We start from the raw sequence: 71,879 nt of genomic DNA on the forward strand, positions 1-71,879 counted from the left end.
GGTTCACCCGAACTCACCTACTGGGCCCAGGCAAGGCCCCTGGCCCCTGGCCCCTGGCATCCTACCTCTCATCAAGCTTCCTCGATTAGGTCCCACTGCTCATGCTTCTATGTTCATAGCAAAAGTTTTGAATCAGAGATGACAATGGGGAGACAGGGCAGCCCTCGAAGCAGGGCTACCCATCAGTCCCAGAGGTAAACAAGATCCGGCAGCCAAGCCCACTCCTGTTGGCTGATGGCTCAGCATTGGCTGAGAGTCAAAAGAGCCTTCAGTTGGCCCGAACCAATGAAAAGGAGCCAAAGATACAATCTCTCCGGCCATTAAAGAGACACTTCCACCTACGATTGGCCTGAGGGCACTTCACCTCATGGTTCTCCCATTGGCTTGGAACAGCATGCTGGCAGCCAGGACACCCGGTGGTGAGCAGGCACCTACGCAGGCATGCAGTCAGGCACAGCCTGCTGCTGCTGGACACTCAGGGGAGAGGCTTAACTGGTGACATCTTGGGGGCCCACCCACTTCTCCTTTCTGTGACTCTCCCCTCGGGCTGGGCCAGCTCGCTCTCCTGGTCCTATTTCCCAAAGGACTTCGATTCCCAGGTATGGTGGTGACTGGCAACACAGGGTAAGATGTAGACTTTTATCAGGTTTTTTTGTATTCTTGTAGGGGATTCCTGAAATCTGAAAGGCTGTGATGATCCAAAGAAATCCTAGGTTCATAGAATTTTGGTGCCAAAAGGGAACTTTGAAATAGTTCCCATTTTACAGATGAGGAAGAAAACAAGTGAGCTCCAAGTGGTAATGGAATTTGGTCAAAGTGATACAGCTAGTTAGTGGCAAGTCTCCTGACAATAGGCAAAGGCATTTCTGATGCACCACGAATAAATCTCGAACTGTGGTATTTCATGTACCTTTCTACTGTTCTTCAAACCACAGGTTTTCAGTCCCTGGGAAACTCCTAGTCCCACTGGGGAGATCTTCAGACCATAAATGTGGCTTAAGTAACTTTTCCAACAAGTTTTTAGCTATGTCTTCAGTGGATGAAGAAGGAGGCATATGCTATGGGTTTTCTCTCATTGTTTATTCTCTTCTCGTGATTACCAATCCACAATAGTGAATTGACTGTGACCAGGGCTGTAGAGTCATGTAACCAGCTATCTACCAAGGAAGTTGCCCAGCTGGAGACTCTAGCCACTAGCACCATGACGTTTGAGCCATCACTGTCTGAGACATAGCAAAGAAGCAAGTCAATTACAAGATGGAAAAAGGTCTGAGTCTAAGCTACTGCCACATTAATATGAGTGCTTCATTTTTCACGCATTTATCCTCCAAATCCCCTTTAGGGTAGAGACCTGAGTTTATTTGTTCGTATGTAAGATGAGCCCCTGGAGAGTCCTGAAATCCTGGCCATGGGTAGCTCTGAATCATCAACAACAACAAAAAGAATAAAGGGATTTTGACTGCTCAATTTAGCTTCCCCCCATTGCTTCTGTCTCCTTGATGCTTCTGCTTTCCTCATTCCTCTTTTCTTACACTTTAAAGACCAATTTAAGTCCTGCCTTTTCCAGATTTCTCTCACTAATGCTGCCCACGTCACTCTCTCCCTCCTTTGGATTCTTACTTTCCTTCTGGCCTATTCCCCCAAATGACATTTAATTATACTTGTATTCCACTTTGTATTTCTCACTATTGGTTTCATGTATATCAGGCTCATCTTCTCAACCAGATTGTAAGTTCCATAGGGCAGGGTACACTTGGTAAGTGTGCCCTGGTGGACATTCAATTTAGACTAGAATCATAGTTTTTATAATGACATGGGAAATACTCATGATGTACTTAAGTGTATAACTCAAAATACAAAACTCTTTAATCACAATTTTATAAAGAGATGGAAAATAATAAAAGTGAACAAGCAGAAAGTAAATACACTCAAATGTGCAAGAGGTGAGATGATAAGTGAATTTAAGTTTTCATATATTTACCTGATTTTCCAAATTTTCAATAAGGAACAATGCATTACTCTCATAAGAAACAATAAGTATTACTTAAAATAATCATAGATTCATGGATGCTGAAAGGTAAAGCAGGAAGAGACTGTAGATCTCATGTCAGTCCTGTCCCCTTGTTTTAAGTTTGAAAAGCCTGGGGCACTGTTGTGGGAGACACAGAGATGTTAACTCAGTCTCCACCCTATGGAAGCAAACAGCCCAGTGTCCTGGAGTTTGAGACTGAGCCTCTTAACATCTCTTCAAATTCACCTTTCCCACTGGTTTTCCCCTCCAGGCATTGGTCCTTGAAGTGGCTGTGTGGTTTTCTCCTGCTGAGTTTTCCCATGATTCCCTGGCATCTCCTGGGTGGAGAAACCTGAAGGTTTGGCTTTGACTCATGCTCTAGTCTCTTGCTAGCCTCTCCTGGAATTCCCTGCTTTGACTCCGGAGCATTCCAGCACAATACAAGGGTACTTAAAAAGTTCGTGGAAGAATAGAATTAAAAGACAATATGAATCCTTCCATGAACTTTTTGAAGTACCCGTGTGGGACATAGTACTCCCACCCCCAGATGACTGGAAATAAAAAACATCTAGCTCTACCCTTAACTAGCAATATAAACTCACTGCACTCTGAGTACTTGCTGGGGATGGTGATCTCAAACACAGTGCCACTCCAAAATCCTTTGCAAAGCCTGGCTGAGAGAAATGCTATTTAAGGCAGACCACCTGAGAGTAATGCGTACAGTCCCTTCATTCCTTTCAGATTGGACCCAACAAAGCCACGCCAGGTAACTGCCATGCCCATTTTTCCCTTCTAGTTAGGGTTATCTTACACACAACCAGGAAAAAGGCTGGCTGTTTTATGCACAGGAGTGGCCACTGATTGGCCCAGTGGTGGCCACCTGACCGAAGGCAGGCAATCCATGATCTGGTAGCAGGCCTATCTGGTGGATTTTTCTAATAGTGTTTCTCTTGCTAGTAAAGGAATCTAATGTGCCCACAATTGGGCACTCTTGGTTAAAGCTATGAAGACTATTGTTAAATGCACATTTGCCACTCATTTGGGAGGATAAACACGGTAATGCATTTTATCCATCCATGCTTCCATCCTTCCATCCATTCACCAAATAGGCATTGGGTTCCTACTACAGATCATCAATCTCTTATCTGCACTTCCCAAATCACAAAGCTCTGAAAACCAAAAACTTTCTCATAAGTTTGGTGCTAAGACTCATTTTGACTTATATTAAGATATTAATAGTCTTTATTTATCCCACTTAGTGTGACTATTCATATATGTCATGACACAAATATTTATGTATTTGATTATGGGGAGCTATGCCACAACCTGCTAGAGGTAGTATGTGATATAGGCAAATGCACATGATTACCTTGATAAAATTTCCCAAATTCCAAATTCTGAAACATGTCTGGCTCCAAGGATTTTGGATAAAGCACTGTAGCCCTGCAAAATCTGGGGGTGGGGTGGTAATAATTACCCTACCTGAGTTGGCCAGGAGCAGAGGAAGCTGCACAGTGAAGGGAGTAGGCATTCAAGTCTTTAGAGAGGGCGGCCTTGCTGAGGTTTGAGCCAAGGAAACCCGGTTGGGTCACTCAGTCATTGGTTCAAAGGGCATGAACAAGGCTGTAAACAGAAGATAAAATAAAGACTCAGAAGAAAGATAAAATTGAAATGGAGCGAGAATAGTTTGAGAATGTGGGAGATGAGACAGGAGCAGGGACCTGGTGTCCTTGACTCCAGTCAACTGGCTGACAGCCGTTAGGTACAAGTTTGGATCAGGCTAGCTTTAAAGATGGAGGATTGTGGCAGACGGATACAGAGAGGAACAAGACACAATCTCTACCGTCTCTTTGTCTCCAGTCTAGAATCCCATTAGCTGGGAGCAGGGTTCTGAGAGAATAGATAGAAATTGCGTTTACATTAGTCTGACAAAGATTTGTCTTCAGCTTTTTCCTACCTTTGTATATTTAAATCTTTTTTAAAAATTGTAAAGTATACCACACATAAAGAAAAGTGCATAAATCATAAATGTACAGTTTATTCAGTGAAACACCTGCATTAACTGTTCCCAAGTTAAAAACCAGAATATTATCGGCATCCCTGATGCCCAATTTGTGCCCCTTCCCTAATCATAACTCCTCTTCTTACATAAATCACCCCCTTGCTTTAATTTATACTTATATACCTTAGCATGCATCCGTAAACCCTGTAGTTTTGCCAGTTACTGACTTTTATATAATCACTAAGTATGTATTCTATGTCTGGCTTCTTTCATTCAGCATTATGTTTGTGAGATTCACCCATGCTATTGCATGAAGGTTATATTGTTCCTTCTCATTGCTGTGTAATAGTCCCTTTTGTGAATATGCCGTAATTTATTCATCCATACTACCATAAATGGGCATCTGGACCATTTCCAGTTTGGAGCTATTATGATTAACATTAATACAGATATTTTTGTTTGACTTTTGGTGCTCATGTGCTGCATTTCTGTTAGTAGTGGAATCACTAAGTCATAGAGTCTGCACATGCTCCACTTTGGTAGATGCTTCCAGTTTTCCAAAGTGTGTACCAATTTACACTCTTCCATTGTACCAAATCATTATCAACACTAAGTATTGTCAGATTTAAAAATTTTAATCATTCTGGTGGGTGTGCAGTGGTATCTCATTGTTTAATTTACAATTCTCTGGTGAATAATGAGATTGAGCATCTTTTCATATGTTTATTGGCCTTTTGGGTGTACTCTTTTCTACAATTCCTATTTAAGTCTTTTGTCCATTTTTCCCCTACTAGATTGCCCTTTTCTTGTACATTTGTAGGAGTTCTCTGTGTATTCTAGATGCAAACTCTTTGTCATATGTGTTACAAATAAATTCTCCAGCACTGTGGCTTCCCATTTAACACTTTTTGAGTCTCGTTTTCTTCCCCTAATTTCCATCATGCTTCCCAGGCCCAAATGACCCCCCTTCTGCTAAGGTCTTAACAAGCTCACTCTGGCCCTGGGGGGCACCTCACAAAGGCTGAAGGGCTATTACTTCTATCTTCCCTTCCCTTTTACCTCCTTCCCTCCCATTGATCTGCCCTGTTTCTTTCTCCCTCCCTTCTTTCAAACCTTGCCCATTCTTAGGGGCTGCTTATAATTCACTGGATGGACAGAAACAACTTTCTTTCAGCCATAGTGCCAAGACTGTAATATTTGCCATGTGCTACTAACAGGTCAAAAACCGTTCACTTTGAAGAGCAGTTGGAGATCATTAGTTTTCTCCTTAATGATGAGGAATTGGAAGCTCAGAGAAATTAAGGGACTTGCCCAAGGTCATATTGCAAGTTAGTGGCCAAGCTAGGACTAGAACTCAGGTCTCTTGCATGCATGTTTCAGCTTTTTCCACTCCACAATGCTAAGAAAGACCAGAGCACACAGACACACATTGACTGGAGTGTTTTTTTCTTTCTGTATCTTTTTTTCTGAAAATAAGTGCTGCCTGTGTCTGTGTAACAACGTAATCGGTAGAGACTATGGCTCATGTCTGTCTGGACCCAGGTTGAGAGATCACATCACCTCTGCTACTTTCCCATCTCCTGGCTGTCAAAGCCTGAAGGACAACAAATGGCTTGAGTAATGAGATGAGTTAAGATAGTGTCTCCCACGCTGAATTATGTGCCAGTTCCAGGACTACAGGATTCTGCCACAATCCATTTACACAAGAAATTAAATTGAAGATCACAATGTAATATTCATATATTAAATCCTGGCGGACAATCAAAGTAATTAAGGCCAAATGCTCTGAATCATCCTGTGGCATCACGAACACTCTATTGCTGGATTTTTAGAAGGACTTATTTCTACAACCAATTATCTTGGAAATCATTAGGGCTCCTTTGGAATGTGAATAATTTGAAAGCCACCACAGAGCCCAATACTACTCAGGCCCCTTTGCCCTCATATAAGAAGAATTCTGCTAAATAGGGGTGTCAGGCAGGCAAGGAAAGTCTAATTTCAAGAAGCTGGAGTTAGGGGATAGAAACCAGTCTCTGACCAACTGCCTCCCCCTATTGTGTTTTTCAAAAGGAGTGGATATATTTCATCCTAAATTGAAGCAGTTAAACTGATTCAGGCTACTGGGCTAATCCCAGCCACAGACTGATCTACCTGTTGTGTAGTATTGTGGCTCTTACAAACACATTCGACTGACTTTTTAAAAAGTGAGCTTGAGAAATAGGAATGGCTTCACGTAGCTCCACAATGACGAATAAGATCAACCTTCAGACCTCTAACATGCCGCACGTGGACCACCTCGCCTCTTAAAGTTTCTCCAACTACCCTTATCTCTTAGTCCCTGTTCTCACCTTCCCTTTGTCCACACCTCTGTTATAGCATTCACCATAAAGCCCTCAAGTTATTTGGTGATTCCCCTTTTGGAGTGTAAGCCCTTGAAGGGCAGGGGCTATGTGTAAATATTTCCACTGTCTCCACACCTGGCCCAGTGCATCCATCAGAGAAGGTGCTTGGTATATGATTGGTGGATGTATGAAAGACTGAAGAAGCAAAAGAATAAATGACCAAGAGAACAAATTCACAAACTTACACAAAAGTGTCTCTATTTGAGAATGACAGGGTTAGTGTCACGGCAGCATCAAAGAGAGAAATAAATCTTCCCTTTTCTTCCAGTAAGTGCCTTAATTCTCTACAAAAAAACAATGCTCTTAAACCATCACCAATAAATGAAATCCTGTCACCAAGAATGTGTAACTAAAAGATAAAAATGTATTAAGTTAACTTGTACTTTTTAGAGTTGGACTTAGGAAATAATCAACTTGTTTACCTGAACTAATTACAAGACTTCTACGCATCTTGAATACTGCATACGAAAAAGGTCTCTGATTCATCAGTTTTGCCAGTGGGAATAATTAAAAGCGTGCATATACAATAATATTCCTACCAAATTATTTCTTCTCATAAATATTTATCCATAGCCTAAGTTTGTTGATGCTGAGCAGTGCCAATATTTCTCAACTTTAGTTCATATATTGCCCCCCCAATTGTACTACAATTCTGATTCACAAATGAGATATTTGAGAGATATTTGACTGTATGTTGTTCATGTCCATATTCCTAGCTATAGCACAGAGCTTGGAACAGAGAAAACACTCTCTGTATAATGAATAAATGAATATATTAATATTGTCTGGCAGAAGCTCTAAGGGATGTTTCTCATCCTCAAAGCAGAGCTGCACATAGCAAGCCCTGTTCACTTACGTTCTCTTTGTGATGAGTTGGCTATAGCATCCCTGAGCTTTTAGACCAACCCAATCCACCCACCCAAAGAGTATGCCCCTTTCAAAGGCAGCTGTCTCAACCCTCCACTTGCCTAGCATTAGCTGGAGGGGATGGTGCAGTCATTGTGTCAGCTCAAGCCAGATGGACACACAAACAACCATCTGTGGCTTTCCTGGGAGGGCATCTTGAGCCTGCACGTTTCACATCATCGTGGGTTTACCAGTCAGTGTTGGAAACTGTGCCAAGAAATATTGATATTGCACAAAATCAATAAACTGGGGCCATAGCTAAATATTTATTGGGGCAGACAGTGACGCCATGTTTGCTCGGAAAATTCAATCAAGTTCTGTCCAATTACTGTGGGTTTAGATTTGAACAAATTAGCTCTTACTCATAGAATCTCAGAATGTCAGAGCTGGAAGGACCCTTAGAACTCATCTGGCCCTGTGAACCCTGAGGTTTCCAAACTTTTTTTTTTGCAAGAAACACTTTTTAGCCAGGGAAATCTTATGGTGCTCTTCTCATTCAGGTGGTGGTGCAGACCCTGCTGCTTGGCCTCCCCGTCTCATCCGAATCAAACTGAAGAGAATTAAAAGAAAGTCCAGTGTAGTTAAGAATGATCATGGCATACTGGGGGGTAAATGTCCTAGTCTTGGAGCAGGAGTCAAGACAGACTCCAATTCTGTCTCAGCCACAGGGCTTGATATTCCACTATTTACAGTTATGGCTGAAGGGGCCTTTTAGATATGTTTACTTAAACTAGTGAGGGACATTTGTTTCCTGGTGACACAGTAACTAACAGACTTGTTTTGGAGTGAGTTTATTTAAATAAAACACATTGCTACCAACTGCCACAAAGCCCAAAGGAAAATCCTGAGGTCAGGAGACACAGAGAGGTAAATGTCCTTTATTAGGGTACTTCACGAAGGGAAGGAGAAGCACATAAAAAGATGCTCAATATCACTATGGAAATGCAAATTAAAACCACATGGAGATACCACCACACACCTATTAGAATGGCTAAAACAGTGATGATACAACTGCTGGCAATGATGGGAGAAACTAGAACTCTTATAAATTGTTGGTGGGAGCCGAGCTAAGGCTGAACCTCCTCCTCCCACCCTGGCTGGTGTCTACTTCTCTACCTGTCTTTTCGTATGTCCATCTTTTCTATGTCTCTGTGTCATCTTCTACAGCAGTGTATCTAGTCCCTTGTCAGTTTCTGCCCCTGCCCATTGTTGTGTTCAGGTTGGCTCTGTTGATACTCGTCTCCTGTGGGTCTGTCTCTGCCTGTGTCTCAAGTCTTTCAGCACCTGTGTACCTTGGGTGTGCTATTTTTTATGTGCCTGTTTGCTTCAGAACCTGTCTAGCTGATTTTGCACGCGTGTGTATGAGCGTGTGTATGTGTGGGCATGTGTTCTTCTATGTGCTCAGAACTCTGTATCTGTGGACTTTAGTTCAGTAGGTGATTGTCTCTACCTTTCTGTTTCTGCCTTCAGTGCTTTATTCTACAAGAATGGCTAATGGTGAAAATGGGAGGAAGGAAACTTCCTGAGCAAGGGAGGAAACCTGGTGACTCTACCCGTTCTTAAGGCCAGCCCTGAGGCACCACACTGAAATCACGTGCACCCCACAGCCAGAGGGAAAAGTCACAATAGGGAAAAAATATTTCTGGTCGCCTAAAGACCGTAGCCTCGTCTTCCATGTTTCTCAACTTTCTTCATCTTTTTTTCCCCAGTCATCCTCCCTCCTCCATCCTTTTCTCTTACACTGTGTCTCTTTATCTCTCTGATGGTTCTATTTTTCTATTTCTTTATGCCTTTTTCTTATTTTTCTATTTTATTTATTTCTCCCCTTTCTTTGCCTTGTTTCTATTTGTTTTCTCTTTAGACTTATCTTTCCCCACATTTTTTTTTCTTATTTTTCTTTCTTTTGCTATTATCTTCCCCCCACCATTTTTTTTTTATTCTTTCTGAGTCTGTGGGGGTTTTTTTGGTTTTTTCTCTCTTTCCTCTTAGCTCCTCTTTCTAGATTTCTCTTTTTACTGTTTCTCTTACTCCATGTGTCTCTTTTCTATGGCTCTTTATTCTAACATTTTTCTCTCCTCTTTCTCTGTCCCTCTTTATATCCCTGTCTGTCTTTCTCCATTTCTTTTTGCTGCTCTTTCTGTTGCCCATTCTTCTCACCTCTCTTTCCGTAGCTCCTTGTATATAAATCTGTCAGCCTCTTTTGTGCTTTGTTCTGCCAGAAGATGCTTCAGGCATCTGGAGAGAGCAGGAGTTACCCTCTCTGCCCTAGGCTGGGCTGTGGGTGGGTGGAGTTCATTGCTGTTCCCTGGAATCTAGCCCACACATCCTTGCTCCCCGCCCCCAGGACCCCGTCTGCAGAGTCACACTGTGCCTCCCGCCACTGCTTGCATTCCCTGCACGTTCCATGCACAGCGATGAGCCCCCAGGTGCAATGGGAGAATTCATCAGCTGCCCGACAGGGCTAACGATTTACTCCTGAGAAATAATCCATATCCAGATAATGGATCACCCCCTGACTCCCTGAGACCATTTGCCTTGGCACTTAAATGGCACCAGAATCCAGGAGGAGAGCCAGAACTCTATTCCAGGTTCATTGGTAGGTGAATAGGCTGGAATAATAATGTTAAGGATTATGATAACGAACATGTTGCATTTGCATGGTGCTTTTAAACTCTATAAATTTGGAGATTAACCTTCCTCAGTTTATCTCTTTTGGATGTCAAACACTGTGGACCGTGCTTGCAGATTCAGAAGCAGGAGACTTTAAGTGACTCACGCAGAATGGTCTAGCCTGTTACTGGAAGAAATGGGATGACAACTATTTTATAACTTCCTGAGACTCCTCTGAATGCTACATGGCCTTCCAATCTCTGGGTTTCACTATTTGAATCTGGGAAATGGAAGTCAATACTAAGAGACAGTATACTGGAGGGATTCATAGACAGATCTGTGTTGGAATCCTGACTTTGCATTAACTAGCTGTGTGGCCTTGGGCAGGCTGCTTACTCACTCAGAACCTCAACTTCTTCCTTGATAGAATGGGCATCCTAATCACCCTTCCTCTTAGGACTATTATGAGGATGAAGAGAGATTATGCATGTAAAGTGCTTATTATAGTGCCTGGTTCATAGCAAAAGCTCCACGACTGTTAGCTATGATTATTACTACTGCTTGTCTCTTTACAGGACTCTTAGCAAACTCATACAAATGCATGAGAAAATTGGTCTGGAGGAGGGGAAGAGATAATTGATGAGCCAGCTTCTACAGAAGTGTCCCTGAGGCCATTGATGGGGGAAGGGATGTGGAAGGTTGAATTCTGATCGCAGGAGTAGCTAAGGATTCTGTTTGAGCTGGGAGGTCTCAGCTAGCATTGGGAACAGGCTAAGAGAAGGAAGGAGGTTGTAGACATGCATTCAGGCTCCAAACATGTTGCACTGCTCAGCAGGATCAATTGCTGGCCTCCAATTCCAGCTGGCTAATGTTCCCCTTCTCAGGGTCTCAGCTGTCTCTGTTTCTCTGAGTTGGTTCCCTTCCCCAAAAGCTGGACAGAGGACTGTTTCTTTGAGGATATTACTAAAGCCAAAAAGGTTTTGCAGAAGGCCAGCACAAAATAAAAATAATGGAATCTTGCATAGGAACCTTTTACGTAAATGGAAGTTCACTGTACAAATGTAAGAATGATTATTAATATTTCCAGTCATAATAGTAAGGATCAATCTTCGAAGCTCATTCTGTGGAGTGTGGCTGCTAGCAGTTGACACATCATCTCAGATGGTGAGAAACATCCGCAGGGTCCATCTGCATACAGAATCACTGCCTGCATTCTTCTCCCCCTTTACCGGGCCCTTACCCTCCCAGAGTCACACACATAATTTAGCCTTCGGCGAAATGATTCTGCCGCTATTGAGGCTCCCTGGAGAACGGATGCTGTGTGGAGGCGGGTAGTGTGGGCTCCTGAATTCAAGCTGCGGGAAGGCGAGGAATTGATACATCTCCTAAGCAGCAAAGGCTCAACTCCTTTGGAGATGAGAAGAGCTTTGGCAAAGCCTGATGGCTTATTAATAATTCTCTCAACTGAAGAGAGCCTCATGCTTATCAATTGACAAGTATTTAGTGAGAACCCTCTGTGGGGGGGATCTAAAGAGGTTTGGCAGAGCTGACAATGTGGTTGAGGAGACAGACCACAGGCATATAAAGATTACTGACAATATAAAGCAGTCCCTTCAACGGAGAGATGCGAGCAGCTAGAGCAAAGTAGAAAATATATAGTCAGGAGACTTGACGTCACTAAATCTCTCTGAGCCTTGGTTTCCCTATACTATTGGAAAGGCAGCCTAGTATCACTGAAAAAACATTAGCTTTGGAGTCAGACCAACCTGACTTAAATCTCAATTACCTCACAAACTAATGAGGGGTCTTTGAACAAGTTACTTAACTCCTATGAGGTGCAATTATTTTATATATAAATTGGGGTATAATAGCCCCTACTTCATAGAGTTGTGAAGATTAAATAAAAGCATACATGTAAAGCACTAAGCATAACGAAGAGCACATGATAAGCCCTCAATAATCATTTCCTATTATTTTAAAATGCAGGGGGAAAGGTGGAGAATGTTTGGAAATTAGAGGGGTTTTATTTTCCTCTTCTGCTCTTTATATGCCTGACATTAAATTTCATAGGAATGCAAACAAAAAAAAACCCTTATATGTAAACAATAATTATAATATCACTCTGTGATATCTTTTATATGCCTCCCCAGTATTGCTCACTAAATTTGTTATGATCAAATTTACAGAACAATGAAATAGCAGGGGGGTGAATTATATACTCCTTGTGATCTTGGACTATTCTCTGAGCTTCAGTTTTCCCATCTGTAGAATGTGGCTAAGAACACCTATTTCATAGTGTTGTGAAAATTAAATTAAAGTGTGTATAAAGCACTTGGCACAGAATAGGCAGAAAACAAAAGTTGCTCCATTCCCCTTCTCTTGTCTATAAAAATGAGAACAAGAAAGAATCAACCTCATTGGGTTACTGTGAGGATGAAGTCAGGTAAATATACAGGAAATGCTTGTAAACTGTAAAACCCCAATAATAGTCTTTATGGAACATTTGTTATGTACCAGGCACTGTGCAATTAACAAATGTCAATCAATTAGGTAAACATTAATTAAGTGTCTACTATATACAGGACACTGTTTTAGGTACTACCAGTGATCCAGAGAGATAAGGGCCATTAGAGTGGATGCGCACTTCCACACAAGAATAGAGCATTAAGGACAGGACCCTTAGGGATGCTCCTATTTAGGATACCAGAGGAGAATGCAGAGCCAGAAGGAGAAATCGGAAGTAAGAAGACTAGTATAGCACAGTGTGCTCTGAGCCAAGGGAAAAGAGAGTTTCAATAAATAGTCACAATGTGGCATTCTGCAGAGTACACAAATCAAATGAAGACAGAAATGTGTCCCCTTGGATTAGGCCTCTCTGTGATTAGGACATTGGTAATTGCATTGAAAGGAGCCAACTGTGTGTATGTGTGTGTGTGGAGGTGGCAGGAGCCATCTTGCTGTGAACAGAGGAAGGAGGGAATGGGAAAAAGTAAGGACAGCATATCTAGACTGCTCACTGACAGAGTTAAGGGCTAAGGCTGAGAAAAGAAGGCTGAATGATAGCTAGAAGGTAACTCGAGGGCAGGGGAGGGTTGTTTTCATATGGGAACATTTCAATGTCTCTGTGGGCTATGGGGAAGAGGAAGCCCATAGGGAAAGAGAAGATAAATAATCAGGTGAGAGAGAAGATTATTGAACAGGCAGAAGTGGGTGCAGAGAGGAAAGGGGTGAAATAGTCAGTGGATGGTAAAGATCACACATTTGGGAAATTTTGCAGACCCAGAAGCAGGTACAACAGGGATGAGCGAAAGATTGTGCTTATGAGGAGGGTTGAGATGTGCAAAGGGAAGGAGTCAGTGAAAGGGGAGAGGCTGAGAGATGTGAGAGGGCGAGAGGTTCCTTGGTGGCTGAGGTGGCAGCAGCAGGAGGGGCCAAGCTTTAGAACACCAGAGAGAGCTCCTTCTTCCTTTGAGGTGAAAGGGAAGGACAAAAAAGCCAGAAGGGCCAAGGTTCTGGATTCATTCCTTGAATCTTGCCTTGGGCACTAATATCACTGTTCCTTACCCCATACCTTTCAGGGCATCTTACTATCACTGAGTAGATTTGAGGGATGGTCTCTGAGGACAGCAAGGTGTGTGATATGGAAGATATATTGGTGGCTCTTTCCCTAGGTATGTGGGATAGAGCTGTAGCTCCAGCCCTAGGATACTGGGCCCCAGAGACTGGCCAAGCAGACAGGACCTACAGTCCATGACCTGTACCAGTGCCACAGTCTCCTCCTTCCCTGTCACTGAAATAGCCACCTCAGAGCCCCTCTTGAAAACGAAGTCAGTGTTCATAGTCACTCAGAGAATTGAGTTTTCCTGTTATTTGCTAAGGCACTGAGGGCCCAGAGTCCTGCGATCTGGACAAATGCTTTCTCCACTGAGGGCAAGAGAAAGGACTTTCTGAATATGACCCGATCTTCAGCTCTTTGACATGCACACATAGGCTGCTGAATGCCTCAAATGGCCTTCCCGACACTTAATGTGGCCCCAGTTCTGGCCCCTCTTCTCCAGCATGGCTGCTCTCTGGTCCTAGGCAGATGCATCTCTGATTGCACCTCCCTGTCTTGTCTCTTAACTTCCAGTCTGACAAGTCTCCCAGGATCTGGAGGGGGAACAGCAGGGTAGTTATAAGTCCTGGGTGCTTGAAATGAGAAGAGGGTGCTGGACCCCAGAAATCAAGAGAGTGGGGCCTTGGGTGGGTGCCAGACCCAAAACAGCTTGGATGATAAAGTCAGTCTTCAGCATCTTTTGTCCTAGGGCAAGTTCTGGTGTTCCCATACCAGCCTCTATGGTGCCTAGGGGGTAGGAACACAGGAAGGAAGGGCAAATGATTCACTAGCTAGAGGAAACTGGGGCTCTAGAGCCAGCGCTGCATTTCTTTTTAAGGCTTGGGTTGTCCCAGGATTGAGTTATAGTGGAGAAAGATGTATTTGCATTGATGAATGGCAATTAACAGAGAGGATGATTAAAAGTGAGAAAAGCTTCAGGCTCAAAAATGTCAAGGGCTGGTGTGCGAGAGAATTCCCTCATTGCATTTTCCTCTCCCCCTTCTCCCTCCGCCTTTTGCTCTTCTCCCTTCCTCTCCTCTGCCCTCTTCTCGCTTGCTCCATCCACCCCCGCCTGCAGCTACTAATGTAATTTCTCATGATCTACAGTCAAATGCCATTAATCTCGACAGGCTCACGAGGGTCCTGCTAAGCTGTCCCATGAACCAATCCTGTGAGCAGACAGACCAGAACTGGCAGGCAGACGCACCCCCCCGCCCCCTCAGGGTTAATGGCAGCTAAACCAATAAACCAGAGTGGCTGCCCCTAAAATAATCAATAAATCACTTGGAGTCCAAGAGAGGTGGAAAACTCTCCAGCAAACAGTGCTCAGGACATTTTCCATGACCTCCTCTGCCTTGAATGTCCATGGTGCACCAGCCGCAAGGGCCAGGACTGACTCTGCTCTCAAGGTGCTGCTCCCAGATTCTGCCTGGCCCATCTCAATTTCAGAGGGAGGTCATTCATTCCAATGTGATGTGACAGGTGCCGTCTTCAGGCGCCTGGCTCTGCTCCCAGCGTCAGGGACTGTTGCTGACTGCAAATCCCCCAAGTGCCATGCTGGTCTGAAGAGAGCAAGCCCAGGGGTGGGCAGATGAGCTTTCAAGAACCCACGAACCCAAGGTGGGATGGCATTGTGATGTAATGGACCAAGCCCTGGACTAGGATGCTGGACACCTGGCTTTTAGTCCCGTTCAGCCACTAACTTGCTAGGCGATATTGGGTAAGTCACTTTCCCTTTCTGAATCTCAGTGTCCTCCCTGTGATGTGAGGAGGTTGGACTAGATTATCTTTAATGACACTTCTAGCCCTCAAAGCAAATTTGGAAATTAAAAAAAACAAACAATTATTTTTGGAAAACTTCCAGCTCTAATTAGAATTGGTTTGGGGACTCTTTCTCTGTGACTCCAATTTAGCTGCGTTGTGACCAAATCCTTCACTCTAAACTCCTACTCAGTACATACAGCCATTTCCCAGCACCCAATCTTCATCTAAAGACATCAAGATCACTCACAGGTCTAGCCTTCCCCTCCTGCTGAGCTAGTTCTGTGCTTGGGGCTGGGCCATCCTGAAGGAGTCCTGAAATGGAGCCCTGTGGGAGGGGATGCACCAGTGACCCCTGATTTTAGCGTAGGCAGGTGTGGTGGTTGCCTAGGGGGAGATTTCCCCCAACTTTGTATTTTCAAACTTTTAACATACAGTAAAGTTGAAAGAATGGCACGATAAATACTTGTACATACCCTTGTTAACAATTTGCCACATTTGTGTGCTCTCTCTCTCTCTTTCTCTCTAATGCATCTCCTGAGAATAGCAATGTTCTTAGCTGTGAAGATTCTCAGGTTTTCTAAGGGCTTAGAAATTCTCAGCAAAGGGAAAGTCTCCAGTTTCTGAAGTCCAAAGGGGGTCAGGGGATATGTAAAGTATAAAGAACAGACTGGATATGAGATGTGTGAGAGGGAACTGAGCACAAGAAAAGGACGCGCAAACAGTGGTTCAAGTATACAAACAAATGAACAACAAAAAAAATGTCACTACATTGGGAAAGTCGCTTGTCACTTCTCTCTCTTGAACTCAGTTTCTTCATCTATAAAATGGGGGTTGTGCTAATCTCTGTCTTGCCAACCTGCCAAAGCTGTATGAGGTTCAGATTTGAAAATAGATATGAGAGCACATTGGGAGGTGCCACACTTAAACATATAAGGGCAAGTGATTTGTGGACATGACCTTCAAAGCTAGTAAAGCTCAAGAGCAATGCTTCTGTGGCCTCAAGGCTGGAGGTCTCCGGTAATACATGGAGCTGGTTAGCCCCTGCTCAACCCCCAGACTCTTGTTACTGGAAGCTACAGAATTTTCACGTGGAATAAAAATCTCAGTGGCTTGCACCTCTTGCAGTTTTTCAAAAGCATAAGTACACACTCTGGTTCTTTCCAGTTATTTTTCAGGTAACTCCATTTTCTTTTATTGATTATGGCACAAAAGTAAAAGATCACCTCCTACTTTTCCTTGTTTCTGACATTTTTTGTGACCCCCCCCTTAATTCCTACTATTCCCCCACCCCACCCTGTCGAGACTTCTAGAGTTATAAAATTCTCTCATCCTGTCTACCCCTAGCTCAAGGAGCAAAATGCTTTACAAAATTAAAGGAGCATTTGGGATTTTTAACTTGATTTTATCTTTTCATTCAACCAGAGGGGTATGTGTGTGGGAGATGCAGTTGTCAACTAAAAGCAATTTCTCTGCCTCCTTGGGGACTGAAGCGTAATCGTAGCTCTGTCTTTCTGGTGTCAGGATGAAACTTGCATTTTCCTGAGTGGTGTCAGCACACTGACAGACAGCTCCTGGGATCTAGCAAGGAGTACTGTAAAAGAATGGGCAGGGGGGACGAGAAATCTGGAGGCTGGTCTCAGCTCATCTCTCCTCCCCTGTGTGACTTTGGTCTAGTCACTTATTTTGTGCCTCACTTTTCTAACTTAAAAAATGGGAATAATTCAATAATCATAATTTTCTAACTTAAAAAATGGGAATAATAATAATGGGAAGAAACTGAAGTTCGAGAAAGAGAAGTGACAAAAAGAAAACAAAAGTGCTATGGAAGCAGAGTATCCTAGGAATGCTGTTAAGTAGCTGGAAAGGCACTAAGTTTTCCTTGTAAACCCCATTTGAGAAATGAGGAAACTGTGGCCCTTCTAAGGTTCAAAGAGGTCCCACAAAGGCCCCCATGATTTCACTGATACGTTCACCAGGAGCCCAGCTAAATCTTTCCCAAACAGAAAAGCAGGGAGGCAGAATATTGAGGTACTGGGGTTTGGAGTCCCCTTGAGAGAGCACATATGGTCCCTGTGTACACCATGTGGACCTTCTGATAGGACTTCTGAAAAGGAAGTATTGGGAGGCAGAGATGCTAATCTTCCAATTCCTTCCATGGGCCCCTAGGTAGAGTGCTTTGTTATCTCACTCCTGAAAATGTGGAGACCTTCCCAACAACTTGTAGAGTGAGGTGGGCTTGTAGACTGAGATCCCCATTTAATAGAGGAGGAGCCTGAGGCTCAGGCTGGGAAGCAAACATACTCACATTCACCAAGCTCATCAGCCAGCATGTCCAGCTTCACTCCTGATATTTTAACTTGAAATGCCGTACTTGAAATTTCCACTCTGCTTCATTCAGCTGCCTCTTTCCTGATGTAAGAAACCCAACAAGTAGGAATTTTAAAAGAAATAACCTGACTAGGAAGTGCTATGTAGACACATGCACAAGGATTCTTAGAAAATCCAAATGCATGACCTGTATGGAGAACACTCATTTTGTATATATCTAAACCCTATCAGGAGTTAATTTCAAGGTTGGGTCAACTTCCCACTCTATGTATGTACCCACACACCCGCAGAAAGAAGAGTGGGGTTAAAGTGATCAATTTTCCCATATGGCTGCCTCACTGTTCCTTGTAGCTGGGGTGCAATGGGAAGAGATGGTGGTGGAGGATTTTCAGGGAAGGACTTCTTTTCTCTGTATTAGTGTTTGCCTAACTTTAGTAGTCATAGGAGCCCCCATGGGGAGCCTGTTAAAAATGCTGTTTTCTGTTTCCCATGCCCAGAAATTCTTGTTCAGTAGGACTGGAGTGGGAATAAGGAATCTACATTGTTATAGCACATCCCAAGTGAATCTGATGCATCTGGTCCAGTGGATCATACTTTGGGAAACATGGATCCATGATAAGGTTTAAGGGCCTTTGATTCTTAGAGTCCTACTTAATTAGAATTTTTTTGCCTGGGTGCCAAGCATTTCTGGGCTTCAGGAAAAAAGATAGGAAGGCTGGAAGCCTTCCATCTCAAGGTCAACAAACCCCCAGATTGACTTCATCACTGCGGCTATAGTAGTAAAGTGCTTGGGCTGTAATTGGAATTACAATGAGAGACCCTTAAAGGCAGCAAATTGTCAAGCTCTAGGCCTTAGACTGTCAGGGTAAGGACAAAGATGCCCAATGTGCCCCTTGTGAGCACACACCTTAGGATGAGGGGTTCAGGTCCAGGCTAGTGGGCTCCTGGCTGCTACATGGGGGCACTAAGGGCCCCTGCATCCCTGAAAAGGAGCTAACAGAACTGGTTCTGTGCAGATGCACAACAAGAGAGTTCTGCATCTACTCACAAACCAACTTCTTCAGCTTTTTCTGGGTCATCAAAACCAGCCCAAGTGCCCTGCGCCACTAGCACAACCCCAACATAATGGCCCCAGTAATTCTCCTACCTAGCTAAGTTTTTTATTCAGCAGACACAAGGTTATAACTTTTTTTCTATAAGTAGTATTTTCTAACTCCAGAAAATAATATATGTTTATTTAAGAAAAATTGGAAAATACTAAAATATGAAAATAATAAAGCAGTTAAAAATCGCCCGTAATTGCATTGCCTAAATACAATCATGATTAAAATTCTGATGTATTTCCGTTTAGTCTTTTATTTCCTATGTAGAGGCTTATTATTTATTTGCATTGTTTATATTATAGCGTGCATACATTTTACATCCTGCTCTTTTTTTATTTAAAAGTAACATAAGTAATTTTCAGACTATTATATGAGCTCCCAAATTATACATTTAAAAATAATTGTATAATAATTCACTGAGTAAATAAACATTATTTGCATAGCTTAATATCTGGCACCTAGAGGACAAATTTCATAAATATTTGTTGTATAAGTTAACGGATTGATGGATGAATGCATTCCCCTATTATGTGACATTTAGTTAAGGATAAAGATATTCAAAGGGAACTTAACACTAAGTAATTAAGTGGCAGAGTAGGCAGGTCAAAGAAAAGGGAGGGGGAGAACTGCTAACTTGGTTACTAAATAATTTTTTAAAAAATTCGGATCTCTATATTTCCCCTTCTCTTTTTTCCCAAAAGAATAAATACTTTGAATAGATGCTTTGAACAAGCCTGGAGCTTGTTCATAACCATTAATATCCCCATTTTACAGATGAGAGAACCATGCCGCAGAGAGATTAAATAACCCTCCCAGGATTACATAGCTAATACATAGCAGAATTGGGCTTCCAATCTTGGTTTGTGAGCACCCTTAACTTTTTTCCTTTACCACAACACACCTCTTTAGAAACAGGCAGCAAAGAAGGATGGCTGTTATGGATTTATACCTTAGGTATAAATATACTGGAAGCAGAGAAACTTCAGTTACTGAAGACCCTTTGAATGAACCAGGCAAGAGCCTTTGTGCCATGACGGAGCCCCCCAAAAAGCTCATTCAGTTGGAAAAAATGGAACCCATTGAGGCCATTTCAAAAGCTGGTGGTGGATAAGCCCATGGGGAGAGGTAAAGCTGAGATTTCAATATCCAGAGCCTGAAAGTGGACATTTCTAGATGTCAGACTTGTTTGGCTCAGATGACTGGGTATTTGTACAGCAGAAATTGGTAAAAGAGCAGGTCTGGTGAATGTTTGTTGTCTTTGATTGCTTTTAGAAAACAGAGAAAATTGGAAATGATTTAGAAATTGGTACAAAGCCAGAGAAGTACCGTGTTTCTCAGAAAGGAAGGAAAATGAGTGGAAGCCCTTTAAATTCTGACTACAGCTCTACTTTGCTAAGAATTGCATGGCAAAGTACAGGCGATTTTTCCATTTTATGCACCCCCTTTGCCACATTAATGCTAATATCAGCGGTTAGCAAAGCAAATGTAATAACTGCTCTCCCCAAAGGACCCGTGATTGCAGCTTCGACTCCTCAGGCCTGCAATCGCGCTGTTGGAAGAGAGAATATTTTCTATATTTCTTTCTACCTCCTCACTAGCATTTTGATCGACAGAGCCCCATTTTCCCGGTGGAGAAAAACAAGGCAGCAGTCACATCTGTACAGTTGCCAATGGAGAATTAGGGGAGAAATTAATCTGGGCCCCTGGGCTTGAAGAGAAAAGGAAATTTCATTTAGAAGCTCTTCTGCCCAATGTGGTCCATCTCTGGTGGCTGCTTCTATCTCAGGATTTGGGGGTCAGGACTGGCTTACCACCACTAAAGGCCCCAAACACTCAACCCACTGTGGCATGTATCCCCATATGTATTTAAAATTTAAAAAAATACAACACCATAAAAAAAGTGTAAGAAAATCCAACACAGTACCACCCCCCATTGAAATATCAAATATCGAATTCTTTCTAAAAATAAATATCGGTCCCCCTCCTATGCCAGTGGCCTGAGCAAAAGCATAGGCCATGAACCTGTAAGTCAGCAGCAACTGGGGGGCACCCCACATTTGTACGCACTTGACACTGTGTTCTTTTATCTTAGTTGGGAATCAACCCCCTCAAAACAAAGGTTCCCAGGCAGGAGAGCATCTTCCTCGTCTCTGAGGGATTCCCATGGCAGGGGCAGTAAAATTACTCCCAGATTCCAGGCTCCTGGAGTGGCAAAAATCATTTCTCCTAAAATCACATTCTTGGTCCATTAGAACTCAGCAGGGACTTAAAATCAGATTTGGAGCTACCCAGGGCTGAGATGATACCTCCACTAAGATGGGATTTGGGGGTGGGGGTGGGAAGGTTCCCAAAGGTAGAGGCAGTGCCTGCCCTTCAGATTCAGGGCTCCTGGGGCAGACACCGCTTCCCGCTTAGACTGGGCCTCCTAAGGGCTGACGTGACGTTTCCGCTGAAACCCGGGTTTCCTAGAGCCGGGATACAGCCTCACCGTCAGATCTGAGGCTCCCTGGGACAGGTGCACCACCTCACCCAAATTCCAGCTTCTTGGGACAGGCTCCCTTTTACGCGCCCGATTAAGGGCGCCTGGGAGTAGGGGGGGGGGCAGGGACCCTTTCCTTCCTCTCAGATTCGGGGCTCACCAGGGCTGAGATGGCGTCTCCCCTCAGACTCTGGGCTCCCTGGGGTAGGGGCAGGGTCCCGCCCTCAGAGTCAGAGCTTCCCGGGACAGGAGCTGTGTCTTGGCCTCCCTCCGCGTGGGGGAAGGGGCTGTGGGACCAGAGGCCTCTCCTCCGGCGGGAGGGGGGGGCTCCCCTGAGGCCCTGCCCCCTTCGTGACAAGCTCGAGGTGTCCTGTGACCGGGACGCTCGTAGCTGGGTGCAGGGTGCGGTTCAGGGCGTGGTCACCGGGGGCTACTTAGGGCGGCCCGTGTGGGGGACGGCGCGGAGGTTAGCTGCGAGGCTGCCGGGCACTGAGCGCGGGGCATGGCGTGGATACTGGACTGCCTTTTCGCGTCGGCCTTTGAGCCCCGGCCCCGCCGTGGTGAGTGGGGCCCACCGAGTCGGGGGACTGGGGTGCTCGGCCGGGGGCGGCCGGCGGCTGCGGCCCCGGCTGGGCGCCCTGGGGCTTGGCTCGCCGCCCTCTTGCCTCCTTTCCCGCTGGCTTTTAGCTAATTGTTCCTGGCTCAAGAGACGGCCCCGTCGAGGCCCCGCATAAATCACCAGCTTTGCCGGGAACCGCGAGCAATCGCGCTAATGGCTCGGCGGGACGCGGGGCGAGCGCGGGGGCGGAGTCGCTGGCTCGGCCGCCAGCAGGGACAGCCAGGGCCTTGGGGCCAGACGCGCACCGTCCCGCAGTCCCGCAGTCCCGCAACCCAAGGGCCCTAAAGGCCCAAGGATGAACGTCCCTGGCAGAGCAGCCGGGGCCCGGGAACCCTGAAAAAAAGGTGAGGGTCCCTTTCGCCTTGGAGCTTGTCCCCTTGTCTCAATCTCAACCACAGAATATCAGCACAGGCCCCTTAGAATCGTCGAATTCTACCTTTCATTTAAGAGATGGTGACATTGAAGCCCAGAGATGGGAAAGGCCTGCCCAAGGTCGCGCAAGGAATTGGCAGCAAATCTGAGTCGGGTTAGGCTCTGCCAACTGCCCACTGCCCCTAACTGCCAATGGCGGACGCCTGGGGTCTTCAGTCTGGGTTTTTCCTTGGGTACTTGAGATCAATGCTTGGTTCCCCTATCCCTGTGGAATTGAGGACATAAGTGTACAAAGATCACAGAACGGGTGTAAGTATGTGGATCGCATTTCACTCCTTTCTTGGAACTGCTTCTACAAAGTACGTTTTGGAAACTCTTATTTTTTCCTCCTTAAAGTTTCAGGAGAGTATTTTCTTTTTGAGATTCCGCAGGACCACTGCCCGCACTGTCCTTCACTCCCCCTTGATAGGCTCCACCCCCTCCAGGCTGCCACCTGCCCCCACGCCACCTGTTTTTCCATAGTCTCCACCTCCAAAATCTATATTGGTGAGAGTGCGTCATTGGTCACCAGCCATAGACCAAACCTGGGGTTGTCTCCTCTTTCCTCTGCCCCCTCACAGGCGGGGGAGGGAAGCAGGGAGAGGAAGGGCCTCAGCAACTTAATTCAGCAGAGACCTGTTTTTAGTCCTTGCCAGCTCCAGTATCCTGCTGAGAACAGTCCCAGGAGTCTGACTTCCTGCTAAGAGACAGCAACATGCTCAGCCAGTTCAAGTACAGTCTCTAGCAGGCCACAAGGTCTCTGAGAAGGAAGATCTGCATACACACAGAGGGTTTATTTATTTTTTGTGTGCACTTTTTTAAGTTTATGTGATCCTGGTGAATCAAAAAAAAAAAAAAAAAAACCTAAGGGAGTTCTATAAGATGCCTTTTGAGGCCTTATTGCTCTAAAACCCTGCCCTGGAAAAGGGGATGGGGGGAACCATTCCACCCCTGCCTGGCCTACGAGGTTGTCGTATGACTACAATGAGACCAAGGATATGATGGCTCCGTTATGAATAACCCCATCGGAGGGAGTCAGTATCACACAAGGAAGCTCACCCCTATCTAAAACCAGCAATGTCTATTAGAATTAGAAGGCTTTTCCTTAAACCGAACCCAAATCTCCGTTCTGGAAGCTTCCACATTCTGGTGCTGCCACTGACCTTCATGATCCTCCTTTCTAGGGAACAGTGCCAGCCTTCCCCATTCCACCCCCCCCCACTCACCCCTGTTCTTATTCAGGCCAAAATCTCCCCAGTTCCTTCATCTGTTTAACATGTGACATGACTGCAAGGCCCCTTCCCACATCTAGCTGCTCTTCTTTGAACATACTCCAAGTTATAAATGTCCAATGACCTGGCCAAAAGAGGATTTCCAGCTGTGCCCCTATAAATATAGTACTGGATGGCTGACTTTCCCTCTTTTGGAAGCCCACACCACACCCAAGATACACACATACATAGCCATAGATACACGCATACATACACATTCCCACACCCGTGCATGCCCACATGCAAAGCCACGGACAAACACACACATACATACTTCACATGCATCACATATTTCCTATACACAACACAATATACTCACATCACACATGCATGCACCACTCACAAATCCCATGCACACGCCACACAGTTCACACAAAGAGTTTATTTATGTTGGAATTACTTTCAAATAAAGCTATATTTTTTTAAAAAAAGTAAACCCAAGTTCTTTTTGGAGTCTACATTCTGTACTTAGTTGGAGTTTGAACCCAAGTACAAGACCTTACATTCACTGCTGCATTTCCAGTCTGGTGGGAACCATCCCCCCCACATACACCTGCAGCACAGCACTGCCTACAGTTCTGTTACTTATACGATAGCAGCAAATATATGTGAAGTACTTTCCAGATTCCGGGCCCTTAGGTTCCGTCCTTTACTTGTATGATCTCACTGAAACCATACAACATCACTTTGAATAAATAATTAATCTTTGAATACAATTTTTTGACCAGGCAAGAGCCCACTTCATTGCACTCCCCTGAGAAATGCTGTGCAACCCAAAGGGTAACTTTGTGGGTAGCTATTGATATTCTGCAGGGCTATAATTGCCCTTGGGGCCTCCCTTCAAATGCCTTTCAGAAATCCTCATAAGTCAGAGGTAGGGGGAAGTAGCTGGCCTCTGACTGGGCAGATGGGGGAGGTATTCTAAGTGTTACTTTACCCCTGTCCTCCTTGCCCAGGAGATAGTTGGAATGTCAGAGCAAGCTTTCGAGGGTGACAATGGGCAATGGACAAACATGTGAAGGCATCTGGGAGAGGCATCATTGAAGTCTGGGAGGAATAGGGGCCCAGAAAGGCCTTCTTTCCCAGGGAAAGGGACAGCGCAATTGACCCACTTGAAATTCTCTCCCTAGTTCACTCTTGGCATTGGATTTGGCCTCAAACAATTGGACTTCTGTAAAGCAGCCAAAAACTCTAAAGCTGAAGGGACCCTGGGGCTCACTTTACATACAAATTTGATCTTTTCTTGGAGATGGGACCTAGTCGATTTACTGAGGCCAGGCTTGGTTGAGCTGCAACAGGATCATTTTCCAGAGCTGGGAAGAGATTGCTAAACGAGACACCCCATTCCCTTGGTCAGGGTGTCAGATAAATACCCCCATTCACCAATGGCAGGACTTCCCAAAGTTCCTTTGTGAATTACTTGTTTGCACCTCAAAAGACATTTTTCCATAGGAAAAATATGTGATACTCTAGAACTTAGGTTCCCAGGTTCGCTCACACTTTACCCACCATAAGGATGAAATGCAGAATCTGTGTGATGAAAACTGGCAGAAAATAGTACTCTTGCAAATGTACTCCAGGCTCCAGCAGTAGAGCTGACATTCATCAAGCTTAAATACCAAATGACAGAAAGCATATTGAGCATTGATAGAGCAGGACACCAGGTCCCTGAGGGTGATTATGGCAATGGTGAAAGCAATATCATTCGTTTCCTTTCACACTTACCTACTGAGACAACCTAAATATCCAACAATAGAGCAATGGTTAAATAAATCCTATGGCATATGCACTTATTAGATAGCATATAACCATAAAAAATGTGTTTATGAAGAATACATAACAACACGGAAAATGATATAACAGCCAAATATGCATTTTGGAAAGACTGGAAGAAAATTCAGCAACAAGGTCAAGTTAGAGATTCTATTAAGGTGGTGGGATAATAGTTGTTTTTTCCTGTTTTCTAAAATCTGTATGAAGCTTGTTCTTAAATTACTCTTATAGTTTAAAAAGGTTTAAAAAGGTTAATCAAGGACCTGTCATGTGCAAATAGTTTATAAAATGATCTAGAATCCCACTATGCGTAGTTTAGTGTAATGACTAGAACAGGCTAGCCAAGCATCATCTTCCCAATGATCATGAGATGTCCCCTAACGCTGGGTAAGAAGAGGCACACCTGGTTTGAATCCTACACCTGCTTTTATAGTGTTGCTGTAAGCGAGTTACTTAACCGCTGTTAAAATAATACAATAATGCCTATATTTCTGAGTTATAAATAATAACAACAGTTATTGTTGTAGATGTCATTATATTAAATGCCTCCTATGGCTCAGGTATTACAATATGTTTTATTTCTTCTCCAAATATTTACTACTTGTAAATACCAGTCGCTTTACACAAACTATCTCATTTAACTTTCATAACAACTCTCTGAGGTAAGTATTATTCTCTCTATTTTAAAGATAAAATAGAAAAATTCAGTAGCTTGCTCACTGTCACACAGTGTCTGAGCAAGGATTACAATCCCTTTTGGTCTGACTTTAAAGCTTGAGTGAGAATAAAAGAGATAACATTTGCAAAGTTCCTAGCTCGATGGTGACGTACAGCGGACATTTAATAGGTGGTCAATATGATGCTGTTGGTAATCCCTTGTCCAGGGCCCAAATTCTGCTTTTTGACCAATTTGATTATTGATAGACTCCCTTCTGTGAAAAGGTGAACATTTCAACTGGAAGATGCCATGCAAACACCACCTGTGTCCTCATAACTGGGGCTCTGAGTCACTAGGAAACGATTTCTGTTTCCTTCTGGCAGTATCATTTGTTCTCACATGTATCAGCAGAAGTGGGTAGATGGCACGTTTGATGAGCCTTGGCAGCTACTGTCACGTCTCAGATACACCTCTTCAAAAACCACGTGGCTTCCTCGGGATGGGCATCCAATACCCAGCAGCTGCTTATTAATACCCAGGTCCCTGCTTATTAAGGAAACTTATTAAGCCGTATGCGCCTATCCTGAACCCCTGCTCCAACTATTCTCTGTATTATATGGCTGACCCTTAATTGTTATCCCTCCCATTTCCCTTCTCAAAGCAGATGCTGCAGGACCTTCTCAGAAGCAGACAGGGGTAGGAGCTAGAGAAGCTTTTCTAAATTCCTAAATCCTCAGAGGAACTCACTAATAGATTATTTTGTAGGCAGGAGTCTAGGGTCAGTGAGGGTAGCATGCAGGATGAATGGGGGTGGTTAAGGAGTGGGAGGAGTCGAAGGCATCTTGTACAGACTGGGCACATCTGAAGGCTGGCCTCTCAGAGCTTTTTGTGCCATGAATCTCAATACTTCTCTACTCTGTAGTCTCTTTATCCCTTTCTGGGATTATATCCACTCCCCACCTCCAACTTCTTAACCTTCCCCCACCACTCCTGCTTAAATGCAGCTTTAGCTTGTAGTGACTTGCTTTTGTCCCTAGAGGGAGGCAACAGCACCAGGGAGGAAGGAGCACAGATTGGGGTCTTCTCCCACTTCAACATTTGTGGCAAAGGTAGATTTTCTTTCTTTCTTTTTTTTTTTTTTTAACTGGGAACAAATAAATAACTACTAGGAGATGTACTTTAGGTACTGCAAAGTATATCTCAGAGAACCACCATCTCTCTCCCCATCATTCCATCTACCTCCAAACCTTGGGGGCTGCTAGAAATTAGGTGGCCTTAAGAACCCTTCTTAATTTCTAGGGTAGAGGTGAGGGGGAAAAAACAGGAGTCACAGAACAATCTTCGCCAGGAAATAGTCATGCTCTCATTTTCTTGAGCACAATGGCACATATTTAGGAGAAAGGCTTGGGTCTGGGTCTGCAGTTGAGGTGGGGGGAAGTCTGGACACCGAGCAGAAAGTTGAGACTTTCCTGCATGGAGTATTACATCTGAAACCTTGGCCTCATTAACACTGCCAGGAGAAACCGCAGAGTGAGAATTGGACTAAAGGTCCAGTTCTTCCGGGGCTGCATTAGGCTGATCAAAACATCATCCTAAAAGAAGAACGACTATTTCAAAAGTGTCAGACAAACCAGTAATGAGGAAAACTGGCAGCTTAGTCAGTTGGCTCCACTCCTTCAACACCCAGGATGAGATGCTCTGGGCTAGATGAGATGGAGAAAAAACAAAACAGAACAAACAAACAAACAACCAAAAAAATGGGGAAGGGAATTAACCTTTTTCTTGAATATTTGCTATAAGTGTTAGGCATTTGACTGGTGGCTTCCATGGTTTACTTCCTTCAGTCATCTAAGCAATTCTATGGCAGGCATTAATATCTCTATTTTACAGCTAAGGAAACTGAGACTCAGAGAGGTGAAGTAACCTTCCCAAGATCACACAGTAAGTAAGTGATCGAGCTGGGATACCAACTCAGAACTGTCTTACTCCAAAGCCTGTGTTCCTTCTCTACCCCCACAGAAAAGATGATAGCTCTAATCTTCAAGGGTTTTACTCTCATGGGGAAACCAAGATCTCTCTCCTCAGTAAAATTCACATTTTTGGTGCCCTGCCCCTACAGATTCTTGTTTTTAGGATGAAAGCAAGCAAATCTTTGTTTATATTGGACATTAACAGGGGTTATTAAAGCATTTTCCACCTTTACAATTCCCCATATAATTCTCATCTTATGGGGACACATTTCCTGAACTCCAAAGAGAAAGAGACTTATGGTGGCAATTTTAAGCTCCAAAGAATGTGTGTATGTGTGTGTGTGTGTCTGTGTGTATGTGTGCGCGTTTCTGTGTCTGTCTGTCCATCTTAGGTGGTGGCAGTGTTGACAGAGGTTCTGGTAGTCCCTCCTATCCCACCAATTTATATGGGTCTGGGGGGCGGAGGGGAGGAAGAGTAAGGATAGACTTCCATTATGCTAATAGCCTCTGGCCCAGGACTGCATTTTTGGAGCCACATCCTGGAGCTTTTGGTTTCTTCAGAGTTGAAGCTTGTCCCCCATTTCACAGGCAGGAGCACTGAGCTGGAGTGAAGCAGACAGTCATCATGAATCTAGTGGAATTTACACAACAGGACTTAGACAGGTAGTCCTGTGATGCGTGTGTGTGTGTGTGTGTGTGTGTGTGTGTGTGTGTGTGTGTGTGCTTGTGCTGGGAATGAGAGGCAGGGACAGAACCTTGGAAGAAGAGGGAGAGGCCTCACCTGAGCAGCTGTATGGAAGAGGAAGTGAAGGTGGCATTTTCGAAGGAGAGTGAGGAAGTATCTAGCCCTGCAGCCGCAGAAAAGCTGAGTGCCTGAGACCAGATGCTGGAAGATATTAAAGTTTCCATGAACTTCTTGTATGGACTTAAGTACGTTGAAACCAAGGGGCTTCAGATGGTCTGTGTCCTGCATGACTTAGACTGGCCTCTCTAGCACCACCCCCCACACACTTTTATCCCCCAAAGGGTACTTTCTGGCTACATAATACTTTAGCAGGCAATGCTTTTCCTGCCCACCTAGGATGAGGTGCTGACCCAGGCCCAGCTGGGGGGAAGCTTTATGGATGTTCCAACTGCTTTTTGTCCACACACCAGGCTCATTTGTGCCAGTTGAAAAGACACAATAATAAGAGTGGCAATTTAAATCGTGCTTCTCACTTTCCCCCCTGAAAAGTGGTGAAGTGACTCACCACTGTTGAATTGTCCCTCTCTATCCACCCCCTGACCTCTTTGCAGCAGTCTAGAGCTGGTTCCCTGGGGGCTGAGCTGGGAGCCAGTGCTTCCAGAGGTCCTTCAGCTGTGACTGGGCAGACACCACGTCTCCCATAAATGTGTTCCCCCAAACGCAATGTATTGTTTTAATTTGTATTTCTCAGATGAGGCTGCTTGGAAGGCATTAGAACAGCATGAGTCCCATTAGGCAAGGACAGTGCCCCTCCTCATTCATGAATAATACAAAATGGGGCCCATTCAGTAATCCTTCCTGAGGAGGGCTCTGGTTGTTTTTCTATGTGCAATTTGATGTGGAGATGGCTGGTCTGCTTGAAATTCACTACCTACCAACTTCTGATGGTGGTGCTATAAAAATGGGTCTGGGGAGCTGTGAAATCATTCCCTTATTCCATCCTGACCCCTCACTTCCATTTCCCTTCATATCCAATTCCTGTAACCCTGTGGCTAGAAAATGCTCATTATTAGCTCTTTCTTTCAGCACTAGCTTAAGGAGAGCTCCCAGAACTGGAGCTGGTGAGGTTCTTATGTGCCTAGAGTAAATAAAGATTTCTGTTGAGGTGTCAACAAAGCAGGTAATTAGGTGGAGAAAGTATCAGCTGTCTGAGAGACAAAGAAAGTAATTATGCTGAGTACTCTTGGTGGTATCAGTAAACTAAAAGATTTGTAGGGAAATGATACTGTTTGATAAAGACTTCAATGCCTAGCAGGAATCAGGGGACTCTTAGTGATGCTGACTGGTATAGAAGAAAGGGTTAAGAAGGATGGCAAACCTGAGTTCAAATACCAGTTCTGCCTCCTACTGTCTGTGTGACCTTGGGGAAATTACTTAACTACTCTGAGCCTGATGTGTGAAGCATAACATAGTGATAATCATAGTTCTATCTGCCTCACAGGTTCATTGTAAGGACTCAAGGAGATAGTGCATGTAAGAAAACTTAGCACAGTGCCTGGTACACAGTAAGTATTTAATAAATGGAGACATTATTATTATAATTACTATTATTATTCTTGCTATATACCAGGCATTCTCTACAGCAGCTCAGAGTTTAAAAGGAGAGACAAATAATTGCGGTTTATGATCATGTCATGAGAAGTATGAAGTGTGTGATTGTGGTGGCTCAAAAAAGGGAGCCCTCAAATGGGAGGAAGGGGTACAGAAAAGCAGAGAAAGTTTTGCGACTCTTGAGTTAGGTCTTAAAAAAATATGTAGGAGTTTGTTAGGAGGCCCAGGGAGAAAGAGCTTCCAGGCAATGGATCTACCCACACAAAGCCAAGGAGGTGTGAAACAGCCAGGCCCTGAGCAAAAAGTTGGGCTCAGCTCAGCAAGCACTTGGATCTCCTGGGGGGTGGGGGGGGTTGGGTCAGTGACCAAGAATCTTTTCAGCTCACTCCCACCAGACCCTGCCCGCGCCCTTTAGGCGCCCTACCTGGCCAGTCACGTGCGGCGCCCTCCTCTTCTTTCCTCTAAGCAGCCACGTAAGTTCACACCCTGCCCCTGCAGGCTTTGCAGGCACAGCGGGGGACCAGCCGACCCTCACCCGGAGATCAAGCCAGCGGGCTCCCTGGCCGGGGTCGCGAGCCCCTACCACTTTTCTCGTCCCAGTCCTGAAGCGACGTCTGCCCCCCACCCCCCATCACCTCCACTCACACGATCACCCGACTTGTTTTGGACGGCTCGTGCTCTCACACATTGCACCCAGACACTCACGCGGGGATACCCCTCCAAGACACCACACGGTCTCCAGCCCTCCTTCGGAGCTCATGGACTGGCCATACACATCTGCATCACAGACATGAACACATCACACAAAAAGACACACTGCACCCTCACATACAACCTTTGAACAAACACACCTTAAGTACACTTACTTATAGAGACACCTTGCCCACGAGCACACACACTACACACCACAACAACCACCACCTGCAAACTCATATTGACACACCGCACCTAAGGGTAAACACACATGCACACAAGCTTCAATGGGCACACACACACAGTGCACACATAAATATACTCACCACAGCAAGATTACAACCCCGGCAGAAACATACACCGAACACACCCACATCCAGACCGCACCCACATAGTTACACTATAATCGGGCAGAAACATACAACCTGCAAGCGTGCACACACAAATGCCGCACAAACACATGCTGCATGTCACAGCGCAAACCAAATACACACCACATCAAGCACTCGGGCTAAAACGTGCACCGCGCACACACACCCCACACCCGGCACACACCGAATGCACACACAGACGTAGCGCACTCGCGCGCGCGCACACACGCGTACATGCATGCATACATACACACACGGCCCGCCCCCGCCTTCCCTCCGGGCGGAAGAGAAGGGGGCGAGGAGGGGAGGAGGGGAAGTGAGGAGGGGGGATGGGCGGACGAGGCCGAGCGGGCACAGATGCTCTTTTCCCTTTGACCTGGGGTGTTGCCCCCATGTTCCCCATTCCCAAGCAGAGGGAATGAGTGAGTTGGGTCCAGGCAGGGTCCAGTCGGAACCCAGAAAAACAGGAAGATCCTGGGAATCAGCGGGCGGGCACGAGGGCTCCGCGGGGACCCCGACTCAACCGGAGGCTCCTCCTCCCCGCACCCTCCCCCTGCCCCTTCACGGCGCTGACCTCCGCCCCGCCCCGGGGTGTGCTTCACCCTCCCCTGCCGGGGAGAGCGGGCGACTATTAGTGTTGAGTGCTTTTGTTGGTTTCAAGAAGTAGGGAGTTGAGATCTGCAGACACGCTTTTTTCGAAACCTGTTCTAATATAGCTTGAAGACTTCTCTTGGTGGAGCGCTCACTATTTTGCAAAGCAACACATTTTCTACATAAAAGGCAATGGCTATCAGAAATCGCTGGTCCCACGCTGGGCACATAGTGGGGTGCTAGAAATGTTCCTCCTTCCCGCTTACGTCACCAAACCTGGCCGGGCTATCTGCAGCTAAGCACTGGCCCAAGACAGCCCTTGCGCGGTCGTTGAGCTTTTTTCTTAGCACACAAGCCCTCCCGAGAACAGTGGCCTCGGCCGGGGAGCCACCGGCGGCAGGGGGCGGTAGAGTCGCTGAAGGTGTTTTGCACTGCTGGCGGCACAGCCCGCGCGGGAAACTCGGAGGTCTCCTCCCACCGTCAGCGGGCTACAGTGGTCACTCCAGAAGGCTCCGTGGCCACATGACCATCTGGCTTCTGTCCTCCGCATGCTTTCTTTCGGTGGAGGTGGACGGCAAGGGAAAGGGAGGTGGAGGAAGAGGACCTCCTCCCTCACACTCCCCGCACTGTATATAAAGCGCTGTGCAAAGTACACGGCACAGGCTTCGGAGCTGTTATGGGTTCGAGTCTCAGCTCTGCCACTTCGTAGCTGACTTCCTTGGCAAGTCACTGGCTTAGGTCGCGGGGTAGGTATGAGGTTTAAAGGAGATATCATATGAAGTACTCATTCCAGTCAAGATCCCGAAGATGTTCATCCCGCTCCCTCCCCCCCACCCCCACACATAAAAAGATAAAGATTTGGGAGTTTGGGGAAGAGGGGATCAGAGGCTGGGAGGGAGACATAGCCACCAGTGAATGCCCCCAAGCCAGGCCAGAAAGGCAGAGGGTGGGAGGGAGTTCAGTTAACATTTAATTTCTTAAGCAATGTGCTGTGTTTAAGGCAAATGCTTGCATGAATGATTTAGTGATGGCACTCACTGGCCACAAGGAATTCCAGGTAAGAACTCCAATCCTTTGGGTTATGATGAGCCCCTTCTGCCCATCACCTCCACCCCTCAGAGGGACTTCCTAACTCATCTCCCTTGCGTTCTTTGCCCCCTTACCAAGCTGCCAGGTTAATTTTTTTAAAACTTGTAATGAACACTCTATGGGTGCCAGAGACGTCTCCTGTTTCCTTATGTCCCACCAGTGCCTAACACAGTGCCAGACACACAGCACAGACTCTATACATGTGGCAAAGAGATACCCTTGGTGACATCCCTTTGAAACACTGAGACTCGAGGGCACATAAGGCATTATCATAAGGAATCTAGAGAGAGGACTCCAGTAGTGGCACCCTGGGCATTGTGGCGATGGAGGGCAGTGGCTTTGGATAAGGAATTACTCCATTCCTCCTCAAAGCCCTCCATCTCTAAGCCTGCCTGGAAGGGCGTTGTTTCACTGCGGCTGAGGCTTCTGCAGTCAATTAAGAAGAAAGCCTCTTTCCTGGAGGGCAGAAGCCCTGGCCAGCTAGACAGTGAGTCACCACCTCACAGTTGGGCAGTAGAGGTGGCGCAAAAGTGGCAATGAATCAGTCCAAGATGGCATGGGGAGATTACCTTAGTGACGATGAGAAGGGGGATAAGGCTGGGACTAAATGATAGAGTGTCTGTATTCATATGCGTAGAGTCAGCTCCTAACCCACCTCCCCACATCCACCCCCACCAAGTCCCCAAGGAGAGCCCTGGCAGCCTTCTTAGAGGAGGAAGTAGAGTGGAAAGCACCCCTCCTGGGGAGGGGGTGTTTGGGACACCTGGGTTCTAATCCTGACTCTGCTACCTATTGTGTGACCTTGGGCAAGCCTCTCTCACTCTCTGGGCTTCAGTAGCAAGGTAAGTGCTAAGTAGTTTATCTGTGTTATTTCACACATTCTTCGCCACAATGCTATAGGGTAAGCATGTATTCCTCTATTCTGAAGTTGAGAAAACTGAGGCTGATTGAAATTTAGTGATCTATCTTTTCTCTAATATATCATATTCTTTGTGTATTTATGTTATCGAGGCAGTCATTGTAATCCAAGTCCTCTGCCTAAAATGGCTCCCTGTGCACTCAGGTTCAAATCATGTCTTCCTGCTAATCCCCAACAGCAACCCATGCTGCTTTCCCAGCAAGGCAGCTGGCTGTCTGGGTGGATTTTTCTCTCATCTCCTTTGACACCCCGCCCCTCCAACTCAAGTCTTTTCTTAGCATATCAATCTAAAATATCATATTAAAAAGCAAGCATCACCAAAAAGATGCACCCCAATATCAGCCCCTTGTCACAAAATGGGGGGAACTGGCTGCAGGATGCTGCAGTGAAGAAGGGGAGCAAAACTGCTGGGGCCAGAAGGAGGGGCTGCAGAAAAATAAGAAAGAGAGTGAGAGAGAGAGAAAGAGAAAGAATGCCAGGGATAAGTTGGACCAGTCTCAAACTGCCGCTGCCTCCTCTTCTCCCCCTCTCCTGATCTGGTGCTCTAGAATGTATAAAGGGGCAGTACCCAGCCCACTTCCAACAGGAGGAGAGGGAGAGATCCTCTCCTTCAATGGAAGGAGAAACCGTCCTCAGCATTCCAATTACACTCCTGTGTTGGGTAAGATTTATTTGATTCCGGGGGTGGGGGGAGTGGTTGGACAAGGGCATCCTGGTGGTAGTGATGGTGGTGAGGTACTTAAATTGAAATGAGCGCCACCAATCCTGCTGCCAGAGCCAGAAGTTCTCTCTCTCTCTCTACTAGGGAATAAGAGAGACTTGCCATATGTCTTCTGGAACTCCTTTCCAAACCAGGGCCCTAGGAGCCCCACCCCTGAGCCTTTGGGGAATAAGTCCATGTCTTTCTGGGATTCCACAGTAGCTATGAATGCCTGGAGCTAGTAGCTGCCCTCTATCCTCTCCCCTCCCCTTTCCTCCTTCTCTCCTTTGCCTAGGCTCTGCTCCTCCCTCTTCCCTTTTGCAGGGCTCTCCCATTGTCTGACATTCTTGAATCTTTTCTCCTCTTTCTTTATTGCTGTCTGTCTTTGTCAACAACATTCCACCTTTGTCCGTTTACTTGGCCCCAAAGAAGAGGAAATTCAATTGGGAGGGGGTGTAATTATTTATTTAAAATTCCCCTCTATCTGAGAACTTGTCTTTATAACCCCATATTGTCCTTCTTGCATCAGACAAGAATATTTAGCTCTTGTAAATAATAGACTTTTACTTGGCTGAATGGTAATTTGTATATACGATTGGTGGGCTGCAGATTAGAAGAGGGTATTTTTGGAAGAAGTATTAAAAGGTGAGATGGTTTGGGCAGGTGTGGATGGCCTTCTGACTTCCCCAGATGCTTAGGTATGCAAAAAAGACAGAAAATGAAGACTATAGTAGTGTGGGGGATGGGGCTGAGGGGAGGTCACCTACGGAGACCACTGCCATCCAGGTGTGTGGAGGCCTTTGGGAAGTCAACTTTCTGTTTGCTCTTGCTCATCATTGAACTTTGAACAAAACAACCTTTTTGCCTTGAGTTTGGAAGAGCAGAGGCCCTGGACAAGAATGGGAAGCAAGGAGCAGAAAGAGTGAGGCAAGGAGGGGAGGAGGTTGTTCCTTGTACAGTCCCTGCTCTGGAATACTGTACAAGTCAGGGCAGAAGGGAAGCAATGTGGGGCAGTAAAGTGTGCTGAGCTGGGATCCAGGAGTTCTGGGCCTTCATCTTGGCTCTGCCACTCCTTAGCTCTGTGTTTTGGGGTAAGTTTCCTGACCATCTGAACCTCCACTTCTGCCTTTCCTTCACTTGTAATGTGACATTGTGTGGCATGACCAGGGGAGGGGAAATTTGGAGCCCTCGGGGGACAGGGAGCCTTGGGTGGAATCTTGAAGGAGACATAAGCTTTGGATCATGGGAGGGAAGTCTGTGGGGTACAATGAGAAACAGTGGGAGTAGCCCAGGGAATTCAGCAAACAGGTATGCGTAAGACACTGAGCTGGCTGCTGTGGAGAAAATTGCTATGAATCAGCCCCTTCCCCACCGCGGAAAGCTTTGCTGAGAGTGGGGGAATCTGAGCGTCAGAGTCAAGCGCTCACAGTGCCTGCAGCTTGTCTCGGGACCAGCCGCGTCTGCGACGAGCCGGTCACGCAGCTTATTTTCTGGTCGGACCAAGAGAGTCGCCAAGAGGTAGTGCCCAGGGGCCTGAGTGCGGCCCACTGCGGGGCGAGAGAGGGAGGTGAGGGCACTCCGAGTGGAGAGCCCGACGTGAGGGCGGGAGAGGAGGCCTGAGAGTGCTGAACAAGTTTCCCAGGCTTTCGCGTTCAATGGCTCAAAGCCAGAACGTGCAAGAAAGATTTAATTTTTCGAATTCCCGGCGGGGGCAGGCAGCGGAGAGTGGTTTTTGCGCGCCGCGGAGCTCTGTTTAATTTTTCAGGTGCTGTGCTCCCGAGAGCGACCTAGGAGCGGGACGCGCGCAACGCAGCCCAGCCTGTCCCGAAGGCCGCGCCCTGCAGCGCAGTGGGCTCCAGGCGAAGGGCGCAGGGTCCTCAGGCCGCCAACCCCCACCTCGGTGCCTAGCTCAGGGCCAAGCACTTGCAGCGGGGAGGCGGCACGGGTGGGGAGGGACAGGGAGACCGACTCAAGCCCCTGCGCTCTGGCGCCCAAACGTCTGCGGAGGGGCGGGTCGCCCCCCAACTGCGGATAGCGGCGCGCGTGGCTGGCTCTGTGTCCTGGAGCTGGCTAAGTCCCGTAGAAGAATCGAGGACTCTGTAGACGTGAGGGCTATGTCTCTACAATGCTCTTAGATAAACAGGATAATAATAAGTTATGCTGGTTATGTTTTGGGCTTGGAGACGTTCACCGACGTGCCCAAGGCCATCCAGCTGCTTAGTAACCAAGACCTCCTGACTGCTGGTCTAGGGCTTTTATCACCACATCATAGCCAAGAGAGTGGTCTAATTCTGAAGGGGGATAGATAGATAGTTAGACAGACAGACATTAATATTTTACAAATATGCTTACTTTAATGTAGTTTGAAAATACCATTTCTATCATGAAAACTACAGGGAAAAAGATCTCCTACAGTACCAATTCCCTATGACAGCCACTCAGACAGGAATTTGAAAAAGAAAACTGGCAGAAAACTGGATGTTTGTTGGGGAAGATACAATCAAAAGAGACGAGAAGGGGGTGGGGGTGGGGAACAAAGATGGAGGAGAAGCAGCTGACGGCACAGATTTGAGGACTTCTTCATTCTGAAGGTTTCCTTGACATGGCCTCTGTTCAGATGGTTTGGGGAGTGTCCCCATTAGTCTTTTTTTTCCTTATGCCCACTCCTGAGATGCCACAGGTGTGGTCTATTGAGGCAAATGCTTGATGGTTCTTCCTTTAATGAAGAGTCTCATTTCCCTGTTTCCTTCTCTTACAGTAAATGCATCGGAGAGGGGTAGAGAGTGTGTGTGTGAGTGTGTATGTGTATGTGTGTGTGTATAAATGCATATGTGAGAGTGGGAGGATGTGTCTGTGTAGATGCATGTCTGTGAGTGGGAATGTGTGTGTGTGTGTGAAGAAGAATGTGTCTCAAAGAGGGAAGCTTGGGGGAGGGCAGGGGTGATGAAAAGATAGGAAGAATGAATCGGAATTTACTGAGTGCATTCCAAAAACCTATAGTTGTAGAAAGACACAGTGCTGGTGGGCCTGGGGAAATAGTCAATTTTTAATATTCCTTAAAGGAGCAAAGGAGAGGAAATATATTTAAATAGTGCAAGGAAGAATGATATTAGACCCATGGGCCTTTCTTGATAGTCCTTCAGACACTTGACATTTATGTGACCTTCAACTAGGCTTTAAGATCCCAAGGGCAGGAACTGGGACTTTCCACTCCAGATGGCTCTTCCCTCCCCTCCACCACCCCTAGCATGGTTGGTTTGCATACTGTGCTGAGGAAGGGAAAGGTAGGGACTAACCCCCTTTGTGGGCCAGTTAGTTTTTTCCACATTTCCCAGCCTAGACTACCCTCCCACCTCCTATACCCCAGTTAGCTGCCTTGCATTTCTGATTATGAAAGACCTAGTGAAGAAACAGTTCATCTTGTCCCCTCTGCAAGTGTCCTGCTGACAGTGAGTGAGTACCCATTTTCATTTTCAAAGGATGGTGCAGGGGCATTCTTCAGCAGGGACACTCTTTGCCTCATTCCAGATAGTAGCACTTCTGCTTAAATTTGACTCCCAGGTATTTTGGGGGACAATTCCTTACCTTGGTACAGCACTGTACCCTTTGGAGGACTCTCTCATACCACCCTGTCTTTTATTGCATCTTTACCACAGCCACCTTTAATAGGTATCATGTTTCTTATTTTATGAGGTCATGGATCTGAGGCTCAGAGAAGTGAGATAATTTTCTCCATATCACGTAGTTGGTGAGTGTGCTGACTTACACCTGGTGAAGCTGGGATTTGAACCCAAGATCCAGTCCATATCTCAAGAGCTTTCCACGATACCATGGTGTCAGGATGGGGTTGGGCTGGAGTGAGAGATATGGTAGGATAAATACATAGGGCCTTTGGTGCCTTTCTCCTCTATCCACTCCTCTCCTCCACCTTTCATAATGGTTTTTTTCAAAGCCATATCCATCTATCTTCATTCCCATTTCCTAAGGAATAGCACAGAACAATGTGTATAAATAAGACTTCAAAAAATCCAACCACTTCCTTAGGAAAGAAGGTAGTCTTAATTTGGACCTTCCCAATTCCTGGCAACATACGTTGGTGATGTATACCAAAAAATGTCATGATTTGGTGGGAAGGGCAACACCTGGGGATAGATAGGGATACCTGCTTCCCAGATCATATTCCCCCATGGCATTTTTTGTGCCACTTTAAGTAAGTCACAACCTCTTTACAGCCCTGGTTTGTTGTTATCTGTAAAATGGGGGAAAATAATCCCCAACCTACCTCCTTCCCAGGGGTTGTTGTGAGAATAAAGTGGCATGATTCATTTATTCATGAATCATGAATAGCTGTTTTAATTATAAGACCTTTATGTTCTCTCAAACCTCCAGAGTTTATAATCCTGTGATTAACCCAACAAACACTTATTGAACACCTACTGTGTGCTAGGATTTGGAGATAATGGGCATATGGCAAGCTTTTGAGAACGAGAAAAGCATAAGACAAATTAGGCATTTAAAAAATTTACCTCCTATTGATAGAAAATCTTATTTTTTACTTCTTCCACCGCAACTTAATAGAAGCAATCAAAAGGAAAAAATATACATGACGCAGCTTGTGATGCCAGCTCTATTATGCACTCTGACACATAGCAGAGAGAACATCTATATCTTCTTGTATCTGATGTCATGTTGCCTTGTTTACACTATCCTCTGGGATGTTTATAGCATAAAGATTGCCTTTCACCATCCTGAGCTTGAGTTGTTTCTTTAGTCAATAAAATTTAAAAAGGGCATCCCACGTTCTGTGGAATGACGACTGTGCTTATTTTACAAAGATGTTGTAATTTGTGGTGGCTGCCTGCCTTCGGATATGACCTCCCCTGGCTTATGGAATCAGGCTTTGATTATATGTGCATTCTTTTGATTTCATTATTTAGTGATGCAGAATCTTGCAGCTATTAAGGGCAGGTGGATGGGACAGTGGAAAGAGCCCTGAGCCTGATGAGAACTGGGTTCTTGTCCAGGCTCTGCTGTCAAATTACTGGGTGGCCCTCAGAAAACCCCTGTTCCTCTCTGAGCCTCAGTTTTCTGAACTGTAGAATGGAAATTTTGGACTAGATATTGGCTAAGGTTTTTTCTATCTCTGAACCATTCTAATATTCTAAATAGTTCCTGAAACATTCTCTCTCTCTCTCTCTCTGTTTTTTTTTTTTTTTTTTTTTTTTTAAAGGCAGGGCTTTTCTCAATATATTTTAACAGTACTACCTCCAGTTTATGAGCTTTTGTTATGACATGGTGGGCTGACTTCATGTATTAAAGAACACTGTCCCCAAATTTAATTATCTTAGGGCATCACCACCACACAGGATAAAATGAGCCATTTTGTTCACTGCCTCTACAGCTTTTGCTGAAATGGAGGTTATGGGATAACAACTTAAAGGGTAACTCATTAATGCTCAGGGATGAATGAGGAAATGTGTTAGCAGACCAAATTGGTGCCCAAATGTTTTCATCTAGAGGACCATATCTCTTTCCCACGTTGTGATCTATTAATGTAGGTGTCTTTATCCGTTGTCACTGCCTGTAGACATTTGAATAATGTAGCATTATTCTGGGCACCCAGCCTTGTTGACTATCAATTTCCCAAACTCTGAGGAGCTCTACCATAAACTGCCTAATTTTTAAGGATTCAAACCACGTCAGTGCAATTTCTGCTCTTTTTCTCATAGGTGTTTACTAGTGAGCACTGCACTATTCTTAACTTTTTGATGAGGGCAATGGAGGAAATTAGCCCTCCAAATTGTGAAGGCTGTGTATTTATGCCTAGCTGAAAGCACTTAAGCCCTCACAGTGTGTAAATGGGTGACCTTTCTGACGTTAATTTGTTTCCCCATCTGTGCCTTGCATTTCCTGAGGAACAATGTTGATGCCACCCAAGTGTGTTCCCCCTTTTTGTATTGCTGGAGACTTGATTTGGGAGTCTCTGTGCTCTTTGTTCAGATTCTCCCACTTGGTATCTACTAATATCCTAGCCCCATTACTGATCCAAATGAAATTATACATTCTTTTGCTAGTGACAATGTAAAATTGGATGGTTGGAAAGAGAAATTTGGGGACATACAGGCATTTTACTAATTTGTATAATAACATTTGAAATATTGACCTGTGCAGTTAGTTTTCCTAAATTTTATAAGATGATTTTTTAAAAAATATTTGACCTTGATGAAATTGGAAAATGAAGAAGAAAACTGTTCCCAGTAGTCTCCCAAGATCTCTTTACTTATGTTAATTTAATTCAAATTTAGTAGAGGTTGAACAGAATGGTCCTTCAATGCATTGACACAAATTCTAATTTTATGTAATTACTTTTGAAGCCTGATGTTTTCTGGTAACTCAGGCCCTCTGTAAAGAACCAAAACCAAAGCTAAATATCACACGTACATTATTTATTCACCCCTCATACAAACTGTTGAAATAGGTTCTGTGTCATATCCCCATTTTACAGAGGAGGGCACTGAGGCTCAGAGAATTCAACTGACTTTCCTAAGGTTACACAGCTAAGAAATCATAAAGCTTGGCTTGGAACATAGTTCTATATAGCTTTAACTCCAGTGCCCAGTAGAGATATTTTTCTAAAGATATTGTTTTTGCAAATGTCTTGAATTCTAGACTGACACTGCACCAGTTTGCTTTTATCTTCCTTTCTGAGTATCTTTTTGATCTCATGGTCACTTCAGGCTAGTGCCATGGCATGCCGAAGGGGAAAGAGAAAGACACTTTGGAGCAAGAGAGGTCCCCTGGAGCCTCATTCCCTGTGGGGGGCTTCCTTTTGTGTTCAGCTTGGGAAGTCAGGCCTGAAGATGAGTACTTGAATCTCAAAAACCTGTTATAAGTACCTCTGTCGTAGTGCTAAAGCCTGCCTACTTATCCCCCTCCCACCCTACCCATCAGCTTCTTGTCTGGGCACACTGGTCTTCCTAACTCTGCTTCTGTCTTAGATCCTACTGGTGCCTTGAGAGGATAGAAGGTAAGTGAGACAGTGTCAATTTTCTGGTAGAACTGCAGCATATGACTGCTCTTAAGTTTAGCTCTGTATGTTCGAGCAGGGAGGCAATGACAAACGGTTTATTCTAAGGCCTTTGATTTCCTTTGGAATTGTAAGCATCTAGGCTGACTCATCTCTCAAAGGCTTCTCTCTCTCTCTCTGTCTCTCTCCTTTTTGAGCTGGTGCTGATTTGGGGCTCTACTGTTTGTTCTTAGCTCATTTTGGGGGGACAGGAAGCATTGATTTTCATCCTGTTTTTGGGTGGAAGAACTAGCTCTGCTCTTTGGATCACCAGATCTGGTAAGCCTCAGTAAGAAGAAATAGCTGAAACTCCAAGACAGGTACAAAAATATCTGGGTTGGGGCAAGGGGAGAGGGGGAATGATGTTAGAAAATTAAGCCAGAGCTAGCCTGTGTGTGTCAGGATGAGACCCTCCACTAACAGGCTCTGGACCTGCTTCCCCAAACTGGGGGTTTCTAGAAGCATAGCCTGGGACTGTGGTTAGATGCATGTGCCTTTGGTTACAATGGTTACTTCGTGGTTGCAGTTTGGTGGTTGGTCTTGGGTGTTACTTGGGTTTTGGTGTTTTGCAGTTGAAGCTTTAAAATACATGCTAGGGATTTTCCTCTCAGTTTAGTTTAAAAGCCATGGAAAGACCATTCTTTGCTGTACTGTACCTCAGTTATTTGGAGAGATTTGTGACATCTGTGACTTTGGCCACTAAGAAAAGTGGGCAAAAGAGGATTTTGGTGACAAAATTCAAAGTGTTGTTGTTGCTGTGTGTGTGTGCGTGTATGTGTGTGTGTATTTTCTTTTCTTTTCTTTTTCTTTTTTTTTTGGACAGAGGCTAGCTCATTTATTTAGATGACGGCATGATAAAACCCTTACCTACCTATTCTGTGTCAAAGCCACATTACCTGCTCTTTGAAATTTAAACTCCCCCAAATAATATATAGACTATTATTGTAAAACTCTATGGGAAAGGGAAGCTCTGAAAAATGGCATGTGACCACTTTCCTTCTTGTCAAAAGATTTAATTTCCCATGTCTTGAATTGCGTTCTCTATCAGGAACCAGCATACACACATTCACCCAAACCACAAACTTGGGAGCTATTCTAAATTCTTTCCTTTCCATTACAATTAAAAATTCCCCTTAAGTCCTTTCAATTCTACCCATAAAATCCATCCCCTGCTTTAGCCTCAGTGACACTGACTTGTGTCAGCATTCCTTGTCTCTCGGTTGATTTACCTACTTCAGGCTCTCTACCCAAATCAAGCTTTTCATGGCTCTCTGTGATTTTTCCAAGGTGCAACTTTGACTCTTCACTTCCTGCCTAAAACCCTGCAGTAGTTCTCTATTGCCTTCAGGAGAAAGTCCAACTCCTTAACACAGCTTACAGGGCCATTCATGATCTCATCCCTGCCTATCCAGATTTATCTCCTTCCTATCCCTTTATACAGCTATAAGAATATGACGACCTCTGTCCCATCTCTTTGCCTTTGCACAAGCTGTTCTCTGTTTCTCTGGACGCTCCCCCCTCCCTGTCTCCAGGCAGACTTAGATGTTTTCTCCATTCTGCTCTCACAGTACTTTGTTTATGTCTTGGCCGACTGACTTCTCACAAGGTTTTGTAAATTGTTGCTAACCTGTGTATCTCCCTCACTGTCCTGTGAAATCTTTTATAAGAGGAGTAGTATTACCTTGCTCATCCTTGCAATCTTCAGTGTGTGGCACAAAGTGGGTAATTAATTCAGGTTTCTTACTTTCTTTTAATGAATGAATGAAAGAACAAATGAGTGATAGAGGATGTGCAGGAAAGGAAGCTGTGTGGGGTGCAGGAAGATCCCGACTGGGGGATGCTGTACAGCCTGGGAGCAGTATGAGGTAGTGGGCACCATGGAGAGGGCACATCTAAAACAGGTTTGCCATTACATTGAGACAAACTTTACTCAGATCACCAGTTCTCTATAGAGAGTCTCACTAGAAGTGGTCTAGGAATGATTGCTTGTTTTGGTATAAATTGATTTTTTTCATGAAAAAGTGATATAATCAAGTTGTACAATTTTGGTAAATAGAGAAAAGACAAAAGGCAAACAAAATCCCGTCACTTAATACAGATGCTGTTAGTATGTGGGTGAATTTCCTTCAGACTTATTTTTATGCATGTTTTTCTTCACATAGTTGTAATAATAATTAACACAACTATGTATTTTGTATTTGTTGTTAAAAAGCTCTTCGTAAACATCACTTTAATGACTGCATAATTTTCCATACTGTGGTCATTACATAATTTATATAACTAGTCTCATTGCTAGGCTAGCTTTTTTTCCCTTAAATTTTTACTTTTATGGCTCATGTGCATATGGTTGTTCCTGTCTGTAGGAAGATTTCATTAGGATAGATTCCTAGAAGGGGAATCACTGGGTCAAAGGGCCTGGGGATGATTTTTGGCACCAGACCCATGTGTCCAGTTTGTTTTCTTGAAGAGTATAAATTTACAGTGCTCCTAACCTAGTTGAAGTCCCTTTTTTATTCAACCTGGACAGCACTGAGTATCTTCATGAAAAAAAAAAAAAAAAAAGAAAGAAAAGAAAAGAAAAAACAACTCTATCAGTGTTCTAATTAATTAATGGAAAATACTGTCTTATATTGTCTCAAAATACTTTTAAAAATTGTAAGGTTGATTAGGTTTTGGGGTTTTTTTAATCTTTTTTTTATTACTTTTTTTCTTTTTTTTGTGTGTGTGTGTGTGTGTGCTAATTAAGTTTTCTCTTTTCTGGACTATCTGTTCAGGGCTGATTTTTTTTTAAGTCGATTTTTTTTTTTTTTTTTAAAATAAGCAACCAGACGCAGCTCTGCTTGAGGGTGAAGCCGCCTCCCAGTTTTCCCTCCCCTTCTACCCCTCCCCCCCCGCCATAGTTCCCTCCACCAGGTCCAGTGACAATTGGATGATGCAGTCTTGATAACCATCCGATTCCAGAATGGGTGGCTGCATTCCTTTTCCGAAGGCAGCAAGGACACTGTGCCCCAGAATCATGCCCCCTTTGCTATTGTTGTCCGCCTTCATTTTTTTAGTGAGCGTCCTGGGAGGAGCCCCAGGACACAACCCGGACCGCAGGACGAAGATGGTATCGATACACAGCCTCTCCGAGCTGGAGCGTCTGAAGCTGCAAGAGACTGCTTACCAGGAACTCGTGGCCAGGCATTTCCTCTCTGAATTCAAACCTAACAGAGGTGAGTTATACCCCGGAACGTGGCATCCTCACCTTCGGGTGAGTGGACCCTCCGGGCGGGATAGCACAAAGGGGGGTCCAGGAGGGTAGGAGGGGTCACGCCTGATCTCGGACCTGGTCCGTTCTCTTGGACCCTCGAGAACTGAAGCAGCCAGAGTTGAAGGCTGTTTGTTGAATTACGAAAGAGGTAAAGATGAGTTGAGTTGGGTCGAAGTCTGGGGGTTGAGGAGCACTAAGACAGGCGGATGTCAGGGACAGACAGGTGGGCAGAGGACAGGTGAAGAGACACGTACCAGGTGCGGTGTGAAAGTCAGGCAGAGCGAAACGGAGGTGCAGAGAGACGCTCTGAGAGGGGACTGGGACAGACAGAGACTGCGCGGTTGAGAGACAGAGATTTGAGAGAGTTACAGAGACCGTGAGAGAGAGAGAGAGAGAGAGAGAGAGAGACGCGCCCAGCCGGGCGAAGAGCGAGAGGGCGGTGCGGGCGCGGGGGGCGGCGGCGGCAGATGCGCTGTGAGCGCTGCGCACCTCAGCCGGCTGCGGGGGAGCGAGCGGGACGCGGCACGGGACGGGGGTTCGAGCGCCCCGGGGGATCTCAGGGGTACGGGCGCGGATCTGGCCGCCGAGCCAAGGGGAGGTGGTAGGGGATCGTGCGGGCCGAGGGGCACCCCAGCAGGATCGGAAAGTGCGGAGGCAGGCGGGTTCGCTGGGCGTGCACCGGCGGCCGCAGCCTGAACGGAGCGAAGCGAGGGGCGAGGAGACCCCGCAGGCAACCGTTGCTGCCGAGTTCGGAGCGCGGGGACTGCCAGGTGTCGCCGCTTCTCCCGCCCGCCGCAGCGCGAGGAGCCGACGGCAACCCGGAAGCGTGCGCGCCCGCGGTAACTCGGCGACCCCCGCCCGCGGTGGCGCTGTGGGAACAGCCCCTCCCCTCGCCTGTTGGAGGATCCAGGCGCCTCGGAGCCCCTGGATTGATGTTTTAAGTGTTGTGTTGAGCGACTACCGGTGCGTAGCAAGATGCGCAGTGAGCGCGTAGCGTTTTAGATCGTCTGGTTTGGTTAAATTCTTGGAGTCTCGTGTGGGTTAGATAGGATTGGTCCTGTTGTCAGGGGGGAAACTGAGGCTGAGAGTAAGCCAAGCACTTTTGGCGCGCTGGACGGAGTTCCCCGCCCCCAACACCCCTCCCCCTGCTGCAGATCAATGCATCGCGATATTTTTGTCACTAACCAAGTCCTATTTGTGTGTGATTGTGCGTATCTTTTCTTTTTCTCTTCCCGTAGCTCTACCTACTGACCGTCCCGACACCTTGGAGGAGTGGTTTCCGATTCTGAGAGGACAAGAGAGGGGTGAGGGGCTCTTGTGTTCGCTTTAGGAAAAGAATACAATGCTGCACCCCTCTGTGGTGTGCCTCTGGTTACTGGAGACTGGGCGGTGCCCCCCCCCCAGACACCCCCCACCTCTCCCAGAAACTCCATAGGGGGTGATATCCGGAAATGGCGCAATAGCTGCAGGCGCGTGGGGCGGTCCTCTCAGACCTGCCTAAGCCTTCCCCGTAGACCCACCCAACAGATCGACCTGAAGAAATAGCCCTTATTGCTTCGAGGTGGTCACCCCCTGGTAGGACTTAAGGCAGGGACCTTGGGCCCCGTCGAGGTACAGTGGAGCTGAATCCTTTCTTAAAACCACTGTAGGGTCTTTTGGGCTCGCTCCCAGGGAGGGGCGCTGCGGGTCTGGAGGGGTGGGGTTGGCTACGAGCGGTTGCTTGGAGGACTGCTACAGTCCCTGCAGTTCCTCTTGATGTAAGCACTGCGGTGCTTTGACGTTTCTCTTTCTTTCTCTCCTTGGCTCCCCAGCCGAATCACTCAAGACGTTTGGCGTTCGTCTGGAAGAGGTGCTGGTGAATGAGTTTACCCGCCGCAAGCAACTTGAACTGACAGCCGAGATGCAGATTGAGGAAGCCACCGGTCAGGCTGCGGGCCGTCGTCGGGGAAACGTGGTGCAGAGGATGTTTGGCCGCATCAGGCGCTTTTTCAGTCGCAGGCGGAATGAGCCCTCCTTGCCCCGGGAGTTCACTCGCCGTGGGCGTCGAGTGAGTTAAACCCTCTTAAGTTCCAGCCAGGAGCCCTTCCTGATGTATGCAGGAATGTGGGGCGTGAGGGTCAAAGCCTTTGTCTTCATGTGGGGGTGGGGTGGGGAGCGGGCGGGGGGTGGGGGGGTGGGGAGTAGCTGAACAGGACATGTTGGAGTGGTGTGCTTGACTTGCCACAGAGAGAATGTATCTCCTTCTGAGAATCACGCAGTGTTCAGGAATGTCCTAAATCACCCTCCTTCCACCATCTTTTAATGTAGTCTGGGTTTCTCCGCAGGGGGCAGTGTCTGTGGATAGCCTGGCTGAGCTGGAAGACGGGGCCCTGCTGCTGCAGACCCTGCAACTGACCAAAGTATCCTTTCCAATTGGCCAGCGACTTCTGGGATCCAAAAGGAAGATGAGCCTCAATCCGATTGCTAAACAAATCCCCCAGGTTGTTGAGGCTTGCTGCAAATTCATTGAAACACATGGTAAGGAAGCAGCAAATGGTTAAATCAAGGAAGGAGGCAATTAAAGGAAAAGTGGGGATGTTCTAGAAATGGGGAAAGAAAAGAGGACATGGAATGAAGGGCTTGGATGACATTCCCCTGACACCAGTGGAGGTCGGGATGAAGCAAGGGAGGAGAAGGGAAATGCCACGTGGGGTGGCAGGAAGGGGGTCAGAGATGTTTAGCATCTCCTTGTCTTTTCTTTCAGGCTTAAGCACAGTGGGGATTTTCACCCTTGAATACTCTGTACAGAGAGTGCGTAAGGTAAATCAGCTATGTTTACATGTTTGTTTCTTGGGTGAGGAAAAGCAGGTGGAGGTGGGGGCTCCTCCATAGACCTGAGGGTGGTGTCATATCTGAGGGTGGTATCATAGCTGTTGGGGGGAGCAAAGTCTTCTTTCTAGTCCCCCAGGCACACCACATTTCCAGCTACCACCACTGAAGCCTGGGACTTACTGAAAGAATGATCCAGAAGGAGCCTATTGTGGGCAGGGCAGACAGTCCGTGTCTTCTCTTCCTTTTTCTAGCTCCGTGAAGAATTTGATAAAGGTCTGGATGTAGTGCTGGATGACAGTCAGAATGTGCATGATGTGGCTGCACTCCTCAAGGAGTTTTTCCGTGACATGAAGGACTCTTTGCTGCCAGATGATCTGTACATGTCCTTCCTCCTGACAGCAAGTGAGTCTTCTGCCCTTCCTTCTTGGGCAAGGAAAGGAAATATTACAGGGGTCTAGGGGGTCTAGGGACAGAAGTCAAGCTGCAGGATCCCAAGGAACTAAGGCATAATGAACATCAGAAGATGAAAGAAGACCTCTCCACAATATATAAAATTATTATTTGCCAATTAAAAATAAAAATTTTAATAAAAACTTCTCCATGTTACTTTCTTTGTATCTCTGAATGTTCCATTTAAGTCTGTTGCTTGGAAATTTCTCCACAGCTTCTTGAAGATGTGTGTGCCCTCAGGGCAAAGAATGACCAGGTTCTGTAAAGAAGGTCTGATTTTGATGGGAACACTTTTCACTTTCAGAGCTTCTGAGCTTAAATGTTTCAGAAATGAGCAAAGAAACAAGTTGCTTGTGTACTTTCTCCATAGCTGTCAGTGATTTTCAAGCAAATCTCATCTTTCTTGGTGTCAGGGTGCTGCTAAGGCTAGTCACCTGAACCAGCCCCTGTTTTCCTTCCTCTAGCTCTGAAGCCCCAGGATCAGCTTTCTGCCCTGCAGTTGCTGGTCTACCTACTGCCACCCTGCCACAGTGACACCCTAGAGCGTCTGCTGAAGGCCCTGCATAAAATCACTGAGAACTGCGAGGACTCCATTGGCATTGATGGGCAGTTGGTAAAAAGGCTTGGGAAAGGGTAGTGAAAACTGTAGTAGGGTACGTGTGTGGGGGTTTATGAGTGAAGGGGAGGATGGAGAGGGGAAGGAGAGAGAAACTAGAATAAAAGGAGACATCTATTTGCACAACTTCCAATTACAACCTCAGGGTCAATACTTTCTGCTTCCCATTGCCTAGGTTCCAGGCAACCGTATGACTTCCACCAATTTGGCATTGGTGTTTGGATCTGCTCTCCTGAAGAAGGGAAGGTTTGGCAAAAGAGAGTCCAGGAAAACCAAGCTGGGGATTGACCACTATGTTGCTTCTGTCAATGTGGTTCGTGCCATGATTGATAACTGGGATGTTCTCTTCCAGGTAGGTAGAAGGTTTGGATGCACTTATTTCACACATCCCTCTCCTGTTCACAAGGCAGGGGAGAACTGTATGTGCATCCTTGAGGGTAGCCAAAGCAGGCAGCTACAAAATCTCCTAATCTAGAAATTCCTGTCACGTTAGCTGGTGGTGGTGCCTTCAGTTCTAGGTACCTGGTAGAGATGAGTATAAATGAAAAGGTGCTTTGTAATAAAGGCTAACATTGCTGATTTTACCCTCAGGTGCCTCCCCATATTCAGAGGCAGGTTGCTAAGCGTGTGTGGAAATCCAGTCCTGAAGCCCTTGATTTTATCAGACGCAGGAATCTGAGGAAGATCCAGTGAGTGTTTTTTTGTTTGTTTATGCTTAGCCTGAAGCACATTCTCCTATGGGGGCTTCCAACTCCAGACCATCTTTATGTTACAAACTGACTTACTTTTTCAAATTCCTTCCCATTTAGGAGTGCACGCATAAAGATGGAAGAGGATGCTTTACTTTCTGATCCAGTGGAAACCTCTGCTGAAGCCCGGGCTGCTGTCCTTGCTCAAAGCAAGCCCTTTGATGAAGGTCAGTTCCCTGCTGGAGGTCAGGCCCTTGCTGAAGGTCAGGCCCTTGCTGAAGGTCAGTCCCTTGCTGAGGGTCAGGCCCTTCCTGAAGGCCAGGTCCTTGCTGAAGATGAGTCCCTTGAGGAAGATGAGTCCTCTGAGGAAGATGTGTCAGTCAATGAACAGCTAGTATTTGAATATCTCTATCAAGGAGTAGTCTTTGGGGAAGTTCAAGGTCTTGAGATCCCAAATGACCTTGAGATTCAAGGCCCACATCTTGAAGGCATACCAGAGCTTGATGAAGAAGATGATGATGAAGACGATGATGAGGAAGATGATGATACCCTGAATTTTGATGATCTTCCTCCCCTTGAAGATATTCTAGACCCTGATGATGAAATTCCAGAACTTATTGAGATCCCAGACTTTGAAGAAATACCATATTTTGATATGGTCCCAGACCCTGAAGGAGCCCCAGATGTGCAAGAAGTCCTGAACCCTGAAGAAAACCTGAGTCATGACCTTGAAGAAGGACCAGAATTTGAAGACCACCAAAATCTTGACCTCGCAGAAGTTCCCTATCTTGATGTAATGCTGAACAATGAAGAAGCCTCAGATACTGATGAAATCCCAGAAAATGAGGAAGCCCCAGACACCAATGAAATTCCAGACCATGCAGATGCCTCAGGTAATGATGAAACTCAAAATTCTGAAGAAGACCCCAGTCATGAAGAGGTCCCAGCTGTTGACGGAGTCCCAAATGATGAAGCCTCAAATGCTGAAGAAATCCCAGACCATGAAGAAGCCCCAGAGGTCAATGGGATTTCAGACTCTGAAGAAGACCTTGATTTTGAAGAAGTCCCAGCTCTTCATGTGGTCCCAAGCCCTGAAGAAGCCTCTGGTGGACACGAAATCCCAAATCATGACGAATCCCCAGAGGTTAATGGACTCTCAGACTCTGAAGAAGATCCCAATCTCGAAGAGATTCCAGCTTTTGATGGAGTCCCAAATGATGAAGAAGCCTCAGATGCTGAAGAAATCCCAGATCATGAAGAAGCTCCAGAGGTCAATGGAATTGTGGGCTCTGAAGAAGATCCCAACCCTGAAGAGGTCCCAGCTCTCCATGTAGTCACAGGCCCTGAGGATGTCTCTGATTCTGATGAAATTCAAGACCACCAGGAAGAAACCTCAGATGTGAGTGGAGTCCCAAACAATGAAGAAGCCTCAGATGATGAAGAAATTCCAGAACATGGAGAAGTCTCTGATGTCAGTGGTAACCAAAACTCTGAAGGAAACCTCAGTCTTGAAGAAGACTCAGTTCTCAGTGTGACCCCAGAGCCTGAAGATGCCCAAATCTACAATGAAATTCCAGATTCTCAGAAATACCAAGCCGATGCTTTTGAAGAAGATGAAGTTAGCACTGTGGCTCCAGAGACTGAAGATGTCTCCATTCTTAATACAATTCCAGACCCTCTGCAAGACCTGGCTGTCAATCTTGAAGAAGTCATGAATGTGGAAGAAATCCCAGTGCCTAAATGTCTCGATCCTAAAGAAGTTCACAATCCAAAGACAATCCGGTTCCATAAAGAAGATGCAGGTGTTGCATTTCCTGTAGATACCACTCTCCTTAAAAACAAGTCTCAGCCTGGTCAAGTTATGGACTACAAGTCCTCCCCAGAGTCACTGAAGAGTGACAGCTGCTTTTCCCCCTCCATGCAGTGCTGTAAGCTTCCAGCTCCAGCTTTGTTACTCATTTGCTTAGTAAAATTAGTCAAGCTGCTTGTAGGGTGGTGGTGGTTGTTAGGAGGTCGCCCTCTTCCCCGTCTTCCTGATGGTATTGTCCATTTGCTCTGAGCACAGTGTGTCTGTCTCACTCTTTCTGTTCCCGAACCCAGCTCTCACCCCCCAGCTTCCACAGTGGCCCTAGATTTAGAGATCTGTGTTCTATTGTTAGGCCGCAATTTTCATACATTTTAAATAGGGATAATCATTTTCTTCCCTAACTTCTTGCCTCATACTGTATTTGCAACTCAGAATTCGGTCTTAGTGCCTTGGGTGCTGTGCAAAGTATGAAGTCTAGAAACGTCAGGAGTTAACATTGTTACTATTTTCCAGGTTCCTCTGAGGAGCCAGCTGTGCCTCCCGGCACTGCCCGTTCCCATGACGATGAGGAAGGAGCGGGTAACCCCCCATTTCCGGAGCAAGACCGCCCATTGCTCCGTGTGCCCCGGGAGAAGGAGGCCAAAACTGGCATCGGCTACTTCTTTCCTTAGATGTTTTTCCTTCTTTAAGGTGCCGGACAGGGGAAAAGGGTGGGGGTAGACCTGAGATGTCACAGGAAACATTAAGGAGAGTTTTGAAGGTAAAGATCTGAGGGTGAGGAGGAGTTCCACCTGATGCTCGGGTCAGGATGGGAATCCCAAACACACTGCCAGCCCCTTCACTGGGGATGCTTGGTATCTTCAGCTGGCAAAAGCAGAGATGTTTCTGTGTCAGCCCAGGCTCCCTGGTGCTACCTTGCCTTTCTCTTTTACCCCTGATCCTGGCTTTCTCTCACTACAGCCCTCCCTTTAATCGATGTGACATTTGTGGTAAACACCTGCCCCAGAGAAGCTCACAAATCTCGAGGTGCTTTCCCTCCCCCAAAGGGAATTGCATGTTTTTCCTGACTTTCCTACCCTCCTCCCAAGAGCTCAATTGGAAAGGCCCTCAAGAGGCATGCTAGAACGTTAGGTCAGCCTACTGACAGCTGACAAACAATTAACGCTAAATCATGTCACACCAACTCATAGCCATGTCCCCGCAGCAGCAATCCCACCACCTCAGGATCCCCTGCCCCACCCCCACCCCACCACCAAATTATTTAGACCAATGGCTCGTCAAACAGCCGCTCCCAAAATTCTGTGCAGTTTTGCTCAGGTCACGCCAACAGGGAAACCTCAGTTTAACTAGTTTTTCTGGGGCCAAAAGTTAGAAAAAATAATTAGATTTTATTACCTGGATCTGTTTTAAAGACAGCTGGCATTCACACGTTGTTGTCAGCAAAACAGCTAGTTAGGTATGGAAACATAGTTCCAAGTAGTTTAAGTCACCTAATTACAAATGCTCTTATCTATCATCTCTGTAGTTCCTCTATGCAGGACTTACAAATTTGCGGGACATGCTCTGATGACAAACACACAGATATGGGTTATGTATGACATCCAAAATTATAGCTGATATTGATGGGTAACAACTGCTAAGGTCCATAGAATGGAGAATGTATTGTATTGAGGGATAGAAATTGATCATAAAATGGGTAACAACCGCAGAGCTCGAAGATTTGTGATTGTTAAAACTTCTCTGGCGTTTAATCATTAATAAACATCTGTATTGTGACAGCAGCATGTTCATGGTTTACTGTGTGTTTTTTTTTTTTCTTTTTTAAATTTCGGGAGTGAGTTGGGAAGCTCTAACTAAAGAGCTGAAGGGGAAAAGGTGGGAAAGAAAAATATAGAGGGGTGATATGGGATAAAGGAGAGAGGAGGGGTAAAAGGGAAGGGAAAGGAATGGGATAATTGGAAAAGGGTGATGTGGAATAAAGAGGAGGGGATGACATGGGATAAAGGGTAGGGGGAGACATGAAATAAGGGGGATGGGGTGGATAAAAGGGGAGGAAATGACATGGAATGAAGGGAAGAGGGTGATGTGGAATAAGGGGAAGGGGTGATGTGGAATAAAGGAGATTGAGTGGTGTGGGTTAGAAGGGTAGGAGTGAAATAAGATAAAGGGGAGGGGTGATGTGAGATAAGGGGAGGAGTGATGTGGAAATAAGAGGAAGGGGATGATGTGGAATAGAGGGGATGGAGTGACCTGCACTAAAAGGGAGGGGTGATGTAGGGTAAAGGGGAGTGGGGTGATGTAGGGTAAAGGGGAGGGGGGTGATGTGAGATAAAAGTTTGTGGGATAAAGGGGAGGGAGTATAGTGGAGCATAGGGGAGTGACATGGAATAAAGGCGGAGGGCTATAATGAAATAAAGAGGATGGAAGGATTAAAGCAGAATAAATGGCTAACGAGGGATGAAGGAGAAGTAGGGGAAATAAAGCTTAAGAGGAGGGCCTATAAGGAGGAAGGGATGAGGATAAAGGGGGGAGTCACTCATGTTCTCAACTGAGAAATTCTCCCTGAATTGATGAAAAATGAAAACTTAGAAACATCTGGAGACGTATAACTTCCAAGGGAGACATATAATTTCCAAGGGAAAGAGGAAGAACGTGCTGCTGTTTGATTGATGGGACCTCCAACTTTTCTTGAAAGCTTATGGCTTCATGACATACTTGGAAACTTCCCATGTTAGGCACAGGGCCCCAGAAAGTGGAATGTTGTGTGTTATTTTTACACACTTTGGTTTCAGATGTTTTCTTGACAACAGATATGTAACATTGGGCCCCTCCTGTAATTATAACTTTTTATTATAATAATTATAATGATAGTGAACACATATTGAGTTCTGCCAAAATGTCTGGCACTGTGTTAAAGGCATTACATGCATCATTTAATTTAATATTTACAATAACCCTATGAGATACATGCTACTGTCCTCCTCATTTTATTTTTGAGGAAAGGGAGATACAGAGAGGCTAAATAACCTGCCCAAATTACATAGCTGGTTAGTGGAAAAACAGCCAGTCTCCGAAGTTGGATTGTTTAAATACTAGATTATACTGGCCCACCCATCTGTGATTCTGCCTCTGACACACAGATGCATTGTGATGTCTACAGTAATTTTTTTGGATTGGGGTTTGCACTTTAAACATGCAAGCTTCCGGTTTCTTCCTTATAGGTCCTTCCTCTCCAGATAGGACAAGCTGTTAGACAACAACTATGATATTTCAGGCAGACCCCAGTAGTTTTATATGGGGCCTACAGATATTAGAGACAGATAATAACGTAAAGCTCAACCATCCCAACCCTTTTGTTATATGAATGGTCATACTAGGGCTCAGACTGGGAAAGGACTTACCTGAGGTCAGAGGTCTGGGGGTGAGATTCAGACCGTAATTTAGTACTTTGTGAAATCAAAATAGCAAAATGTGTATCACAAAGAGTTTACCTGCACTTTTCCCACTCAGCTTAAACACCAAAAAATAAACCAGATAGCAAACAGGAAAGTAGATTGTTTCAAAACATTCCTTTCACCTTCTGGCCTTTCCTGAACCCGGGTTTTCTTCTGATCTTATATTCCTTCCCAGTGCTGACTACTAACCAAGAGACTGGAGCTGAGAGTGAGTGTGTGTAGATGTGGGCATTATCCTCACTATTCCCTGTACTCTAAGGACCAGTTCACAAGCTTTCTTGACACGCTAAGTCTTTTCCTCATCCCGAGTGACCTCACCAATATCCACATGGAAGACCCATCCCAAGCACCCTGACCTCACACCTCTCTGACCTTTAACTTCTTAGCATCTCAACCACCCCCAGTCACTTGGCATCACTGGGCATGGCTTTACCTCTAATAGACTAAACTCCAACATCCCACTGACATCAAAATTTCCTAGCAATAGTGGGGTCCCACATCACGTGCTCTTTGGCCTCACTGAGGCGTCCAGTGCCTCAAGCCTTTCCTTTTCTCTTCACTTCTTTCCTTACCCAGCCATGAACTTGGGGTACATTTATTTAGCACTGACTGCATCTTGCTCTCCAAATACCATGTTTGCACTATTTAGTTTCAGCTTTGGGTCCTTCCAAACATCTGATTATTCTGATCCCATAATGACCACTGTGGGAGAAAGGAGCGGCACCCCAAATATTGGTGCCTCTAACAGTCAGAGTTTCCAGCCTCAGCTGGGTCCTCAGGCCACTCAGCAGCCCTTTCACATGCCCCAGGCCATGCCTTTATTCCTTTCTCTTCTCATTTGTATCCCTAGTTTCTTCATCACTCCCCTCAAGTGACAGCTTCTTCTACTTTACCCGCACCCCACCCCATACAATGGCTTAGACTTACTTTCTAAGGGAAATTGATGCCCACTTCGACTACTTGCCCTATACCGACAAATGTCTCTTTGGCTTCACTAGCTCTCACTTCATATTGCGTAGCACTCCTTCAGTCTTAGAAGTTCCTTCAGTCTTTGAAGTTCCTATTCTAGTTCCTCTGCTTTTGCTCTGTCTCTCCTCTATCTCCCCCCTTCCCATCTCCCCTAAAACCTTGTTTGTACTATTGACAGTTCACTTGCCTGAATCTTAAATCCCTTTCTCCCTACAACTTTTCTTACCTCAAGTTATTCACATAATCAAGTGCCCCCCATCTTTAGAGACCATTCCTTGATCCTTCATCATCCTGTACCAATTGCCATCTCTTTCTTTGCTAAGCTCGTTTAAAGGAGAGTCTATTCTGTATCTTCTTTCTTACTTCCCATTTATTCTTCAATCCATACCAGTCAAGCTTCTCTTTTCACAACTCCAATAAAATAATGGTGGCAAAGGTCACCACCAATAATCAATTGTGACATTCAGTAAGTTTGGTGGTACTATTTACTCTCTTTGGTCTCAATGACACCACCATCTGAAGTTTTATTTAAATTTTTTAATTAAACTTTTTTATGTCGAAATAATTGTAGATTCACCTGCAGTTTTAAGAAGCAATGAAGAGAGGTCCTGTGTACCTTCTACCTAGTTTACCCACTGGTAATATCTTGCAAAACTACAGTACAATATCATAACTAAGATACTGAAATTAATAGATCAATATAGTTCCATCACCATGAGAATCCCACCTGTTACCTTTTTACAGAAAAATAGACAAACTTGACTGTCATCCCCCACCACTCCCTCTTCCTAGCTTCTGGTAAAGAATCTGTTCTCTATTTCTATAATTTTGTCATTTCAATAATGTTATACAGATTGAATCATACATATGTGACTTTTTGGAAGTTGCTGTCTCACTTGGCATGATTTCCTTCAGATTTATCCAGGCTGTGTGTGTAACAATACTTCATATGTTTTTATTGCAAGTAGTCTTTCATAGTATAGATGTACCACAGTTTGTTTAACCATTCACCAATTGAAGGACATTTTTGTTTTTTTCCAGTTTGGGGCTATTACAAATAAGGCCGCTATGAACATTAATATACGGATTTCAAGTGGATTTATGTTTTTGTTTCTTTGGTGTTAATGCCCAGCATCGCAATTGCTGGGTCCTAAGTATCTGCATGTTTAGTTATATGAGAAAATGACAAACTGTTTCCCCAAGTGGCTATACGACTTTCTAATCCCACAAATAGTGTATGAGTGATCCAGTTGCTTGGCAGGCTTCCCAGCATTTGGTGTGGTCACTATTTTTTTTTTTCCTTAAATTTTATTTCACTCACTCTTATAGTTGTGTAGTGATATCTCATTGTGGTTTTAGTTTGTATTTCCCTGATGCTTCAATGTGTATTTCCCTGTGCTTTACTTTGTATTTCCCTGATGAGATCAAACATCTTTTCATGTGTTTATTTCCCATCTGTATACTCTTCAGTGAAATGTCTCATCATATGGACATCCACTTGCTCCAGCCTCATTTGTGGAAAAGACTACCCTTTCTTCATTGAATTACTTTTGTATTTGACTATATTTGTGTGGACCTGTTTCTGGGTTCTTTACTTTGTTCCATTACTCTATCTGTCTATTGATCTGCTAATTACATGTTGTACTGATTGCTGTAGCCTTATAGTAAGTTTTGATATTGAGTAGGGTGAGTCCTTCAACTTTGTTCTTCATTTTCAGTATTGTGTTGGTTATTCTAGGTCATTTACCTGTTTATATACAATTTAGAATCATCTTATTAATATCTACAAAATAGCTTGATGGGATTTTGCTTAGGACTGCATTGAATAGATAGATAAACTTGGGAAGAATTGACATCTTTACAGTGTTGAATTTTTCAATCCATGAAAACATTTACTTAGTTATTCTTATAGTCTTTGACTACTTTCATCAATGTTTTGTAGTTTTCTGCACATAAATCTCTTACATATTTTGTTAGATTTATACTTAAGTACTTCATTTTTTACTACTATTGTAAATAGTATTGTATTTTATTTCAAATTCTAATGGTTCATTGCTGGTATATAGGAAAGCAGATGATTTTTGTATATTGACTTTGTATGCTGTGTCTTTGCTATACTTGCTTAATCATTCAAGGAGGTTTTGTTTAATTTTATTTTTTTGTAGATCACTTGGAGTTTTCTAAACAGATATTGGTGTCATCTGTGAATAAAAATAGTTTTATTTCTTTTTTTTCCAGTTTATGTATTTCTTTTTCATGTCTTATTGTATTAGCTAAGACTTCTAGTGCAATGTTGAATAAAAGTGGTGAGAGAGGACACCCTTGCCTAGTTCCTGATATTAGGGGCAAATCATCTACTTTATCACCATTAAGTATAATGTTGGCTATAGTTACTTTGGCGGATGTTCTTTATCTAATTGAGAGAATTCCCCTCTTCCTGGTTTGTGGAGAATTTTTATCAAGAGTGAATGTTGAATTTTTGTCAATTTTTTTTCTGCATCTGTTGGTGTGATCGTATGATTTTTCTTCTTTAGTTTGTTGTGATAGATTGTATTAATTGATTTTGAAATGTTGAACCAGTCTTGCATACCTGAAATTAATCCCACTTTGTCATGATGTATAATTCTTTTTATATGTTGTTATATTTGATTTAATAATATTTTTTTTGAGAATGTTTGCATCTGTTTTCATGAGAGGTTTTGTTCTGTAGTTTTCCTTTCTTGTAATATCTTTATCTGGTTTAGGTATGAGGATAATACTGACCTCATAGAGTGAGCTAGGAAGTGTTCCTTCTGCTTTTTTTTTCTGGAAAATATTGTGGAGAATTGGTATTATTTATTTCTTAAATGTTTGAAAGAATTCACTGGTGAAACCATGTGATCCTGGTTTTCTCTTTAGAAGATTTTAAATTGTGGATTCGTCTTATTAAATACATACAGGCTATTCAGGCTATTGATTTCTCCTTGTGTAAGTTTTGGTAGTTGGTCTCTTTCAAAGAGTTGGTCTATTTTGTCTAAATTATAAAATTTGTGGGTACTGAGTTATTTGTAGTATTCCCTTACTATCCTTTTGATGTCTATAGAATCAGTGGTGATGATTTCTTCTTCATTTCTGATATTGGCAATTTATGTTTATGCTCTTTTATTGTTGGTGAGCCTGGCTATGGATTTATCAATTTTATTGGTCTTTTCAAAGAACTAGCTTTGGTTTTATTGACTCTCTATTTTTTTTTTTTTTGCCTGTTTTTTAGTATCATTGCTTTTACTCTATTTTTCACCCATTTAATTTCTTCTGCTTGCTTTATGCTTAATTTGCTCTTCTTTCTCTAGTTTCCTAAAATGGAAGCTTAAATTATTGATTTTGGATATTTATTATTTTCTTTTTTAAAAATATATTTATTTATTAATATTTTTTACATTCTAAAATGTTGTGGAGCAGTTGGGGCAGAGAGGGAGAGGGAAAAGGGGATGGAAATAGAGTGGGGGGAGGAGGAAGGAAGGAGGGCATGGTTGAGGCCTGTGGCACACCCCTCATACCGACAGGGGAGTTCAGGGGTCTTCCAGCAGCTGCTCAGTCATTGCTGTCCTGGATGCAGATGTCAGGGGATGTGGCTGAAGCCCTCGGCACCCAATCACCCCTGATTGGAAGCCCAGGATGCTTCCAGCAGTGGCTTGATGGTCATCTCTGGGCTGTTCGAGAATGTCAGGAGCGTGTAGCTGGGGCCCTTGGTCCCCCACCACCATGGTTTGGGTGCCCGGGGCACTTTTGGTGGTAGCTTGGTGGCTGTCACTTGGCTGTGTGTAGTCACTGGGGGGGCACAGCTGAGGCCCACAGTTCTCTCTGTTCCCTGTTTTGGAAGCTCAGGGAGCTTCCAGTCCTTCTAGGTTTTATAGGTGTTCTTTGGTAGTGTTAGAACTTTCCTGGTTAATATCAAACTTTGCCTCTGATCTATGCATATATTTTTTTTCAGTTCTGTGCTGGATTACTCACTGTTCACACCACTTAAATTCTGCACTGGAACTAATTTGTTGTCCTTTGGTTACTTCTAAAATGGAGGCCATGTGGCTGAGTTAAATTGCTGCTTTGCAGCTGATTCTCTGGGGAAGGCTTTTTGTGCAGCGAAAGTTTAAATTGTTGACCTTGTAAGCATTTCTGGGTCTTGTGAGGTCTGGTACACCCACCTGGGTTGTGTGGAAACTCTGTTCAGAGCCTGAGTCTTTCCAGCAAACGGCACACCCTGCAGTCCTATATTCCTGACCAGTCTCCAACGAGTGGCACTGTGCTGATTGGAGAACAGATCAGCTGTCCATGCTGTGCCTTAATATTCCCCCAGTAGCCTGTCTCCCCTACAGCCCATGCTCCAAACATTTCCCATGGGACAGGCCATGTGCCAGTCCCTTGTGATGACTCACCAGACTTTGAGTGGCTCCTTTTTTCTGTTGTCTGTGGCTCCTCGCTCCTATGTGGGTCCACAAGAACACTGTTAATGGTCTTGTTGGCCTGGGGGCCACCAAGGCCCTCTTCTCCCTTGCTGCCTCCAAGCAACTTCATACAAGGGCACAGCAGTGGCTTTTGCCACATCTTGTTGGGTTGGGCTCAAAATGGTGGGAGCAATCCTTTCTTTCTCTCTTCATGCTTTCTCCTGCCTTCATGAACTCTGTAGGTGTCTCCTCCTATTCCCCTGAGCTCTAGCAACCCCAGCTTGGCTGTCATTGCTTTTTATTAGTTGTAAATTGGTTGATTTGTTCTAGAGAGTGACACTGGGGAACATGTATTCCACCATCTTGACCAGAAGTCTATTATTTTCTAGTATATGCATTTAATGCTATAAATTTCCATCTAAGCACTGCTTTTGTTGCATGCCACAAATTTTGACAAGTTGAATTTTCAATTTAATTTAGTTAAAAATATTTTTTAAAATTTTTCTTGAGATTTGTTCTTTGACTAATGGGCTGTTTATTAGTCAGTTTCTCAATTTTCAAATATTTGGGATTTTTTTCCACCTATCTTTTGGTTATTGATCCTAGTTTTATTTCATTATCAACTAAGAACATACTTTATGTGATTTCAAATATTTTAAATGTGTTAAATTGTTTTACATTTTTAAAAAAGACTTTTTAAACAGAAGTTTTAGGTTAATAGCAAAATTGAGACAAAAGTACAGATTTCCCATATACTCCTCTGCCCCTATACATGCATAGCCTCCCCCATTATCGAATCACCCACTGGAGTAGTACATTTGTTACAATTGGTAAACCTACATTGACACCTCATTATCACTCAAAGTTAATTGTTTACATTAGGGTTCACTCTTGGTGTTGTACATTCTATGGGTTTGTACAAATGTATAATAAACGACATTTATCCATCATTATAGTATCATATGGAGTATTTTTAGTGCCCTAAAAATCCTCTGTATTCCACCTATTCATCTCTCCCTCCCCACTGGCAACCACTGACATTTTTACTGTCTCCATAGTTTTGCCTTTTTCAGAATGTCATATAGTTGGAAGCATACAGTGTGTCTCCTTTTCAGACTGGGTTCTTTCACTTAGTAATATATCTTTAAGTTTCTTCCATGTCTTTTCATGGCTTGATATCTCATTTCTTTATAGCACAGAAAAATATTCTGTTGTCCAGATGTACCACAATTTATCCATTAACCTACTGAATGACATCTTGGTTTTATGCTCCAGAATTTCTTCTATCATGGTGAATGTTCCATGTGCAGTTGAGAAGAATGTGAATTCTACTGTTGTTGGATGGAGTGTTCAATAAGTGTCAAATAGATTAAGTTGACTAATAGTGCTGTTCAGGTCATCTATTTCCTTACTGATTTTTTTGCCTGCTTGATCTATCAATTACAGACAGGGTATTGAAGTCTCCAACTATAAGAGTGGATTTGTCTATTTCTCCTTCTAGTTCCATCAGTTTTTGACTCAAGTGTTTTGACACTTGTCAGGTACATGCACATCTAGAATTGTCATGTGTTTTTGGAGAATTGACCTCTTTATACTGTAATATATACTGTACTTCCCCTTTGTATCTCTGATAATTCTCCTTGTTCTGAAGTTTGTTTTGTTTTAATACACTATGGCTAGTCCAGCTATCTTTTGATGAGTGTTAACATGGTACACCTCTCTCCATCCCTTTACTTTTATTTTATCCTTGTCTTTAAAGTGGATTTCTTTTAGACAATATGTAGTCAGTTACTGTTTTTTTGTAATCAAATTCATCTTTTAATGTACTGAGATCATTCACATTTCCAAATGATTGTTATATTTGGATTAATATTAATCATGTTTGTGTTTTCTGTTCATTGTCAGAGACCACTTTTTCTTGCCTTCTCTGATTTTAACTAAGCATTTTATATGATTCTATTTCAGCTCCTGTCTTTGAGTACCAATTACACTTTGAAAATTTTTTCTAGAGTTTGCACTAAAGTTTTCAATACATGTTTTAACTAATTTAAATCCACCTTGAAATACAATATTGGTTCTCATTTGGCACAGGTTACTTATAACAGAGTATTTCCAATTCCTCCCCCCATTCTCTTAGGACAATGCTGTCATTCATTTCACTTATCTATATGCTATAATAACCTCAGACACTGTTACTATTCTTTCTCTAAATTTTATTTTATTTTTTATTTTAATTATTTATTATTTATTGGAACATAGTTGATTGTATATATCTGTTGGGTACAGCATTGAATATCAATACCTGTGTGCAATATGTGATGTTCAAATCAACATAATTAGTGTATTCAGCATTGTACTATATGTAATCGATTATTGTGGCCTTTTACCAATTTTTCCCTAACCTGTCTCCCCCTCCCTCTTTCCCACCTCTGGTAACCCCAGTGCTGCTCTCTTCTTTTGAAAGTTCAGCATATTATTGTCATTGTTGCTTTTTTCTTTCCTGCTTTCTTTCATTATTTCTATATTTATTTTCTTTTCATTTAGCTCCCACTTATAAGTAAGAACATGTGGTATTTCTCTTTCTGTGCCTTGCTTATTTTGCCTAACATAATTTCCTCTAAGATCACCCATGTTGTTGCTGTGAATGGCAGGATTTCATTCTTTTTTGTGGCACAGTAGTATTCCACTGTGTAAGTATACCACATTTTCCTTATCCAGTCTCCAACAATGGACATTTAGGTTGGTTCCAACTCTTGACTATTGTAACTGCAGTAAACATGGGGATGCAGGTATCCTGTTGATTTGATGATTTTCATTCCTTTGGGTATATACCCAGCAGCGGAATTGCTGGATCCTATGGCAGTTCTATATTTAGTTGTCTGAGGAAACTCCATACCGTTTCCCATAATGCTACACCAATTTACAGTCCCACCAACAGTGTAGGAGCATTCCCCTTTCTCCATATCCTCATCAGCAATTGTTACTCTCTTTCTGATGATAGCCAGTCTAACTGGGTTGAGATGATATCTCAAAATAGTTTTGATTTGCATTTCCTGATGATTAGAGATTTTGAGCATTCTTTCATGTGTCTGATGGCAATTTCTATATGTTCCTTTGAGAAATGTCTATTCAGCTCCTATACATTTTTAAATTGAGTTATTATTATTATTCTTATTTTACTGTTAAATTGTTTTAGTTCCTTGTATATTCTGGATATTAATCCTTTGTCAGATGCTTAGTTTGCTAATATTTTGTCCCACTCTATAGGTTGTCTTTTCACTCTGTTAGCTGTTCCTCTTGCTGTGCAGAAGCTTTTCAGTTTGATATAATTGTATTTGTTTGTTTTTCCTTTTGTTACCTGTGCTTTTGGGGTCATATTCATAAAGTCTTTGCCCATATCTACTTCTAAAAGTGTTTCCCCTATGTTTTCTTTTAGAAGTTTAATAGTTTCAGGATGTATATTTAAGTCTTTAATCCATTTTGAGATGCTTTTGGTATATGGCGAGAGGTATGGGTCTAGTTTCATTCTTCTATATATAGATGTCCAGTTTACCCAGCACCATTTATTGAAGAGGCTATCTTTTCCCCAATGTATGTTCTTGGTGCCTTTGTCAAAGATCAGTTAGCTGTAACTATGTTGGTTGATTTCTAGTTTCTCTATTCTGTTCCATTTGTCAGAGTGTCTGCTGTTATGTCAGTACCATGCTGTTTTGGTTACTATAGCTTTCAAGTATAATTTGAAGTCAGGTAGTGCATTGCCTCTGGCTTTATCTATTTATTTATTTAGGCTCAGGATTCCATTGGATATATGGGGTCTTTTGTTTTTCCATATGAATGTTAGGACTGATTTTTATATTTTTGTGGAGAATGTAATTGTTCTTTTGAAGGGATTGCATTGAATCTGTAGATCACTTTGGGTCATATGAATATTTTCATAGTGTTACTCCTTCCAATCTAAGAGCATGGGATATCTCTCCATCTTGTTTTGTCCTTTTTAATTTCTTTCAACAGTGATTTATAGTCCTTATCGTAAAAATCTTTCAATACTTGGCTAGCTTTATTCCTAGGTATTTTATTTTATTTTGGTGACTGTAGTCAGTGGGCTAGCTTTCTTGAATTGTTTTTCTGCTAGTTTCTTGTTGGAGTATAAAAATGCTACTGATTTTTGCATGTTGATTTTGTATCTGGCAACTTTACTGAAATTGTTTATCAACTCTAAGAGTTTTTTTTTTTGTTTTTTTGGAGAGTCTTTAGGCTTCTTCCTATATAGGATCATGTCTTCTGCAAACAGGGATAGTTTGACTTCATCTTTTCCAATCTGGATGCCCTTTATTTCTTTCCCTTGCTTGATTGCTCTGGCTAGTACTTACAATAATATGCTAAATAGGAGTGATGAGAGTCAGCATTCTTGTCTTGTTCCCATTGTTAGAAGGCTTTCAGCTTTTCCCCATTCAGGATGAAATTGGCTGTGAGTTTGTTGTATATGGCTTTTATTGTGTTGAGATACTTTCCTTCTATACCTAATTTGCTGAGTGTTTATTATGAAGGAATGTTGCATCTTGTCAAATGCTTTTTCTGCATCTACTGATATAATCACATGATTTTTGTCATTGATTTTGTTGATGTGGTCTATCACATTTATTGACTTGCATAGGTTGAACCATCCTTGCATCCCTTGGATGAATCCTAATTGATCATGGTGTATAATCTTTTTGGTGTGTTGTTTCATTCTGCTTGCTAATATTTTATGGAGGACTTTTGAGTCTATGTTCATCAAAGATGTTAGCCTATAATTTTTTTTCCTTTTTTTGGTATGTTTGTTTGGTTTTGGTATCAGGGTGATGCTGGCCTCACAGAATGAGTTTGAGAGAATGGCCTCTGCTTCATTTTTTGGAATAGTTTGAAGAGAATTGGTATAATTCCTCTTTAAATGTTTGGTAGAATTCAGCAGTAAAGCCATCTGGTCCTGGGGTTTTCTTTGTTGGGAGACTGCTGGTTACTGCTTCAATTTTGTTGCTTGTTATTGGTGTTTGTGGGTTTTCTATGTTTTCTTGTTTCAGTTCTGGTAGGTTACATGTTTCCAGAAATTTGTCCATTTCCTTCAGGTTTTCAAATTTGTTGGCATATAGTTGTTTGTCTCTAGTTATTCTTTGTATTTCTGTGGTATCAGTTGTAATGTCTCCTTTTTCATTTCTAATTTTTGTTATTTGGGTTTTCTCTCTTCTTTTTAAGTTAGCCTAGATGGTGTTTTGTCTATTTCATTTATCTTCTCAAAAAATCAACTTTTTTTCATTAATCATTGTATTGTTTTGGGGACTCTATTTCCATTAGTATTGCTCTGATCTTAATTATTTCTTTTCTACCTACTAATTTTGGGATTGGATTTTTCTTGTTTTTCTAGTTTTTTGAGATATAGCATTAGGTCATTCATTGGAAATCTTTCTGTTCTTTTGAGGTAAGCTTTTCTTGCATTAAACTTCCCTGTAAGTACTGCCTTTGTAGTATCACACAGGTTTTGGTATGATGTGCTCTATTTTCATCACTTTCAAGAATTTTTTTGATTTCCTGTTTAATTTCTTCTTGGACCCATAGTTAATTCAGAGGCAGGTTGTTTAATTTCCATGTGTTTATATAGTTTCCAGAGTTTCACTTGTTATTGATCTCTGGTTTTAATTTGTTGTGATATGAAAAGATACTTGGAGTAATTTCAGATTTTTAAAAATTTTTTGAAAGTTGATTTGTGACCCAACATGTGATGGGTCACATTTGCTGATGTTAAGAACGTATATTCTGTAGTTGTTGGATGAAATGTTCTGTAGGTATCTGCCAAGTCCAATTGGTCTAATGTATGGTTTAAATCCTGTGTTTGTTGATTTTTTGTGTCTTGATTATCCGTCTAATGTTGAGAGAGAGGGGTGTTCAAATCCCTAACTATTATCATATTGGGTCTATCTCTTTCTTTAGGGCTAATCATCTTTGCTTCATATATCTGGGTGCTCCAATTTTGGGTGCATATATATTTTTGATTGTTATGTCTTCTAGCTGGATAGATCCTTTAATCATTATATAATGGCCTTCTTTGTCTCTTTTTAGGATTTTTAGATTAAAGTCTGTTTTATCCCATATAAGAAAAGCGACTCCATCTCTTTTTTGGTTTCCATTTTCTTGGTGCATTTTTTTCCATCCTTTCCTTCTTAGTCTTAGCATGACTTTATAGGTGAGGTGAGTGTCCTGTAGACAGCATAGTTGGGTCTTGTTTTTAATTCAATCAGTCAGTCTGTGTCTTTTTAGTGGGGAATTTAATCTATTTACATTTAGGTTTATTATTAAAACATATTGACTTACTCCTGTCATTTTATCAATTTTTGTTTGGATGTTTTAAAATATCTTTTGTTCCTTTGTTTGTCTTCCATGTTTGTTGGTTTTTTGAGGTGGTTAGTTAAAGTTTCTTTTTCTTTCTTGTTAGGTTGTTTGTTCTATGGGTGGGTTTTGTTCTTTCTTATGTATTCATGGTAGTGATTATTGTTTTTTTGTGTTCCGGATGCAGTACTCCCTTGAGGATTTCTTGCAGGGCTGGTTGTGTGGTAGTGAACTCTGGCAGTTTTTGTTTGTCTGTGATATATACTATTTGTACCTCACTTCTAAAGGATAGCCTTGCTGGGTATAGCATTGTTGGCTGGCAATTTTTTTCTTTTAGTATTTTAACTATATCATCCCATTTTGCTCTGGCCTTTAGGGTTTCTGTTGAGAAGTCTGCTGTTAGTCTGATGGGAGCTCCTTTATAGGAGACTTGATGCTTTTATTTGCTTTTTTAAAGATTCTATCTTTGTTTTTGAGCTTTGCCAATTTGACTATAGTATGTCTTGGAGAGGACCTTTTCAGATTGAATCTGTTTTGGATCTTTGAGCCTCCAGGATGTGAAGATTCATGTCTCTCCCTATGCCTAGAAAGTTTCCCACTATTATTTTGTTGAAAATGTTTCCCATGCATTTTTCTCTTTCCTCCCTTTCTGGAACCCCCATGATTCAGATGTTTGTGTACTTCAGTTTGTCTGCTAGCGCTCTTTGATTTTTTTAAATTCTTTTTTTTCCTTTCTCTTTCTTTCTTTCTTTCTTTTTCTTTTCTTTTCTTTTCTTTTTTTTTTTTTTTGTCTGCCTGGGTTATTTAAAAAAGACCATCTTCAACATCAGAAATTCTTTCTTCTACTTGCTCTAGTCTGATGTTTCATCTCTCAATTGTGTTTTTTTATTTCATTGAATAAATCCTTCAGCTACAGGAGCTCTGCTATATTCTTTTTTAAGAAATTAGTATCTTGTACATTTCCTCCTTCAGATCCTGGGTACTTTTTCTCACTTTGTTGTGTCATCTGAGTCTTCTTATATCTCATTGAGTTTCCTTAAAATTTTTGCTTGTAATTCCTTTTCAGCCACTTCGAGGACTTCCTACTCTATGCAGGAATTCTGGTACTTGAGAATTATTATATTCCTTTGGTGGCGTCATATTTTTTTCCTCTCTTTTTTTTTTTTCATATTTCTAGTATCTCTACATTGATGTCTAGTCACCTGTTAGAGTAGTTGTTTTTTCTAGTACTCTGCAGTGGGCTTTGAGGAGACAGAATTCCTCTTGTAAATTTGTTTTATAATGAATGTTGAGTGGGGTGTTTTAGTATTTATTCCAGGCAGACATGGTAGTGTAGTCTCCATGTGGGTACTTTGGTTGAATTCAGCATTGGAATTTCATGTTAGTGCCTCCATGGCCTAGCCCCTGGGGCACTTAGTTATTCGTTGCTGAGGCTTGTGACACTATGTTGGTTCATCCAGGACATGGGCAAGCTCTCGAGTTCTTGGTGGGAGGACCTCGGTGCCCTGACACTCTTTGGCTGTGGTGGTTAGCACTCGGGCTAGCTCCCCATGACCCTGATGGGTGCACTGGGGTGTACTGGTGATTCTCAGTTTGGATGGGTGGCCCTGGGTGGGGTTTCTCTTTCTTCTTTCCTACAGGTAGAGGCTCCTCCTGGCACCTTGCTTCCCCAAGTTGGGCGAAGTGTTGGTGCTGATTGGGAATTTTCTTCCTTATTCTATTTGGGTATCCTGGGTTTCTTTGTTCTCAGGGGTTTTGCATATGTCTCTCCCTGGATGAAGACAGTCCTGTAGGCTGTGCATATATGTCCCAAACCCAGGTGAGCTACCGCATAAAGCAGCATAATTCGCCCTGTGGGTTGGGCCACTGGGTCATGGGTCTGCACTCTCTCACCTCTTTCTATGGGCTGCACTGGTGACTCCCCTTCTGTCTATGCCAATGAGTGGTCAGCAGGCTGCCTATAAGGTGGCAGTGGCTGCTGGTGTGGCAGCAAGCCACCCTTGTGGCTGCAGTTGCTGTGGTGGTGGCTATCGCAGACCACTCACTCTGCACTGGTGTCTGTGGCAGTGGCAGGGAGTGCTGAGGCCAGCAAGGTGGTTGGCACACTGTCACCATCAGTCAAGACAGGGTGGAGGGCAGGGTCTTTCCTAAGGGCTGTTTAGGTGGCCATACATGCTGCTCCAATGTTACTATTCTTAATTTAAACAATTAAATTTTAGATTAATTGAGAATAATAAAAATAGAAATTTTTATTTTACTTTCTCTTATTCCTTGCTCAAAATGTTTTCTTTATTAAGGTAGATTTGAGTTTCTGACCTATATCACTTTTTTTCTACCTGAAAAATGCCTTCTAATTTTTTTGGCAGGGAAGTACTGCTGATATGAATTCTCTCTGTTTTTGTGCTTCTGAGAAAACATTTTTTTTCCTCCTTCTCCTTTGAATGACAATTTTAGTGCATATAGAATTCTAGGTTGGTGGGGCTTTTTTTCTTTCAGCACTTTTTAAAAATTTCACTCCATTCACTTCCTCTTGCATTCTTTCGGGAGAGAAGTCCACCATAATTTTTATTCTTGTTCCTCTATAAACTAAGTGTTTTTCCCTCTGGCTTCTTTCATGAGTTTCTTGTTACCTTTAGTTTTCTGCAGCTTGAATATGGTATGTCAAAGTATGGTATTTTGAATATTTATCTTGCTTGGTGTTATCTGAGTTTCCTGGATCTGTGGCTTGATGACTATCATTAATTTTGGAAAGTTGTCTGTCATTATTATTTCAAATATTTCTTCTGCTTCATTCTCTCTTTCTTCTCCTTTTGGTAATCCATTTACACATATTATGTCATGTGAAAATGTCTCATAGTTCTTGGATGTTCTTTTCTTTTTCTCTTTGCATTTCAGTTTGGGAAGTTTTTAATTGAACTGTCTTCAAAATCTCTCATTCTTTTCTTGGCTGTGCCCAGTCTACTGATGTGCCCATTAAAAGATTCTTCATTTTGTGCTATAATGTTTTTCATTTCTGTCATATTAAAAAAATTCTTACTTAGAATTCCCTGTTTTCTGCTTACATTACTTGCCTGTTCTGTTCTTGTTGTTGTCTTTTTTTTTCATTAAAGCCCTTAACATATTAACCAAAGTTATATTAACATTCCTGTCTGATAATCCCAACATCTACACTATACCTGAGTCTTGTTCTAATGCTTGCATTGTTTCTTCAGACTATAACTTTTCTTTCCTTGCAGCGTATCTTGTAGTTTTTGTTGAAAACTGAACATGTTTTGTCTGGCAGTGAGAATTAAAGTTAATAAACCACTAGTCTAATGATTTATTTAATCTGGCTCAGAAATTGGGCTTTGTTTAATCTTTTCTGTGACCACAGATACCTCAGTCTTCAAATTTTTCTGGTGTTCTTGTTTTTATTTCCCCAATTGATGTTCTGCATTCCTAAGTACTCTGCTGAGAGTCTGTGTCTTGTAGCTCTTTCACCTGCAATCCACTATTCATATACTGGAGACCTGTTTGTGTGGCCTTAAGGTATGGAGCAGGGGGCCATATTATAATTTTCTGACTGAGTCTGTCTTTTAACGGGCCTGTGCCTCCAGGCTGTGACCTTTACAAGTGTTTCTCCAGTGACAGAGCTTTTTGCCTCTTAATCCCTACTCCCTCCTTGGCTGCAGTGTTTCCTTGACCCTTGCTGACTATCAATTTTTTCCTTATGCAAGACAGGAAGGCTGCAGGATGCTGGAGTGCAGAAGAGTTCTCTTCCCTCAGGTGGGATAAAGCTTCAGAGTTATGCTGTGGCAAAGGGGTAACCTGAAGAGTTAGCCTTTGTTATGGTAAAGGCTTTAGATGTATTTCAGAATGGTTACTCTTCTACTCTCTCTTCCAGAGGTATAAGGGGATTTTTCTTGGATCCTATATCCTCATTGTGAGAATCTTGGTGTTCCAGGAAGAAAAGCATACAAAAATATGAGGTCTCCTAAGACTGTGTGTCCCATAGGTTTCTCACACTCATACTAGTTCACACTCAGCCTCCAGCAATTTTTCAAAATTACCATTTAAATGTTTCTACCAACTTGTGTCTTCAGTGGCTTCTACTCTAGTTAAGGAGATTTCAATTGCTGTATATTTTTAAATGTGCTTGTCTCTCCAGGTTTAGGGATGGTAGTTTGTCCTGTTACATTTGTTCTCTGATAAGGCCAAGAAAAGTTGTTGATTTTTAGTCTGTCCTGATTTTTGTGTTATTATTTATATATATATATAAATAACACTTGCGATTTTCTATTTAGACAATCATTTAAACTGCAAACAGTGACAGTTTTATATCTTTCTTTCCAAACCATGTGCATTTTATTTTATTTGTTTTTCTAAATGCAGTGTCTAGATTTTTCAACACTATGTTGAATAAGACTGGTGAAAGAAGACATCCTTGAATTTTCCCACTCTATGAGGAAAAAGCATTCAGCCTGTCACCATTAATTATGATGTTGGGTATATGTCTTTTGTAGATGCTTTTCATTAATTGAGGTTGTACCTCTCTACTCCTAACATGTTGAGAATTTCTATCATAAATGGATGTTGAATTTTGTCAAATGCTTTTTCATATTTGCTGATATGATCATATAATTTTTTTAGCCTGTTTTTATAATGAATTACATTGTTTAATTTATGAATATTGAACCAGCTTACATATCTGGAATAAACTCCACTTGGTCATGAAATTTAAGTTTCTTTTTTTACATTGATAGATTTAGTATGCTAATTTTTGATAATTTTCGTGCATAAATTACTGATCTATAATTTATCTGTAGTTTTATTTGTACTGTTATTTTTATTTTATTTTTGGTATCAGTATAATACTGGACTCATAAGACCAGTTGAGAAATTCTTTTTGCGTGTGTGTTTGATGTTTTTTTGTTTTTGTTTGGTTTTGGTTTTCTTTTGCAGCTGGCCAGTGCTGAGATCTGAACCCTTGACCTTGATGTTACATCACTGCTCTCTAACCAACTGAGCCATCTGGCCAGCCAAAGTTGGAAATTATTAACTTTTCCTCTTTTCTGGAAGAGATTGTGTAGAGTTGGTGTAATTCCTTTTTAAATATGGAGTCGAATTCTCCAGTGAAACCATTTGGGAATAGAGATTTTCTTTTGGGGAACTTTTAAAATTATGAATTTAATTTCTTTAATGGTTATAAAACTATTCAGATTATGTATTTCAATTTGGTTGAGTTTGGGGTTTTCAAAGCATAGGTCCATTTCTTCTAGGATGTAGAATTTATGGGCATAAGTTTGTTCTTAGTATTACCTTTTTATCCTTAGAATGTCTGCAGGGTCTATTGTGATATAGTCTGTTTCATTCTTGATATTAGTAACATATGTCTTCTTTCTTTTTCTGGTTGTCGATCTTGCTGAAGATTTTTCAATTTTA

General features: G+C 43.4%; 1 protein-coding gene across 2 annotated transcripts; it reads left to right on the top strand.

Annotated features, from left to right (window-relative positions):
• Nucleotides 1-21,658: 21,658 nt before the first annotated feature.
• Nucleotides 21,659-53,037, top strand: ARHGAP36 (Rho GTPase activating protein 36). 2 transcript variants are annotated; one of them, XM_063083521.1, is made up of 12 exons: nt 21,659-21,760; nt 44,684-44,842; nt 46,119-46,184; nt 46,692-46,927; nt 47,205-47,397; nt 47,624-47,679; nt 47,943-48,093; nt 48,606-48,754; nt 48,933-49,109; nt 49,349-49,446; nt 49,567-49,673; nt 51,767-53,037. In XM_063083521.1, the coding sequence occupies exons 1-12, from the start codon at nt 21,703-21,705 to the stop codon at nt 51,922-51,924; spliced, it is 1,608 nt and encodes a 535-aa protein (XP_062939591.1). In that variant the 5' UTR covers nt 21,659-21,702; the 3' UTR covers nt 51,925-53,037. The 2 variants fall into 2 exon arrangements, with proteins under 2 accessions (XP_062939591.1, XP_062939590.1); XM_063083520.1 differs by lacking the exon at nt 21,659-21,760 and having other exon boundaries at nt 44,590-44,842.
• The last annotated feature ends 18,842 nt before the right edge of the window (nt 53,038-71,879 follow it).

Source organism: Cynocephalus volans, chromosome X (assembly GCF_027409185.1).
Source record: "Cynocephalus volans isolate mCynVol1 chromosome X, mCynVol1.pri, whole genome shotgun sequence".
In the NCBI taxonomy this organism is placed as follows: Eukaryota; Metazoa; Chordata; class Mammalia; order Dermoptera; family Cynocephalidae; genus Cynocephalus; species Cynocephalus volans.

Excerpts from the sequence above, each read along its gene's own strand:
- ARHGAP36 (XM_063083520.1), top strand. The coding sequence starts at position 44,590 with ATGGGTGGCTGCATTCCTTTTCCGAAGGCAGCAAGGACACTGTGCCCC. Across the intron at positions 47,398-47,623 it reads CAAATTCATTGAAACACATG|GCTTAAGCACAGTGGGGATT; the intron begins GTAAGGAAGCAG and ends CTTTTCTTTCAG. Across the intron at positions 49,447-49,566 it reads AGGAATCTGAGGAAGATCCA|GAGTGCACGCATAAAGATGG; the intron begins GTGAGTGTTTTT and ends CTTCCCATTTAG.